Genomic DNA, 72089 nt, shown 5'->3' with positions numbered 1-72089 from the left:
AAGGATAATTAAAAAGAGAGCCATCCAAGATCCAATAATAATGGGAGACTCAACAATAATCATCGAGGCAATGGCCAAGAACAAAAACTCCACCAACTTAGCCATGACTAGAATATATAAACAGATAAGAGCCAATCTAGACAATGCAGTAAATGTTACATTCAAGTATGTTCTAAGAGAGCATAATAAAATAGCGACAATTATGCAAACAAGGCAACTGAAAGAAGTGAAGGAATCATCAGGGAAAACGAGGATTTATATTATAATTAAGTTCCTTAGAACAATTTAGTCACCATGAGAAAAAATACTCTCATTAAAAAAAAGAATGAAAACCACCAAAATATCAGCAAAAGGACATTAGCAAATCAATGGAGAGATATTTCAGCAGTTAAACTTAGAAGGAAATCACGGGCTTCTCAACAAAAAATTTGGAGAGTATCAACATTTGATTCTAGTCCGAAGACCAAGGTGGATCATGATATTATGCATAGGAACGGTGATGTGACCTGTCTTATCCTTGACAGCCATTACTGCAGATCTCCCTCATTAAATCGTGAGCACTCACACATTCCTTTTCATTGTATCATTGTCAAAGAATATTCAAAAATCTCTTTGTTTCATTCTTCACTCAGTTCTCTTGAAATCCCTTCCGCGCCCTCTCTTCACCTGACCCACCCTCTGAGTTCTTCATCCATCACTTCCTACCCTTTTAGTCTTTACTCTGAGCCTCCCCTCAATAGCACATTTGCTCAACTCATTCCTCTGTGTGCAAAGGACCACAAAAAGTGCCCATCCTCTACTCACCTCCATCGCACTCCCTCACTTAATCTCAACCTCTCCCCTCCATTTTCCGTCTGCATCAAGAAGCTCACTATAGTCTCTTCTTCCAAGTTGTCCCACCGCTTCTCTTGTTCCTCTGCTCGTGCATCCTCGAGTTCTTCTCACATCAGCTATTCTTCAGACTCCCACCACAACTGCTCTGTTTCTCTTTATAAGAAAGAATCAAAGGAAGAGCAACTCATTTCAAAACCAACAGTCCATCTAAATCCTGAAATCAATAGATCAGTCCATTACAAAGCTAGTAGAGTGAACAATACAGGCAGTAGGAATCACAGGAACAACATCCGCAAGAGGCACAACAAGCACTTCAAAATCACAGAGAAGGCGTTGACAAAGATGGACTTCAATCCAATTGAGAAAGCAACAAGAAACGATGGTTGTGCCACATGTAAGGCTAACAAGTTCATGATCAACAGGTTTCAAGAAGCACTTCAAGATCTCAAATCAGAAATGAAAATGGAATTCAGCTACCAAAAGAAGACTATTGAAAGCCAGAAAGCGGAGTTAATCGCACTAAAAAATAAATGTGTGCATCTGGAAGAAGCAGTGGCCTACATCAAATCCTCCACTCTGAGCCAGGAGGGAGAAAATTCAGTATACAAAGGCAAGAAGCGTCACTCCTATCAGGAACATTCAGTAAATCAATATTGAACATCTTCAAACACTACAATAGACACCAAGCATTATGTTTTGTAAATTTATCTTCTTATTAGGCCAATATGTAAGGCAATATGCCATAATAGTTATAGGAATCAATAGAATTTTGGAATTCAAGCACAGAATCAGGGACGTTCCCATTTTCCTTCTACAGCTTGATACCAATCTCCATTGAATGTAACAAGAGCTTACTCCTCTTCAATTTTTTGGTAATACAATCAATACGCAATCTTGTCAAACAAAAAAAATATCAAGCCCAATAAAGTCTTCATTTGCTAATGAAGAGTTACTGAGTTTAAATACTATTTTATCCTACCTCTGGTGTGCCCAGGGTCTGACACCCAAACTGACATATCCCTTAACAACTTATAGTCTGAAAGGGACTGCCTTTCCTCTCTTGCTTTGGTCTCTAGCTCACATATTTCTTGACGCGTCTTAGGCGAAATTGCTTTAAAATAAGTTGTCATTGAGACATGGGAAAAGAGCCTTGATCCTCATTTCCCAAGTTGAGCTCTTCCACCATCTCCCCCCCTAGTCCTCATCCTTTGCCTTGGTGGCATCATCGATCCTCGAGGAGGAGAATCAATATCTCTAAAAGGATTTCCTATACCTGCAAAAGTACACAGAAACTAAATCAACCCCCCATTTGCAATACTAGGAAACCAACAAACTAGCTCGTCACAGTAGCACCATACAAAAGACTTAACCTTAGACAAAGGACCACTAGAGGGGGTAGTGGATAAAACTTCCTCAGCCAGAGATGCTACCTCAGGACCAAGGGAATTTAACACCCAAGAGAAACCAGAAAATTACCCAATTCCCACACCCAACACTTGCCTGGCCACACAAATAAACCCCCCAAAAACTTTTAGCTACATCCAACAACACCCTCATTACATCGAGAAAAAAAGACTTGAGAAAAACCTCTACACCAAACTAAACCAACATTCTCAACGTTATCGCCATACCAAAGAAGATAATTCATACATAGAGAATTAGACTCGGGACTCTTAAGACCAAATCCTCTAAACAAACTAAACATTAAACTCAAGAGAAACAAAGGTACGAGCTGAGTGAGTGTGGAGAGCTTATGGATTGAGAAATCCAATAGGACCTTTGAAATGGAGATTTTCGCTAGCTGACAATAGCAGGCCTTGCAAACGTTTTGCACAACAACACTATAGATGAAAAGAACACCTTAAATTCCTTGTTGCCGAACACAAACCTTCACTGCCAATTGCATCAAGACCTTCACACATGCCACCTTTGCAAGAAATTTACACCAGGAGGTCAAGGACCTTACCTCGACTCCTTCCCTCTCTCCACAAATGAGTTCATTGACCATCAAAACACATACATAAACCCTCAACCAACTGTGGGACTACATGCTGATGCATGTGAAGCTCCAACCACGTCCTACCATCATAAATGAGATATTATGAGCTTAAGGGTGGTGGGCAATTTGTCTTAGGCCAAATTCCATCTATCATTACACCTCCATCGAGGGAGTAGTGGAGATAATTATCATTGACTATTACCCACAAATATGAGTTGACTCATTACGCCGAAAGGCATTATATTATGAGGTTCTTCCTCATAATACTGTAGCAAATTCATGGTCCTAAAAAGAATATTCAAAATCGACAGTTTTTAGAGAGACACCAATTTAACGGTTGTCAAAGAGGACACACATCATTTTACATTACACGAGGTGCGATTCAACAGTTTCTACTTGCCTTCACTCAGGGAATTCAATGCTCAATGCGAATCTGGAACATGCCAAAACTTCATATCTACCAAAACCATCCATTATATACTACTCTAACCTTCCAGCATGAGGATGATGTTCCATAGCGATATAACCCTAAAGAATCTCATTGATGCTGCTGCCAAAGAAGGCCTTGCTTTGCCTCATTCCCCTTACTGGTTGGGTGTAACTCTTGGGGGAATGCTAGGCACCGGTGCTCATGGTAGTTCCCTGTTTGGTAACGGAAGTGCTGTTCACGAATATGTTGTGGGGATGAGATTAGTAGTGCCAGCTTCCCCTGCTGAGGGATATGCTAAAGTTGTGAGCCTTACTGAAGCAGACGAGGATCTAAATGCATGCAACGTTTTGTTGGTAGTTCTTGTTGAAGGAAGTGTAACTAGGTTCGGTCTTCATAAATGTACCTTTGATATTCGTAATTATTCAAGAAAAGAAATATTATTTTATAATACATGTCAATGATTTTCTTGCTCATTGAAGTAGGTCTAGCACATGTCAAAGTGCTATAGGTGAGTCAAATAGTCAAGATAATTTATCGAAGGCCTTAAGGGCATGTTATACTATGCATAAATACATATTTGAGTCAAAGGGAAACCTCCAAACAAAGTCAAGTCTGATCCTATGTAATGACACCTTCAAGCATGCTACACCATCATAGAAAATGTGTGAAGTCTGCTCAGCAAATCAACCACCAAAATTCCCTCCAAGTCAACCTATAAAAAACCCTCCAAATCAGCCTACTAACAGTCAATGAAGTCGGCCTATAAGTTGGCTTAAATGGAGGGACAATCCTCTATTTATAGAGGTTGTCCACTCCAAATGAAACACATCAATTTTGCTTTGAAATCTGCAAGGAGAAGAAGTCTAGAGAATGAAGAAACACAAGAAGAAAGGGTAAACAAGGTGTAGCAAAGAAAGGAGAAGGGATAGTGAAGGTAAAGGAATATTTATAGGGTTAGAAATAGTCACACGTGCGAGGAAGAGGAGGAGAAATCTGCGGATGCTACAATAGGGACAAACAGGCCATAATTTTGTGTTGTTTGGGTTTTATACTGTACTCACAAGGTCTTTCAAGACAAGTGAAGGAGCATCTCTCTCTAACAAAGGAAGAAAGGCCTAATACACTAAGGATACTCTCCACACGTATGAGAAACTAGAGCAACAAAAGAGCGGAACAACCATACACTCAAGAAGGATCTCGGTTGGACAAAGTTGAAGTATACTTGAGCAAGGGATCAAAGAAGAACAAATCATCTAGAAGACTCAAAGAAGAGGAACAAGATTCATAGTAACAAAGTGTCAGAAGAAGGAGGACGAAATGTCAGGAAACAAAGTGCCAGAAGAAGTGTCAGAAGAAGTGCTAGGGTATATGGTGCAGAAAGAAGTAAAGACTTGACTTGTGGTTGGAGGATCTCTTAGTCAGGGATATAGGGTTTGGCATTGATCAATAGAAGCTTCAATAAGAAAAATTCACTAAAGGGTTTTCCTCTCAAGAGAAGAGAGGTTTTGGCCCTGGCAGAGAGCCAACATCTTATGTTCTTGTTTTTATGTTTTTTGTATCAGTTTGATGAAGTACACGCATATGCACTAATAATAATAAGAAGAAGAATAAGCTAACAAGAAAAGTAAAAAGACTCCACAAATTGTCATCAAGTAACGAAGAATCACACTACACTACTTTGCCTTAGATTCTTCAACATGGTATCAGAGCTAAGGCAACCCATCAAGGAAAGGGCATCTCAAGAATACTCATAAGGTGACTCATAAAGGAAGGACATCTACAAAGTTGAAGCATCAAGCCAAGAAGTCTCAATCACTTCAAGGACAAGAACGCTACCATCTATCATTCATCGAGGAGGTCTATAAAGCTAGAAGAAGAACCTTACATAAAGGCACCTACAAAGAAAAGAAGATTGAAGCGGGACCTACATCAAGCTACAAGTCATCAAGCAAGTCCACTTGAAGAAGGCAACTTGAAGAACATCAAGATCCAAGGAAGACGAGCCATCAATCCTTCAAGGAGGAAGCAAATCCATTACATCTCAAAATCTATCAAGTAAGTACATGTCCCCTTCTGAATATATTTCAATGTCTTTTTGCAAGGAAAGCAATAAATTGGTAAGTACCAATAACTTTCTTGCATGGAAGAAAAGCACTGATCTACTACTCAAGGAGAATGAACTCCTAGAGCATGTCAAATGGAATATCACTATCCCTGTTAAGGAACAAACACAAGCCTTAGATAAGTACAATAAGGATGAGACAAGAGCTCAAAGGCTTTTGATATAATCAATCAAAGACTCTCTCATTCCTTATGTCTCCAAGTTTGAGACATTGAGAGAAATTATGATAAGTTAGTAGAGCTATTCTCGGTATCTGTAATCAGAGAAGTAATATCTATGAGGAATGAGTTATATAAGATGAAAATAACAAAGGAAGGAATAGATCTCTACTTCATGAAAAATCTCTGAAATGAGAGATCAACTTCAAGAGCTCGAGGAAGTCATGTCTGACAAAGAGATGACAACTGTAGTACTCAATGCTCTACCTGAGGAGTGGAGAAACTTCACATCAGCTAGCATATATGCCAAGAAGGAAGCAATCACTCTCAGTGAAATGTGGTCTCTATGCAGAACAGAGGAAACCAAACTTAAGGCAAAAGAAAATGTGGGATCAAAGGAGTAAGCATTTGCTACCATGGCCAAAAGAAAGAGTAAATTTGGAAAGTCTGGTCCACGAAGAACAAACAACAAAGACATATCCAAGATCCAATGTTTTGAATGCCAAGAATATGGACACTACATCAGGGATTGTCCTAAGCTTAAGAAGGACAACAATAATAAAAGAGGAAGCTCACATAACTCAAGAAATGAAAGAAGAAGGAAAGAAGCAAAACAAGGAAGATCCTTTGGATCTCTACTATGACTAGGTCAAACTCTTTACTTCTAGATTTCTTTCAAAGATTGGAGTAAGATAAAGCATGTAGAAATAAATTAAAATTGCATGGCTAGAAACATCCTCTAGAATCTAGCAACATGATGTACATAGAATTCTAGATAAACATGTAAATGTAGCATTTATGATAAGGACAAAAATGCATAAGTAGAAATATCTTCTAGAATATAGGAGCACGGCAAATAAAGCTCAAGATATTTGTGTAGAAGAAGCATATCTAGTATGGGACCTCATCCAGAATGAAAGAAAATTGACCATGATTAAGAATCTTAGGAGACCTCCATCATCAAAATGAAAGAAACATTTGCAAAGTAAGGATCTTCAAGATCCTATGATGGAATCTTCAAAAGAAGATTCATAATTAAAAGGAGATGTCTCATTGGGAATCCCATTCATGGGATTCGAGAAAAGGATGATATGCAGGCAGTCTAAGATGAAGCAAGAAGGGCCATGTCACACAGTAACTTTTCACTGCCTTCATACCAGTCTTCCTACTGTGTCATGAGTCCAAATAATTCATGCTCATGCTCTCTGATGTTGCCAAATGACCCACTTTGCCAAAAATTTTCCATCATCGCGACTGTTGTAAAAATAAGCGCGCTGATGAGCGCTCCAAAACAGACCGAACGCGCTGCCATTGTGGAAGTACACGTGATTCCCGCGATTGTCAAATTTCATGAGACAGTGCGATTGTTGCTTATTTTTTGCTCGCGATGACATGGCCTTCTCTGTTATGTGGTAGCGATGTCAGTGCTACAGTACAGTTATGTACTCGTGATGATCCAGTCTGGGCAAGTTTGTTCTAACAGCCGGCCTTCCAGATGACTCCAGACCTGGTTGTTGGCCTTGTATATGTCGCCCTCCCTTCTCTGGCATGTCTGTTTCGTCATTTGAGCCACCTTCCTTGGAGATAAGCTCATCTTCCCACCATTCATGGAGACTCCTTCTCCTATTTAAGCCTCCACCATTGCTATGAGCTGCTAGTTTGGAATTCATAGTGTTTGGAGTGTTGCTGATAGTGTGTGAGCTTGATAGGTAGCTGGTGTGACAAGTGTGGGATTGTTAGAGAGCTTAAGGAAGGTTGTGAAGTGTTTTGATCTTGTGTAAACTTGTGAGTGAGAGAGTTTTGTCTTGGGAGATCTACCTTCAAGGGTGAATGCTTGAGGAACTTGCTGGCTGGACCCTCTTGAGAAGGATTTGACGTCAGAACTATGGTTGTATTCTTCTTTGTTTATCAATAATAGACGACTATCATTATGGTTCCACTCTTATTGTCTTTATGATGGTGTTTGAGTTATATCCTTTCTGACTGATATATAGTTGCATCTATTGGATTTTATGCTTGTGTTTGTATCGTTCTTTGCATGTGCAGGTGTCCATGCACGAGGATCGTGGGGACTGTGACCAGCCGGAGCAAAGGAATGGGAGCGTCGACTCTTCTACAAGTACTAGCGTTGGAATCCAGGTAGGCCTTCATCATCGGTCTTTAATTTACAATTAGGAACCTGTGTGTTAGCGTTGTTTGATTGTTGCTAGACCCTATTTGGACTAGTAGGGATCGCCTCTGTCCACAGAGGGGATTTACCTCCACAAAAATTTGGCGACTCCACTGGGGAAGTCGTCACTTCCAAGAATGGTACTCTCGGTGGAAGCAACATCTTGGAAGCCAAGACCCAATGCCCCCAGGACATTATGCACGATGGCATCATCATGGGATACAAGCATGGGGTAGGTAGCCACCTAGTTGACCTGCGGTGGGGCAGACACAACCGGTGGGTAAAAACCAGGAGGGGGTGGCAGCTGCGTAGGAGGCACCGGGGGACTAAAGAACGATAATTGATCTATAGTCACGATTCTTCCGTTGTGTGGAAGGCAAACCACACGGAAAAGCGAAGAGACAAGGGGCCCCATGGCATAAACATAGTCACGGCCAAGGAGAAGACTGAAATCTAAAGCACCTTGGACAACCAGCACGTCCATATAGATGGTTTTGCCTCCCAAAGTAATAGGAAATTTTGGGAGGACCCCTAGAGGTTGACTGGTTCCCCCGTCAAACGCTAATAGATTCTGTGCGACCGGCCCAAGCTGCGGGGAACCTAAAGCTTGCCAAGTAGTGGATGGCATGAGACTGACAGACGCACCTTCATCCAAAACAGTGCTAGGTACTGCCTTATCATAGGCAAGTATTGTAATCTGGAAAGGCACATGGGATGGAAGGCGGAAAGCAGTCAGGTGACTCCAGTCGAAGGAGATGGCCAAACTATTTGGTGGGGGAATCGTATGATTGCCCCCATGCTCCATGGGAACCAAAGAAGGACTTTCGGGAGCAGCTGGGATAGGAGAACCATTCTGAGACTCAGGAGAATCCGAGGAGACGAGAAGAACATGGGCATGATGCTCTTCCGAAACAGAGTGATCGACGGGTGGTGAGCTCGAGTCGACACTCTTTTCGACCAGTGGTTGGTCTGGAACAGGCTTGGCACAGCCTGGTTTGGGAAGAGGAGCCTAGACAAGAGAAGAATCTAAGTCAATCTCTTTGTCAACAGGGAGAGGGTCTGAAGAGAGCCTTTGATAACCAACAGGAAGTTGGGGTGAAGAAGCTGTAAGACTTTCCAAAACAGCGGAAGCTTTATCCATGAGCGGACAAAGGTGAAGGGGATGATTGCCCTCACATAGTCTACAGGGAATTCAAATCTTTCCTTTCTTCTGAATGTTGTCAGTTGATAGGGTGGCATCGCCATGAGCTTCAGAGGACGATGAGGGACGAGCCGGATCGCTAGACCATACTTCTAAGATCCTGGGAATGCCAGGACAATCATGAAGAAGGTGGTCATCCTTGCACAATCTACAAGGAAATTTGACCTTCCGCCGAGGAGCAGAAGGTGGCTCGACTTGAGTTGGATTTGGAGCAGTCACTGCACTTTTAGCCTCTCGCTGATGAGACTTCTTCTTCTTCGTCTTCTTCTTCTTCTTCTTAGCCACCTGGTTACTTGAATCCAGACTTTCACCAGGCGAAGTAGAAGACGAGGACGTAGAAACATGCGAAGAAGGGGAGAGGTCCACCTTAGAATCAACATGATGTTGTTCAGGTGGAGGAACTGATTCACGAGCAGTTGAGACGGTAGGGACCAGAGAGGTTGAGAACAACCAAACAGGCAACCCAATAGTTAACCCAGGAAGGGACAACGTTGCCATGTAAGGAGCACCAACATTTCCAAAAGGAGGCAAATGACCAGGATTCCCATCAAAGGGGATGCCTGGGTTGGTAAACTCCGGAAAAGTTGCCATCACAAACGAGAAAGAAACCCTACACAAACTAACGCAAACAAGATCTAACTGGGTAGATGTGGACGTGGTCGAATAAATTTTAAGACGCAAGGACATAACTTGACCTTTTCATTTTTTAAGAGTCGAGAAAAGGACAAAAAGATGACTCTAGTCGCCTTCGAGTGTTTAATGAGCCTGAAATGACAAGTGCTCAGATGAGCCTTTTCTTTTAGGGAGTCCGAAAAGGATCAAAAGTGACTACTCTGGAGAGCTAGGCAAAAGGGTTTACCAAACAAATTCGTAAAACTACATATACACCTTGGCAGTCATATGAAAACCAAGGACTTTCCATACGACAATCAATCTTCCCTAATGTTGTGTTCGGTGCGTTACGGCTTGTAAGGCGGCAAACACGGCTTCCTATGGATAAAGGATGATAACCTAGTGGGGTCTCCCCATATACTTGACGGTACGTGGGAGCTCAAATCCGTGCTAGACCACTATTGCGTCACGGAAGGAGGAATCACCTAACATTAAGTGAAACAAAAGTGACTAGGTTTAACGACGCCGGAGCACGTCTCTAGTCTAGACCTCTAAACAGTGAGCGTTATGTTCCAATGCGTTTTTAGGTTCATTCAGTTCATTTTAAGGTTGATCTTGTATTAGGTTTCGGTTTTCAAGCCTTACCGTATGTAATCTCTCAAAATTCCCTAAATGTAAACTATATGCCAAAATATGTCATTTCATTCGATGAATGCTAGTTACGAGAGGGTTTGAGGGCTTTCATGCAAACGAAATGATCACAAAACAACAAATAGTTTCCCTAATGCAGCTAATGGAAATTCACAAACTTTTCTTCAAGATCGCCAATCACTAATCAAAATGAAAAGCTTCTAATTCTCATTAACTAATACAAAGCAAAAGAGATTTTTTTTTTGTTGATGGCAAAGTGCATTAAACAAACTTTGAGAAACGATAACAAACAAATGTGAAAAACCGGTTGACCCCAAACAATTGTGATCTGTGTCCAGGTAGTGAAAAGAAATCGAAACAATGTCAGGATTGGTTCAACAATGATCACTTAAACAACCAAGCAAAAGCAAGCCAAAGAGGAAGGCTCAATCAAACCAATAGCAAGTAGTAAACGAACCTTTGCAAATGAGTGACCAAGCAAAGCTGATCCAACAAACTTGGAATAATAAAACTAGGTCACAAGGCAAAAAGGCAAGATTCACTCAACAAAACTCACAAGAGAGTGCTTCAATCTCCAGACAGTGAAAAACAAGTCATAAACCAAGTGAAAACAGCAGGGGATAGCAAGACCAACAGGTTCAGGAGGTAGAATTGAAGAAATTCAACTCTACAGGAATCAGCGCGAGTGATACACAACAACAATGCGCTGATAAAGAACTACGCGTAGCAACAATGCGATGTCAGCGCGGAAGTACATGCCTTACCCGCGATGGTCCGTGTTATAGAACCGTCGCGACTGTTAGGTGTATTAACGCGATGAACATGAGATCACAGAAAGGGCTGCGCGATGACAACGCGACTGTTTAATTATAAACCGCGATGATGCTCAAAAACAACCACAATCAAGCCAAAAACTCCCAAACCAAGACAATCAATATTTAAACAAACAAGGCATCTCCCAGACCGAACCAGGAAACAAAGAAACAGAGAACTAATCCCCAAACTTTGAAAAGAGACCAAAAACAAGCTCAAGGAAAGAATGAACAAAAAAGGACAAAATCCAGCTCCAAGTTGTTCAGTTCGTAAACCAAACCAGAGAATGACTGAAGTGGCGTTGATCTACTTCGCTAATGCAGAGCAATAGCATTTCGAAGGCTACCTGGCCATGCTTCAGGCTCCGTCTAAAGTTTACAAATCAAACAACAAGGTAAAATCCCCAGCGGAGTCACCAAATTGTTGTGGAGGTAAATCCCCTTTGCGGAAAGAGGCGATCCCTACTAGTCCAAATAGGGTCTAGCAACAATCAAACAACGCTAACACGCAGGTTCCTAATTGCAAATTAAAGACCGATGATGAAGGCCTACCTGGATTCCAACGCTAGTACTTGTAGAAGAGTCGACGCTCCCGTTCCTTTGCTCCGGCTGGTCACAGTCCCCACGATCCTCGTGCACGGACACCTGCACATGCAAAGAACGATACAAACACAAGCATAAAATCCAATAGATGCAACTATATATCAGTCAGAAAGGATATAACTCAATCACCATCATAGAGACAATAAGAGTGGAACCATAATGATAGTCATCTATTATTGATCAACAAAGAAGAAAACAACCATAGTTCTGACGTCAAATCCTTCTCAAGAGGGTCCAGCCAGCAAGTTCCTCAAGCATTCACCCTTGAAGGTAGATCTCCCAAGACAAAACTCTCTCACTCACAAGTTTACACAAGATCAAAACACTTCACAACCTTCCTCAAGCTCTCTAACAATCCCACACTTGTCACACCAGCTACCTATCAAGCTCACACACTATCAACAACACTCCAAACACTATGAATTCCAAACTAGCAGCTCATAGCAATGGTGGAGGCTTAAATAGGAGAAGGAGTCTCCATGAATGGTGGGAAGATGAGCTTATCTCCAAGGAAGGTGGCCCAAATGATGAAACAGACATTCCAGAGAAGGGAGGGCGACATATACAAGGCCAACAACCAGGTCTGGAGTCATCTGGAAGGCCGGCTGTTAGAACAAACTCGCCGAGACTGGATCATCGCGAGTACATAACTGTACTGGAGCGCTGACATCACTACCACATAACAGAGAAGGCCATGTCATCGCGAGCAAATATAAGCAACAGTCGCGCTGTCTCATGAAATATGACCATCGCGAGAATCACATGTACTTTCGCGATGGCAGCGCGTTCGGTCTGTTTTGGAGCGCTCATCAGCGCGCTTATTTTTACAACAACAGTCGTGATGATGGAAAAACTTTGGCAAAGTGGGTCATTTGGCAACATCAGAGAGCATGAGCATGAATGATTTAGACTCATGACACAGTAGGAAGACTGGTATGAAGGCAGTGACAAATTACTGTGTAACAGGCCACACCAAGGACAACCAAATGAAGCTAAGATGATCAAAGGAGAATCACGATGAGGTATGTATACATCAAAGTTTATTCATATTATCATATGTCTATTATGGAGTCATGGGAATAGTTCTATAACCTGGTTAAGTAGAAAAGAATCTATTTCACCAATGACATGCTCAAAGGCATGTACTACAATGCAATGAAGGTCAACAAAAGAAATACTCACATAAGGAGTGTAGGATTGCTGACTAAGAAGCAAGAAGAACTGTTGACAAGCCCAAAAGCAATCAATGAAGGAATGATCTCACAAGAAGCATTAGATGGTTGACCTATCAATCTGAGAATAAGCAAATGAAGAAAGAGATCAAGCATGTGAAGAACACCATGATCACCAAGAATGACTATCTGACAAAATGCCTTGAAAGATATCTCCCGAAAGAAGGCAGGACAACTCTGATAAAGGAAGAGAGGACCCTTGACACCTATGAAGGCCTAGGAGATACAAAAGGTGCAAGTAACTGATTATACTCCTCAAAGATGTCGTGATGAAGGAGCCATCCAACAAAAGAAAAGGCAATGTTGAAGCAATATCAAGATGAGGTCATGATGGGCTACTAGGCCAAAACAAGTAATTAAGTAAGTACAATGAAGCATCCATGAGAAGAGTATTCTAAAGCATGGACAAGATGATAAAGGAGTAGCCAAGATGACAAGAAAATCCTGATAGTAATTTCCACAAAGTAATGACATGGCAAACCAAGAAGGAAAGTGATTGATGGATGGTGCCCTACCTAGAAGAAGTCTGAACAAAGACTTCATGACATCAAGAAAGGAAGAAGATTAAGTAGCCGAAGGAACCACAAAGGAGAAGCTGCTGATGAATGAAAGAGTTCCCAGTTAAGAGGGAGCTCTGATAGATACCGGATCAAGAGGGAGTTTTGGATCACCCCTGATTACAAAGGAGTGACAACTGTGTTTTCCATTTCATGGGTCATGCATTAGACCAAGACTAACAACCGTAAGTCTAGATGAAGGACATGAATGGAAATGTAGACACAAGATAGACACGACATTCTTGTCTTCACTTGGAAGAAAGAATGGGAGGATTAGGTAATCATCTGGCATCTGATAATCTTTGAGGATGTGTAGGGCATCCAAGACAAGAGTAGGCAAGAGGACTGATATTCTTTGAGGGTTGGGTACCTAGGATAAGAATAGTCCTAGAAGGTCATACTCGGAGAACACCCGAGTGGGCATGTACCTTGAGAGACAATGATGAAGGTGTCTATAAATCATTGGTCTTGCCAACATTGTAGCTCATGGTCTTGTGAAGAGATGGAGCTGTTAGTCAAGGCCTTGTATTATGACAATGATGATGGATATGATGCTATAACAAATGGATTGCTAATCTGATTTCTCTCATGTGAATTCTTCAAGATTGGTAATAGCCAAACACCTTGTAATGTTGTATGAATACCTCCCTAGTTAAGAGGGAGTGTTGAAGGAAGTGTAACTAGGTTCGGTCTTCATAAATGTGCTTTTGATATTTGCACTTATTCAAGAAAAGAAATATTATTTTATAATATATGTCAATGAGTTTCTTGCTCATTGAATTAGGTCTAGCACATGTCAAAGTGCGTGCTATAGATGAGTCAAATAGTCAATAGAAATGAGTGGAGGAAAAGAAGATTTCAGTTGGGGGCTAGGAACGAAAACCAACAACCAGGCAGAAGCTCTTGGTCTCTTAAAAGCCTGTCAATTAGCCAGAAAAGAAAGCCAAAGAGAAATCATTATTTTTGGAGACTCTGAATTGCCGATAAAGGCATTAATAAGCAAGAAATGGTTAAAGGACCCTCCGTTAAATAAACAGCTCTCAAGAGTGAACAGAATTCTGAAGGACTTCTCCTCGGTGCAAACATTTCATATCCTCAGAGATTTAAACAAGGAGGCGGATAGATTGGCAAACACAGGCTGCACTCAGCAAAGTGGAATGATCAGCATAAACGCAGGCGCTTTGAAAGTGGCAATCATCCCTTAATTGGGAGAGGTGCTCATGTAAACCCATGAATTGTAATTTGGTTGATTTGGCTATGCCCAACTTGGGATTCTCAATAAAACACAATCATTTCAGTTAAAAAAAAAATAGTCAATAGAAATGATTGGAGGCCTTAAGGGCATGTTACACTATGTATAAATACATATTAAAGTCAAAGGGAAACCTCCAAGCAAAGTCAAGTCTGATGCTATGTAATGACACCTTCAAGCATGCTACACCATTATAAAAAATGTGTGAAGTTAGCTCAGCAAATCAACCACTAAACTGCCCTCCAAGTCAGCCTACAAATAACCCTCCAAGTCGGCCTGCTAACAGTCAATGAAGTCAGCATATAAGTTGGATTAAATGGAGGGACAGTCCTCTATTTATAGAGGTTGTCCACTCCAAATGAAACACATCAATTGTGCTCTGAAATTCGCAAGGAGAAGAAGACTAGAGAACGAAGAAAGACAAGAAGAAAAGCTCTATAAGGTGCAACAAAAAAAGGAGAAGGGACAACGAATATAAATGATTGTTTCTAGGGTTAGAAACAGTGACACGTGCGAGGAAGAGGAGGAGAAATCTGCGGATGCTACAACAGGGATAAACATGCCATAATTTTGTGTTGTTTGGGTTTGATACTATACTCACAAGGTCTCTCAAGACAAACGAAGGAGCAACTATGTCTAACGAAGGAAGATATACCTAATACACCAAGGATACTCTCCACACGTACAAGAAACTAGGGCAGCAGAATCGCAAAACAGTCATTGAAGTTGAAGTATACTTGAGCAAGGGATCAAAGAAGAACATTTCATCTAGAAGACTCAAAGAAGAGGAACAAGATTCATGGTAACAAAGTGCCGGAAGAAGGAGGACGAAGTACTGGGAAACAAAGCGCCAAAGAAGTGTCGGGGTATATGGTGTAGAAAGAATTAAAGACTTGACTTGTGCTTGGAGGATCTACTAATTAGGGGTCTAGGGTTTTCCATTGATCAATAGAAGTTTCAATAAGAGAAATTCACTAAAGGGTTTTCCTCTTAAGAGAAGAGAGGTTTTGGCCCTGACAAAGAGCCAAAATCTTGTGTTCTTGTTTTTATGTTTTTGGTAGCAGTTTGATGAAGTACACACATATGCACTAATAATAATAATAAGAAGAATAAGCTAACAAGAAAAGTAAAAAGACTCCACAAATTGTTATCAAGTAACGAAGAATCACACTACACTACTTTGCCCTAGATTCTTCAACAGTTCTTGGTGTCATTTCCAAGGCAGTACTGGAGTAGCAAAAAAGTTGAAACGAATTGAATTTCACCATCAAGCATACTTTCATTATATTTAAGATAGGGTAAGAATTTAATCGCTTTGCAAAGTCATCCTCATGCTAGGCTTATCAACAGATACAACATAGTCTAGATGGTGAGTGTTAATAATCAGACTAGAATCTCCACCAGGACATACCATCTTTCGAATACTAGAGAGAGTTATCCTGGCTTGGAAATTTTCACTCAATTGATGTTCATAATGAGCAATTGATTGGGCGACTTCCCATTGAATCTGATTGCTGGCTTTTTATGACCTACCCATTGACTACTGGCTAAATCTGTAGGGGTTGTTTAGTTGCACCTATGGGTATCCAACACTAATTTGTTGGCATATTATTATCATTGATGACTTTGGGTGGTAGATCATATGCCATTATACATTAGGTTGGCCGGATGCAATTGGATTTCATGGTGCTGGTGATTTTTATCCTTTCTATGGTCTGGGGATTTTATTAGATCATCAAACAGATTTATAATTAAGGTGGGTTGTTGTTGGGATGGGCTGATGGGGTCTCCTTGAACTATTGTATAGACTTTTCCTCTAGAGATTAAGGAAATTTTCGAGGTGGTGGTTTAGTAGGCGGAGAAAGACTCCTAGAGTGGCGGTGGTTTACATACCAACAACCATATGCTTTGCAATGGTGTTGGTTTACACCTAAGGGACGATGGAGGCGACACTCATAAGGGGATGGATGCATTAGATGGTCAACAACTTATAAAAGAGGATCTTCCTGGATTGGCCAAGCCTTGTCAATGGGGGAGAAACCGAGACATGAAGGTGGGACCTCAAAGACAGACATTGGTTATGGGGGAGGATATATATTCGAACCAGGTGACTGATTTCAAAAATAAGACTTTAGTAGGTAGATGGACCCATTTACAAATGTTTGGGGAGCAGATGAAATCTTGGATTGGTATGCTTTGGGCTCTATCTTACAGACCAAAGGTTAGAACATTATATAATGGAGGGTTCACCTCTACCATGCTTTTGGTGTTGTTTCCTTGACATGGGTCCCTTGAATAAAGGATTGAATCTACCTGCTGTGGAGCTCCATCCATGCTGGAAAGTAATTCCTGCTCAACTCGCCTCTTTAGGCCTCCATTGAAAGCATAAGAGGATCCAAAAAGGGAAGCCTTAGTAGTCCAGGTTTAAAAAATAATAAAAATCGTACCTAATTGGCCCTTTCCATATTTTTCTTCAATTTCTATCATATCAAACTTTTTCCATCATGAAAATGAGATGGTGAATGGGTACAATGTGATTCCATATTTCAACTTAAGAAATTATTATACAATTCGCTAGTGCACTTTACTTTCATTAATTTAATAATAATTTTTGTAATTATTAGGGTGAAACATTATAATATAATTCATTTGCAAAGTTGAAAAGGAGCCATCGCCAAATTGGTGTAATCATATAAAAATGATGAGAATAGGAAAACTAATATAACATAATTTTAATGCAACAAGAATTCAATAAAAAACAGATCTAAGTGGCGTTGTGTTTGGTCTAAATCTTGAATGTTTTCAAAATTGTTAGGATTTAAAGGGTTTAGCTCATTTCTAAGGATGACTCTACATCTTATTGAGCTTTCTAAAAGGCGTCTCCAAAGTGGTTCAAAGTTGATTTGGAGTGGTGAATGCTTCAATATGGAATAGTCATGGAGAAATTAATAAGCATAGGAGACCAAAGGTCTAGTCCATGCTCTTGAAATATTTTGATTTATACTTTGATTTTTCAACTACGAAATTTGGTTCAATTTATATTTTTTGAATTTTCTATTACAAAATTTGGTTCAATTTATGTTTCAGTGACTATCAGATACAAGTTTCTACTTCTAAGTTGAAATAGAATCTTTAGCTTCCATTCCAAATAGTTATATGGAGTGAAAATTACAAATGGAAATTCCATTCTTTCTGATAGCTCCAATCTTCAATACCTGTAAATAGATTGTCTATGATCCTTCTTCCTAGATCCCATGGGCTCTAATACAAGTTGGATCTAGCTAGAAAACAATGAAAACAGATTGCAAGGAAAGAAGAAAGAATTTTGATAGAGAAAATAATTACTAAATTCTATTCATAATCCTAGCTAATTGACCATGCATTAATGAGTTAACCATCTCATAAAACTGGAGATTAGTGAAACTCATGCATGCACTTGTGGAATTCCCTCTTAGTGATAATAACAAGGTTGTCATGGATGACTCTACTAAAAAATCCAATTGAAATAAAATTAAGTGTATATTATTTATAATAATGGAAGATGTACACAACATAGAGGCCACATCCAAGTAAGTACTTCACCACTTTAAAATCCTTTGGAACACATAGGCCTCAATTAGTGACCTTATCTATGCGATGAATGCATAAACTAATTAAGAGGTCCATGAAATGATAACTAGCATTTGCACCTAGAAGTGCGAAGGAACACATATACAGGGAATAGGCGAATGTGGAAGGCAATAATCCTAAAATTTAGATGATCCATTTTAGAAAGAAATTGAGGTAGTAGAACTTGGAAATTTAATTATTTTGGAAATTTAGTTATTTTACTAAATTTTGTGATCCATACAATTTTGAATAAATTGTGAAGTTCAATATATTTAATCTTAGGTTAAAATTCTAAAAATTATCTCATACTTAATCATGATAATTATTCATTATTCTATTACTATTTTTAAATGTTTTAATTTATAATATATTTTTTAATTTTTTTAATATAAAATTTATAATATATTTTTTAATTTTTTTAATATAAATATATTTTTTATTTGAGATATGTAAAGTACACAAATATTCTTATTTAATTGACAGTTGGTCTAAAATAATTAAAAAAACTAACCTAAATGAACAAAATAAATGTTTTTAGATATTCTTCTTATAGTTGGTAAGTTGCTAGTCACAAATCCCGAAGAACATTTGAAGTGAGCACTAAAAGAACCTTTGTTACTTCCCAATTAGTGGAGGTGAGGACTCCTTAGAGAATTACTCATTTGTTTTCAGGAAAGATAATTATTCAAATTATTTTCATTGATATTCTATGGAAATGAACTAGATTGTTGTAACATAACTTAAATGTAAAGTTTTATGGAATACAAGTAACATGGACTCTTAGATATGTCAAATTCACATCCCCTCAAAGAAACGCAAGCCTTACGAGAATGCTATTTGAGAAGAAAAATATAACAATTATATTATATCAAAGTTGGTAAGCAACTAGTCACAAAACTCCCAGAACATTTGAGGTGTATGGGTCTTTGGATTCTTTTAAGGGGTGTTTAGATCGCTATTTTGTAGCAATTGAAGTGTTTGCTTCAGTATTAAGTTATTTAACATGTATCTTGTTAGAAAGTTCTTGAAACTTTGAGGTATATGAAATTATTGAGTATTCGTGTTGCAACTAGCCAACCTATAAACCCATTCAACCCCTAATAAAAATATTAAAAATCCTTCTATTTCTAATATTATTTTATATATAGATAAAAAAAAAACAAAACACTTTAGGCATGTCTTTACCCATCTTGATGCAAATACTAATTATTACTATTAACATAGCCCACTAATAATCTAGTATTCCCATAAAAACACACCAACTAAAATAATCTATAAGGGGTAAGGTAAATAGCCCTAATAATCTATAAGGGGTAAGAGGGGTAAGGTGTTTTTGGTCTTTAGTGGTTAAACCCTTTTCCTACATTTTAGGAGAACAAACTCATGATAAAACAAAAAACAATTTTAAATGACAATCGAGAACCAATCTGCTTTTTCACTTGAAATAACTTTCAAAATTGAATTGATCATCCTTTTTGTCAAATTGCCTATAAGAGCGATAAAGGTTTGGTGTCATGTGACAGAAACGTAATACCCGATACACCCGAAACCCACCACACTTCAACCGAGCAAACACACCAAAAATTCTTCTCTTGGTTTCTCCTCCTGAATTCGAATTTCGCAAGGTCACTGTTTCGATTCCCAAAGCTCATCACCACCGAAGCCACAACCCATCTCAGAGTTACCAGTTGGAAACACATTTTTCCAGAGTTACCAGTTGGAAACACATATACCATCACAAACCACAGAAAAATCAACACAATGCAGGACCCCCTCACAGACCTACCACCGCCATCGCGCTTCCATCTAGATGACCTCAACAACTTCGCCTCACCGGCCGATTCCGTCAGGCTTCCACACCCCTTTATCGCTTGGAACCGAACACTCGACCTCTACCCAAAGCTACTTCTGGTGGCCCTCTCAAAATCCGCTTGCCATCTCATTCATTACCTCCCCACCAAAAAAATTATCGGTACCTTCGTACTCCCCGAAGTTTCTATGGCGGGAAACTCCCTGCAGCCGTCTCTTCAAGACAAGTCTTGTTGCCTCCTTTACGCCATGGAAGAAACAGAAAACCCCACGGTCATATTGGCGTCGGTTCAATACTCGGTCTCCGAGGAACGTTCGAGTACGTGGGCGAAGACACTACTGCGGGAAGTGCGGCCGGAGAAAGTGGTCGTCGTGGGTTCGATTCCCAGCCAGCATTTCAGAGGTAAGCTCTCGTCTGACGAAACGCTAATCTTTAAGCTGGAAACCCTAGTCCAGCGTCTCGATGAGAAAGACGGTGCTCTGAAGGGGGTGCCGTATTTTCCTTCGGGGAGTATGATCGATGGCCTCGCTGCAGCTTTGCTTACGCAATGTCAAGTTATGAAGTTGAAGGGACGATTGTTGGTTTCGTGGCCCGACTACGATTCTTCGGTGGTTAATTTGTTGACTTCTGTTCTGAAGAAAGTATGTCCGACGGTGGACTTTAGTGTGTCGGCCAAGACGCCATTGTTTAAAGCATTGCGCGTGGATTCAGATCTGTATACGTGAAACAGGGCTTAAGGCTTTTCTCTTACACGCCCTTAAAATGATACATGCAATTACTGATTTCAAGTATACACGTTAGACGGGATTTCGGATTTATAAAAACGTTATTGTCTGCTTCACTGAGAAAATGAATTCCTATATGTTTTACCCAAGCACTGCACGCTTGGCATCACAGTTTCAAAACTGCAGAGTGATAAATCATATAAATTAAAAAGACATTTGAAGTTGAAATTAGGAATCATCCATGAAATTAAGACAACACTTTGGGTTCTATATGTTATTGTCTGTATGCTGTTTGTTTTTGCTTTTGGGAGCTACAATATAAATCTGTTTTTTCCCACATTAGTTATATGAAGGACACCTTGCTATTGAATGTTGCCCATCCGCAAAACCACTGCATGAGTGAAAGCTTAGTGTTGTCCTATCTTGGGCTAAGTGCACTTTTGAAGATTTGAACCACATTTTGGCAAAATAGTTCCACTTCCTTCTTCTCAAGCCCATTACAAGAATATTTTAGAAAACTCCTACATTGTCTTCTCCCAGCTCTCCCAGCTCTCATGACCGGGGCCAGTTATTGATTGGGCCATCTAACCTCTCCCCTTCTCTTCGAGTACCAACTTGGCCCTTCTCTCAACTCAACCTTTTTTCTTGATACCCTTTGCTTCCTCCCACCCTCTCCTATTCCTTAGTGTCCACCTTCTCTCCTAGTCTTGATTTGAGCTCCACTTTAGTCCTTTCACTTTTCTTGTGATTGACCTTAAGCCCTTCATCTTCCCTTAACCTCCCGTTCGTCGTCTCATCTCAATCCTTCCTATCTTCACCTAAACCATGGTGCTCCCTTGTGGCACTTTCCTACCCCTTACCCTCACCTCACCCTATCTAAGATGTGACTCTTGTTGTCTCTATCTTGAGTCCCTAGTCTCTATCCAAGCTCGTCTTGGCCCCTCCCCACCCAACTATCAGAAAGGGGACTTATCTCATAGATAGTTCCTACATCTCTCTTAGGAGATACATTTGTTGATGATGTTTCTCCTTTGAGCTTCAATACTGACATTGCTTTAATAGAGGCCAAGAAGTGGTGTTGTGGTTGCATAGTCCAGTTGTTATCTCCCTAAAAAAGTCCTCCCTTTTCAACATATATCTCTATTTGATAACCTAGATTAAAACAATTTTGACAAGATTAGAGAGGATGGAGTCCTAGAACAAGGTGCATTCTATAGTTGAAGACTTAAAGAAGATTGTTGAGTGGGTTTTGAAAATGTTAGCTTGAAACAATTTGTTACGAAAATGAAAAATTAGAAAAACCTCTCTTAACAGTGCCACCTTGCTTCAGTAAGAAATTTCTAATCTTAAAAAAATGTAAGAAGAGATGTAAACCCAGAACGTGCCATTACAACAATAAAATAAAATTCAATAACAAACCTTTAATTCTTGGGTGTTGGTTGTCAAAGTGAAGGAAAGGGTTTCCCCACTCACTAGGTTTGTTCAAGCCAAAATCAATGAGTGCCCTAGGTGGGCCAATGAGCTAAATCTATGAGTACAAGGACTCCCTCCTCCTCTTTGGATTGTGTGTAGGTATGCATTACTTTCCTTCATGATACCCTAGATTTCAATGACCTTAACCTCAACCGAGCTTGCATTGGAACTAATTGTTAGATTTGTACATGTGGTAGCTCAATGAGTCTTCTACACAGTACCAAGGCACTCTCAATCAATGTAATAGATTTGCACAATAGCTTGAGGGTGCACCCATGACAATTTAGTGCTTTGGCGGCACAACAAAGAGCATGGAGGATTGGTGCAATTTTGTAGAAGAGTTTTAGCATGCATGTTCCAATGTTACTTTACCTTCCTATTTTACTACTCCTATGTTAGTTCCATGCAGGTCAAATTTAACTTTTCTAGTATTAGTAGATTTTTTAAATTTTATTTTCATTTCCATTAGACTTGGAACTAAAGTTTTAGTTATGTTTTTAGAATTAGTTCTATTTCCTACCTTTTTTTTTGAGGAAAGAAATTAGCCTCCTCCTCAGCTTGAGGGCCAGAGTGAGGTTGTTGGTACTAGGCCAGTCCACAAGTATACTCACTTAAGAGTTCATAAGGCACAAAACCAATACAACAATATTCAACATGTCATTAGTGGGATTTGAACTTGGGTGGGGAAGATCACAACCTTCTGCCCAACCACCCGAGATGACCCCAATTAACTTCCTACCTAGAGTCTAGGTGTTAGGCATTAGAGTAGGGTTAGTTATGGCACATTCTTTAGGAATGTAGTTATTTCCATGAGAGTGCACTAGCTTAGGTCTTCTCACATGTAAGCCAGGTGCATTAATTTGGATTAGAATTAGGGTGTTAGGGTAAGGGTTTCTTACCTAACCTAGAGCAAAATATTTAGAGTTTGTGATCGTAAACCTAGTTTTTTTTCTAGTCTATAATGAAATCATAGGTTCCCACAGGCATGGTTACATATTTTTGTGTTTTGGAGCTATAACATTCTAATAATTGTTTTTGGATTTAATGAAATTAGAGATGCAAATTTGAGTCCTAATTTCTTATTTGCTATTTCATTTTATATAGTATGTGTTTGTAGACTCTAGTACTTTACAATATTGCAATATTTATTGATGTGTTGAAATTTTAAGGCTATTGCTATTTAATTTTATTGATATTGCAATATTTAGTCATAAGGATTCTTCTAAGGCAGAATTTGGTTACCATGGTTTAGAAAATTTGACACTAATTTGATGTTTTTTACTTCACTTTTAATTTCCAAGTATTGTCTTATAGACTTTTGGGCAAAGAAATGACTTTTCTCCCTAATTCATAAGATATTCATAAATGTTGAGCTTATGAGATCTCACTTTGATGAGCTCAAATGAGCATAGGAGTAGGTTTTGGAAATTAAGGAGGAGGGCAAATGGGCCATTGTTGTGGTCTTAGTGCAATGAATTGGGATCCACCCACTTGGTTGGTTCAATCTTTAGACTAAATAAATGACTCCCGCATTAGTGTGAAGGTGGTTCATCCTCATCCTCCATTGCTTGTTTGAATTGCATGGTGCATTTTGGTCTTCCTAGGACATGATCTATGATGTACTCGTATGGAGGCCTTTTTTTAGATTGAGACCCACACAAGTTTTGAGTGAGAGCTACTTCATATCATGGGTTATCATTGGCCTTAAATAGATAGGGCACTTGTCATTCCAACGACACCAGGCTATTTGGTGGTGTACCTTCTTATTCATGACTTTCTTTAGGGCAAAGTCTTAGTGGTTACCTTGGACGAGTACACTAGATTCATGTGGATTCAAATTTGGGGAAGTTCCCCTTTGTTTAAAACTTCAAGGACATTCTCTTTGTTTTCCCTCCAATTTTGTCTATCTTTACAATTCATAATGAGCTCAATGGGAACCCCTTCCTCGACTTGTGCATGAGCATTTGTCACTAATCTACTATGGATGATGTTATCCTCACATGGGAGTTCAACCTCTACACCATGTCTTTATAGATCTCAATGAATGATAGATATGAGGATATCCTTTGTTTTCGAGAGATTGACCTGACATCGTCGCACATCTCCATAGGGTTTTTGTTGATGGTTTTGGGTTGCTTGTGTATCGTAGATACTTTCTTCAGCTTGTTCAATCTTGTGACATATTTCTCTTGAATGGTCCCTAGTGCTTTCTAGACTTTGACAACCTCACTTGTTTCCCCCATGGTAGTGGTGCTAGTTTGGTTGATTATGTCCTTGTCAACTAGGTGTTCCTCCCTTGCATTTGAAATCTTATGGTCTTTCCCCTCTCCCATTGTGGGCCATGCTATCATTAACTTCTCTCTTTGTGATCCCCATCCCCCATTATGTTCCATCATGTCATCCCTCTAACTGTTATAAACTTTGATGAGCAGTTTGCCACTTTTATACTTGATGCATTTGCTTGTTAGCCTTTCCTCTTTCGATTACAACGAGCAATTATGAGCTTCTCTTCGAGGATATCTGGGACGTCTCCCTTGAATCCTACCTCACACCACCAAGCACCTCTTTTGTTTCCTTAAACTCAACCTCTACACCACGAATCACGGTATGATGAAAAGTGTAAACTCCCTCATAGGTACCTCCATTTTGCTCACAATCCCCTTTCCATTTTGTATATTCAAAAAGGTTATTGGTTTCTTCTTTTTTGTAAAATGCAAGAATTCCTTTACATTTAGACACATGAACTTTGTGAAATCCTCTTCCATTTTTCTAGACCCTTGTGGCACACTCTTTTCCCTAGATGATTTGTTCTCTCCCCCAAGTTAGATCCATAGCCCATGTTCTTACATGCTGCCTCCCTTTGTAGTGCCCTTGGGTAATTTGCATTCCACATTGCCTTCTGCCCCTTCCCTTGTGATATAGTTTCTAATGGTGATAATAAGAGAGTTCTCGAGAGTATAAACTCCTGAAGCGTTGTATCCACTCTCTTGATTGCCATGTTGATTTATTCAATCATGTTATTTGTTTAGGTTTCTTTCAATCATGGTCCGACCATATTGTCCACCTTATTTTTAAGTTGGGAAGTAGTTCAAATTCAAATAACTATAGCAACATCATGATTGGATACTCTTCCACCAAGCTATCATTGCTCTCTTTCACATGAAACCTTTATGTTCTCCATCTTTAAAAAGATTACTAGTGTTTCTTCTATTATAAAAAGTAGGAATTCCTTTCCACCAGGAAATGTGAACTTTGCGATGCCCTCTTTCACTTTCCTAGAGCCTTTGGCACACTCGTTTCCCAGACAACTTGTTCACCTTATTGATTTAGATATTTAGTCCATGTTTTCACATACTATCTCACTTATTGGTGTCCCTAGGAACCTCTAACCAACATTGCCTCTTCACCCTCTTGCCATATATTTTCTCTTGGTGATATTAGAAGAATTATTAGGATTATGAGCACTAGTTCGGTTGCTGACGAGGAAGGCTTTAAGGCGATTTCCTTAAGCACGATATTCACTCTCTTGACTGCATTGTTGATTTATGAAATCATGCTATTTGTTTAGGTTTTCCTTCATCATGGTCTCGCCATAACATCCATTTGATTTTCAAACCAGGAGCTAGTTCATATCTAAACAAGTACCAACATGATTGGATGCACCGCTCACCAAGATGTATGCCACAGTCTTGTACTTGTGGCTTTCAAATGAGATTGAGTGGAGGCACTTTAGGACCAATGGACAAGGAAGATTCCACTTGGAGTATCAAAACATTGATCACATCTTTAGGCTCTGTGTCATTATTGAGGAGCCTTGTCATTGCTCTTTGAAAGTCTTTTGCTATTCTGTGGTGTTGTACTTGATCCAAGGGAGGCATTGCTCCAAAGGTTGTGTGACATTGACATCTTAGAGACCCTTTTGGCTATCATCATGAAACTTTACAGGTTGGCTCTTGGTCATCTTTGCACCACCCATGGCCTCTTAGATTTCATTGAGAGTACTATAGGGTTAAAAACTTGTTGACTCTTTTTGGGGTCTACATTAATGAATTGGAATCCTTTGTAGGCAATCATTGGTCCCCAAAAGGTCCAAGGATGAACAAGATGTCTTTAAGGCTTTCATAGTTAAGCTACCGTTGCCCAAAGATGTGCTAGGATTGTAGAAAGATGAGGTTGCAAAAGAATCATGGACTTAATGTTGAAGTATAATGCAGAGTTGAAGGATTGAGGCTATGGCATTGTTTCCATTAGCAACCTATCAGTTGCTTTAATGGCCGTGTTGTTGTTAACATGGGTGATGTGAACATGCTAGAATGGGGAGTTTTCTAGACACGTTAAGTGTGTTGCTGATGTATGTGTAGTCAGGGTGGGGCTAAATTAGGTGACCTGTCTCACCAATGAAATCTTGTAGAATGCATGGGACTTACGAGATTGATATTAACATTTTTGATTCTTGCCATGGCCTTGATGACCTCATCATGTTGATTTTTGTTGCTACAAAAGGTCTTCTCTTAGCTTTGTGTCTTAGCATGGAGAAGACTTTGATTTGCATTTTTGGATGTTTGGGTGCGAGGTGTAAGTGATTTTTGATTTCTTTCCTAAGTTTAACCTAGGAAAAGTTCAATAATTAATTATCGAGAACTATTAGGCGTGAGTCTAATGATAAGTAAGTTACTTTATTTAAGTGGCTTAGATGATAAAATCTCAACTACTGATGTCAAGTGATCTTAGGATTTAATGTTAGACATTGATCACATAGGAAATTAGGGTTAGGGATTTGGACTAATGAAATCATTAAATAAGCCTAATCATGAGGTGAAAGATACATTACTATTATTGTTGAGTGTTTGAGCAAGAGATTTTCTCAAGAGACAAGCTCGACTTGATAGAGGAGGAAGAGGAGAATTTTTCTTAGGAGATTTTGGGAGAAATTTAGAGGAGCGAGTTGGAGAGAGAGAGGGCTGAGTACAACAAGAGAAGAAAGGCGGGTTTGTTGAGAGGAGGACGAGTACAACAAGCTGAGTCTACATGTGTCGTAGTAGCAAGCTGAGCCCACACGTGTGGTAGCAAGGGTGTTGTACAACGACTATGCAACAAGCCAAAAATTCTTACAGGCCGATTTCTTCCAGCAAACAATGAATTTATGAGGTCGATTTTAGGAGAGGGCCAAGTTACAGGTTTCCTTGTAGTAGTAAAAATTACTCTGTGGGTTTAACCGATGTTGCAGGACCCCCCCCACCCCCCCCCCCCCCATGGATCTAGAGGTAGCACCGCATCTCATATGGATCCACCACCGATCCTCCAGCTCTGCCATTTTTCGATGATTCTTGGAAAATTGGAATCGCATGAGCCCAATTTATAGATCCGGAAAAGGATCAACGACAGATCAATGACATAACAGGTACGAATCTGTCGCGGATTGTGAGCAAATCCAGAGGCAGGCAAACAGTTCAGTGGGGGCCACATTTTTTTTTTTTTTTTTACAAGTTGGGTTGAGGTGGGGTTAAAATGAGTTTATGGTGAGTCAAGGAAAGGAGAGGATGGGGTTAAAAGACATTTCCCCCCACTTTTCTTCATTCTTGCATCTTTGGAGAGCTTGGAGAAGAGAGGTTTGAGGAGAGCTTGAAGGAGTGAAGGAGGAGGAGCTAGGAGGAGTAAAGGAGGAGGAGCTTGGAGGAGTAAAGAAGGGTTGCCATCTATAAGAGCTAAACAGGTAAGCACAAGCCCCTCTCCTACTCTCTCCCATTCTTTCTTCTTGCTCATTTCATTAGAGGTTGTCCATCTATATTTTTATTCCAAAATGGTGTTCCTTTGGCTTATATGTATCATTCCACTTTTGGTTTTCATGATGGTGGTGGGGAGTATGAATAGAAGGGAAGAAGAAGAAGAGGATAGTGGTCTCCATCTGAGTGACCCAATGTGTGATAAGGAGGAAGGGTTTAAAGAGGAAGGGGATGAACAGGATGCTGAAATGCAAGAGGGAAAAACTGCATTGACACCCTTGTGGAATTATGTGACAAAACTTGAGGGGGAAGAGGTTGTGGAAGCTACAAGTCTGTGTGCCCTCATAGTTGTCATGGAGGAAAACCATATAGTGGTTCATATACCCATGCGAGGAGGCATCTTTGTGGAATATTGGATAATGATGAAAAAAGGGTCGTATAGGGATCTCAATTTGCCCTAAGGTTTCACTGGAACAAAGAAGAAAATACGTCCAAATAGAGGAGGCTGCACAAAAGAAAAACAAGAAACAAAAACTCATTCTGAATCAAGTGCAACTGCAACCTCTAGATTTGGTAGCTCATCTCCTCATAGTAGTTCTGCAACCTCTGAAAATACAAGAATAATAACAGATTTTTTGAATGTTGCTGGGAAGGATGATGTTGGATGGAAAGGTGGTTTGGTTTCTTTGTGCCTGCGGTGTACCATTCAATGTGCTTCGCTCTCCCTATTGGCATGATATGGTTAAGGCCATCAATGATGCCCCAAAAGGATACAAGAGCCCCAACTATGAGAAAGCTAGAACTATGTTATTGGAAAGAGAAAAAGCAAAGATTCAAAGAGCTTTGACACATTTTACAAATGAGTGGGTGGACTGTGGGGTATCCATTGTATCAGATGATTGGACAAATGTTAGAAACCAACATTTGATAAAGGTTCTTGGTGTTTTTGCTAGTGGTGCAATGTTTCTCTCAAGTCATGACTCCTCCTCCATCAGTGCAACTTCTCAAAACATTGCAGATCTCCTATCGAAAACAATCAAAGGTGTTGGTCCTAATAATGTGGTTCAAGTGATCACTGATAATGCAACAAATTGTGAGGGAGCAGGAAAAATTATTGAGCATACTCATCCACACATTTTTTGGTTTGGGTGCTTGGTGCACACATTGAACCTTTTGATGCATAATAATGTGAAGCACAAAGAATGCAGATGGATTAATGAGCTTTACAAGAAAGTGAAGCAAAACATTAAATATGTCACAATGCATATAAGGGTAATTTATGGCACTTACTCCAAGTTGCAGTTGCTTAAACTTTCAAAAATAAGATTTGCAACTTATTACCTCACCTTTAGGCGGATAATGAAGGTGAGGCAAGCCTTAACTAATATGGTGACATTTGAATGATGGGATCACATTAACACTGATAGAGATGGTGCTAATGTAGTCAATGACACTATTCTTGACAGTTACCATTGGTGACAGATTAAATATATTTTGCAATTCACCAAACCAATTTATTACATGATCAAGTTTGCAGATTTAGATTGGCCACTAATTGGGGAGGTATATGAACAAATGGATAACATGTTGGGGTAGATTAAAGACATTGTTGAGCCTAGAGACAATTATATCTGTGCATAGGTGGAAAAACGATGGGAAATGCTAAACATTCCATTGCATGCCTTAGCATATGTTCTGACACCTAAATACTATCATCCATCATGGCTTTCAATACCAACACCTGGTGGGGGAGCAAGAGAAAACCACACCTAGATCCAGAGGTTCTATTTGGTTATATGAAAGCATTGGATAAATTAGTCCCCGATGAGGAGTCTGCCATGCTATGAAAACAATTGAGCAACTTAATGCTTGGTACTAGTCCATTTGGGAGCAATCATGCAATTAAAGATCCAGAGAATTTGTCTTCTCTCGAGTGGTGGAACATGCATGGAGGTGTTACTTTACGTCTACAAACTTTGGCATTGCAAGTGTTATCACAGGTGGTAAACACTTCTTTTGCAGAGAAGTGTTCATCCATAGTGTCAAAAGGAATAGGGTAAATTTAGATTGGGTAGAGAGCTTGGTTTGTTTTCACTACAACTTGCGATTGCTGTTCCATTACTATGAGGATTTCAAAGAATAATAAAGACTTTAAGCTTTGGGACAAAAATCCATGGGAGACCAATTTGGAGGATGGAGTGTTGTGATTAGAACAATTGGAGGATGCTCTTATCTAGGATGATGATGATCGAGTTGAGATGCCACCGACACCCCCATCCGGTTCCATGGTTCCGAGGTCCCATTCTTCAACACCAACAACAGGGGCTTGATCTTCATCATTTCCACAACTTTTCGCAACCACCATCTTCTTCACTGCCATCACGTGGAGGCTCACGTAGTGGTCGTGGTGGAAAGAGGAGAGATTAGTAGATATATTCACAGTTTGTTACTTTTATCATAGATTAGATTGTAGACTCCAAAGTGTTAGACTTGTGAATTTGAATTTTTTTGTCTTACTCTTCCTAGTTCAGTGTGTACTAGGTGGTGGCCTATTTTGTAAACATTATTATTTGAATTTTGGACATGACTTATGTTGACAGTTGCTTAGTTGCTAGATAAGTTATTTGAATGTTTTATGATTTTATCTTTTAAATGTCTACTTCCTAATATATGCTTAAAATTTTGGTACTTTCAACCTTCTATTATCTATTATATGCCTAGAAATTTGATGTATGTTTGTAATTGCTAGAATGTAGATGGTTAATGCTCAAAAAATTAATCATTGATGTGCAATGGATGCCATAGCTATCTTGATTTATGAACAAATATGTATGTTTTTATATCTTCTACCAACTAATTTGGTATTTTGGATTTTTTTTTTTGAATATAAATGCAAAAATATATATATATATATATATAGAGAGAGAGAGAGAGAGAGAGAGAGAGAGAGAGAGATGCTTTTGATGCTTCGCTTCCAAAAAACGTCCCCGCTTCGTGCAACATTGGGTTTGACCCATATTTTCCACATTTTAATAAAAGCTACAGAGAATTGTTTGGGTGAAGTTTTTGCTACTGCATGTTTGATTTCTTGCAATTATTTTCTACTGCAAATTAATTTATAGGGTTAGAATATCACTGTATATTTTACAATAATTTCATAATTATTTGCGAGATATTTTGCATTAATTGCTGAGATTAAATAGATTAGGGTTGATATAAAAAGTCTAACATGGTATTAGAGCTCTAAACTTTGAAGAAAGGAGATCAGTGATTTTGACGACAATTTATTTTTGAGGGTTTTGTGGCTAAAGCAAATTTGGTAATATGTCATCATCAAATTTGAGGTTGGAGGGGGCTAGACATTTCAGTCAATGGAAGGAGAGGAACACCATTGTTCTTATGGCGAATTGTAATGACCCACCTACGGTTACTAACAAAATGTGAATATTAGCATGCATTTGATAGCTACTTATGCATGCATTGCATGCACTACACTAGCATACATGTTAACTAATTATGAAAAGTCTAATGAATAAATTATTGAGATATTGAGTGAATACCAAACTCGACAGAGTATCATATATATATTAAGATGGGTTCCTTACTATGTAAACCACTATATAATATATAATTAACATATTATCTAGAATAAAAGTAAATACAAAGTATTATACAAAACAAAAGGTAACTATAATATTATGAATTATATTAACTAAATAAGAACTATAACATAATATTATATTAATTATTGTTAATTACTAAGTATAAAAATGAAATTATATATTTTGTGTTAATTATAATATAAAAAAATTTAAGGAAATATAGTAAATATAACTATGTCAACAAAAGGAACCAAATAAATATAATCAAAGGGACATAGGACATAAAAGTTTAAATAAACTATAACCTTTTAAATAAAACCTACGAATTAAACTTGTCGACTAAGCATATCCTTTAAAGGTGAATAACCTACTCAATCAAATCTTACCAAATCAAATAAGGTTAAAGTGGATAGAAGAGCATGCTGAGTTCCACGTAACAGGACACAAAGACATTGAGACAGTATAAGGGAAGAAAGACGGTGGTTCTGTGAAATATAAGGAGAAGGGGTTACAACTTAGAAGAGGGTCTTTTTGCTTTTGGAGTGTAGTGCAGGGAGGAGGAATTTGCAACAGAGAGCCATCGATAGAGAGAAGCCTTGATTGTTCTTGAAAATTTTGAGCACGGGGGCCAGATTACCTCAATTTTTGAAGTATTTTGGAGCTGGGTATGGGATTGTGCCCAGTTTGGCAGGGAGGTTTGGGTTTTTTTGGTAATGGGAGCGAGAGCGGGAGCCACGACAGATCAGAAACATCTTCAAACAAAGAATCCTAGGTAGGTACTCAATAGTAAATTGATAAATTATGTTTTAAAATTACACATATATTTTGAGCATAATTTTGTTAAACCCTGTTAAATTCCGAATTTAGGGCTCCACACGAATGGATTGTGGGTAATTGCAAGCACAAGATCCAAGTTTCTTCAGATGTTACCCAAGCAACTGAACATAAGATAAAAGATATAAGATCTAGAGGCATTATTTTGGATAGTGTGAAGGATCATGTGATCCCTCACATAATCGGAAAGGATACAAAGCATAAGATGTGGATGACCTTGAATAGCCTATGCCAGAGCAACAACCAAAATAGGAAGATGGTGCTAAGGGAGAAGCTAAACACCATTCACATGAAAAAATATGAGATTGTGACTTCTTATCTCACCAAGATTCAATAGGTTCATGATGAACTATCAGTTGTGGGGGAAGCCGTTAATGATTTAGAGCTTGTAAAAGTAGCTTTGAAGGGTTGTGCCAAGCAATGGACCACCATTATAGAGGGGATCCTTGCTAAGCTGGAGCTTCCAGATTGGAACGGATTGTGGGACGACTTTACGCAGAAGGAAATTGGGGAAAATTCGATGACTGGTGGGCATTGCAAGGGTGGAGATGAGGAGAACCTTGCTCTTGCTGGGCAAGTGAAGAAGGGCCAAGGGCAAAGCCAAGCAGAACTAGCGTGGAGGAGCACCTTTCAAGGGAAAAAGGACATGAGCAAAGTTAAATTCTTTTCATGTTGTAGGTTCAATCATTATGTCAAACGATGTCCCAACAAAAAGAAAGGTAAAGGGAAAACTTCTATAGCAGTAGCAGCGCAAATGGATGACTTTTCCGAGAAGTTTGAGAAGGAGTTTGCTTTGGTCTCTTGCTTTTCTGGCACCATCACTTGTGGTGTGTGGTTTGTGGATAGTGGATCTTCTTGTCGTATGACAAGATCTCAAGACCTCTTTACCAGCTTTGCCAAGGAGCACTGAGATCTCTATGTAGAGCTTGGAGATAATGCGAGATATGTAGTGGAGGCCCAAGGGTGTTGGTAGCATATAGTTCTAGTTGGACTCAGGGAGTCTTATGGAGATTAAGGGAGCTATTGAGTTCAAGGGTCTGATGATCGATCAACCAGGAGTAGTTTGTGGAGTCTGAGACTTGTGTGTGGAGGACTTCTACAACAGATGATGGGTAGTCCTCCTTGCCCGCGTTCATTGTGGGAGATGGACATCTTGCAGTGATAGGTGGCATCCCTCCGTGCCCTATGTTGGTCTTCATCGAAGCAACGTAAGAAGACCATAGTGGGCGAAGTCCCTAAGTAGTCGAGGAGCAGTAGTGGGCAGTTGAGAGAGTTGTTCACAAGTGGATCTGTGAATAACTCAACAGGAGTCTCGATGTGTTGTGGCCTTGATGGACTAAGGCACAACTAGAGAGTAGATTAACAGTCGAGATTCAGTGGCCAGATGGACTTGGAGCATTGATAGAGGCAGGAGCTACAGATCGGGAGTCGAAGGACTGGGCAGGTACAGGGTACGACTGAGGGGAGCTGAGAGAGTCGACTTCATCAACTAGATGGTCAGAGTATCTTGTTGAGGGTAGATTGGTTGTCGATGGACTGACACCAAGCCCCAATTTTGTATCTTGTACTAGTGGATGTATGAGGGCCATTATCCCTGGTACGGGAGCCCTAGACTGTTGTATTATATGTTGTTTAATATAACGAAGTTGGGTTGAAAAATGTAAAAAGTTGTCTATATTTTGTGCATGTGTGATTTATTGTTGTTTATATTCCGCTATGCAAAGTAGTATCATTGAGATTCTTGGTTTGGTAGCATCAGAGATTTTACGTTTCTATCCTAGACCCAAGGTCGTTGAAATTTAACAGGATGCACCTTTTACCAAGCTTTATGCCACAATCTTGTACTTGTGTATTTCAAGTGAGCTTGAGTGGATGCACTTTAGGGCTAGTGGATATGGAAGATTCCACTTGGACTAGTTGATATCTAAACAAGTATAGGACCATCATGATTGGATGCACCTTTTACTAAGCTTTATGCCACAATCTTGTACTTGTGGCTTTCAAGTGAGCTTGAGTGGATGCACTTTAGGGCTAGTGGATATGGAAGATTCCACTTTGAGTATTAGAGCATTAATAACATCTTTAGGCTCTATGCCATTATTTGAGGAGGCTTGTTATTGCACTTTGAAAGTCTTCAGTTATTTTGTGAACTTTTTAAAGGTGTTGTATTTGATTTGAGTGGCATTGTTCTAGAGGTTGCGTGACATTGACATCTTAGAGAGCTTTCTGGCTATTTCCATGAAAATTTACAAGTTGGCTCTTGGTCATCTGTACACCACACCTCTTGGACTTTATGAAGAGTACTATAAAGGTCACATGAGTGTTGTCTCACATTGACACTTTTTGGGGTCTACATTAATGAGTTGGAATCCTTTCTACACTATCCATGGCCTATAACACTTCATCAAGAGTTCTATATGGGTCAAATAAGTGTCGTCTCTCTCTTCGATTCTTGTTGGGTTCTACATTAATGATCTAGATTCCTTTCTTAGGGAGCACAAGAGAGGGATGGTTGTTTTCTATGCCATGTCTTGATCTCTTTGCTTCTATTTGCTAAGGATGTGATTCTTGTTGGAATTTCTAAGTCTAACTGTTAGAAATCCTTCATGTACCTTCTGATTTATTTCTGCCTACTTGTTTTGTTTAATTAACAAGTTATTTACCATGTAAACACTGAAAATAAATACAAGTACATGCTCAACACATTACAGATCATCAATTGAAGGAAAAAACAAGCACACAAGTGACACCGTTGTTTTTGGACCAATGTCCACAGAAAAACCCAATGCGGGAAAACCGGTGCAACTATCTGAGAGTTTTATTATTAAGAAGTTTCAGAATACAATCTGGGTGCCAAATCGGCTCACCTAACAGAGAATGATCTCGGCAGTAGTACCTCTCAATCGAAGACAGATATTCCGGCTAAAACCCCGGATGAACAATCCCACAACTCTCAGCTCCAATCTGCCCCACGAAATCTCCAGCGTCTGCCTCTAGGGACTGCGTCAGCCTCTCTGGCCCAGTGTCACCCCAACTCGCCATGTGTCAGCCTCTTGAGGCATCGCGTCAGCCTTTAGAGCCTTTGCATCACCCACGCTGGCTCTCTCTGGCACTGCGCAGCTCCTGGCTACCTTTGCGTGGGCCCTGACTGGTTCTGCGTGGCCTCTAGCTGGCTTTGCGTCCCTCTCTCGGTTTCTACGCTGATGCTCCCGTTACCCTCTCTGCCTCTCTGCTTCTGTATTCACTGCCCCTCAGCTGCAACTCTGATCACTCCTTCAATTTCCTCAGCAAGCCCTGCCCCAAAAAATCGAATTCTTGATCAACTGGGTGTGTTCTCCAAGTGATCCTCAAGCCTCCTCTTATACTTTTCTCGTTGACAATTCAATGGCCGAGATTAAGTCCTTAATCAACAGCTAAGATTAACTTTGGCTTGATCCAGGACTTTTGGACCATTCTAACACAGTTTTATATTAATACACATTAATATTTTATTTTCCCTAAGTTAAGACTTAGGGACTCCATTAAAAATATTAATTATTTTAATATCTCTCAAATTGTTTAGAATTTGCCCAAGCCATTTTTGGGTTTTGGAGATCTCATGTGCCTTACCCTCTCCACCAAGTTTCAAGGCTAGATCACATTCGATGCTACCCCAAATCAACACTCCCTCTTAGCGAGGACTGTGCTCTAGTAATACTCCTAATTGACACCCTGATCATCCGACATCGGTCTTTGTTATGAATATAATTCATAACATTTAGATAAATAAAATAAATAAAAATATTAAATAATTAAATATTATTTAGATTAAATAATCATTAAATTAAGTGAAAAGGCATGTCTAAAAGACATGCTCATTCACGAAAGGTCACTTGTTGAGGTATAAAAGCAGGGCCTCATCGTAACATTTATATCATCTTATACAATTTTATATATTAATAAATTATTATTACAAATACCTGTGTGTATTTTATCAATTAAGCCTACAAGCTATCAGTTCTTGTGTTTCAGCCATAAGTTTTTATGCTTTAGTGGTATCAGAGCCATGGCACACGATATAATCATGCAGGCCTTTGAAAGCAGTTCGCCGCACAATGTGCCATTACGTTCATACTTTGATTACGTTGAACAGTTTAGTATTGAAGAAGTATTTCAGCATTTAGAAAACTTTTGTGCAGAAATTAAAGCATGTCGAAAGGAAATTTCAGTTGAAGAGGAAGGGGTTAGTGAAGGTGAGGATAACCAAAGTGAGGTCAGTGAGTGTCTATCTAGTGAAGATGAAGGTGAAGAAGAAGAAGATGTAGAAGATTCTAATTTAGACACTGAATCTAAACCTACTAGGGAATGCGAAGAAAAAAATGATGAAGACTTTGAATTCAATTGGGAATGTGAAAAGGACAACTCAGACTCGAAATCCAATTGGGAACATGAAGAAGAAGAAAAAGAAAATGATTTTGATGAAGAAATAAAAACTGATATAAAAAATGAGGACCAAGGTGTGCTTGTCAATATGTTTTCTAAGTTATCTGTAACCTCAACCTCAACCTCCAATGATGGAGATAGTACAGTCCCATTACATATAAAAATTGCAAGGAACTGTCCATAGAAGAGGCACCTCATCTCTGAAACAGAAATGGAAAATTTTGGAGATGAAGATGTGAAGTTTTTATGCTGTGGGGTTCCCTCTCCAACAACTAACTGTTTCTTGTTCGTGTTTTCCCTTCTCCTCCTTGTTACGTTCGTTCACATATTGATGGAATCTCAGAGGATGATGGAGGATGATCTGTAAAGAAATGGCGTTGCGAAGATTAAGATGACAGACATGGAGAATTCTAGAAACTATTTGCAGCAACTATGTGCTCGAGAAGTGAACTATCAACATCAAGCTATTAGGTTAAAGGGAAAGCATTTATTCACAAGATTTCATTCCAAGAAGATATACCAGATGGGGAACCTCAGATGATTAGATGCCTTGCTGCATCGGATAGATTATTGTTTGTGATGGGAGTACATGCAAAACTGGTGACAATTACTCACGACCAGAATTATAACCCTCCATTGATATATCAAGTCAAGCCTGAAATAGCAGAAGATGATGTGAAACTGGTTTACTCTACTATGTTTTATGATAGCGAGAATGATTTACTGTTTATATATGTGAAAACTACCATACAAGGTTTTGATGATCCATTGAACACCTTTGATCATATTGAGGTTGGTTCAATATTGAGTGGAAATCCAGGGGAAGGGGCAACACACATCTTCGAAGAAGTCGAAGCTCAGATTCCGCAATTTGATATTCCAAATCGCCTTGCGTTGTTTAGATCTAGAATGGAATCAGATGATAATGAGGAGCGTGATATACCTTGGTACTGCTACATGACCCTCACTTTGGATGAACCTTATGATTATCACACTGGTAGAGTGGGACCAGATGAGTATTGGGTTCGGGTGAGATTGGGAAGGCCAGGAAGCTCCACAAGTGTTTTCTTTCCAAACTATCTCTTGAGTCCGGGATTTGGACCACCTAGTGAAGTAGATATTTGCATTTCTACTAACAAGAAAAAACTTTTTCATGAGCATATGTCTTCCTTCATACTGTTAGAGCTCGGAGGACCACATTGTGAAATCTTTGAAATATGTGAGACGCACATTATTTTAAAGCAGCCTGGATTTCCCTTGAACATTTTTGACGCAAGGAATTCAGAAGCCGAAGATGTATCTGTTTCAACTAGTGATGTGGTTGATGGGGTTGAGATTCACCTTCGTTCCATTGTCTCTACTGTTGGCAAATAAATCGAACATGACGACCTCCTCAACCGCTGTCGTTCCCCGCCTAAATGCTGTCTCCCTAACTCTGTTTTTCGTTTCCCTCCAACGCATCAATCATTGCACCGTTTTCAAAACATCGTATGGACTTATAATTCTAAAATTTTATAATTATTAATTATATGATATAATTCATATTTATAAGTTATATAATTATTAATTATAAAGTTTCAATTTAAAATATATATATATATATATATTAAAAAAATTATATTAAAAAAAATTTAGAGTAAAAAAAAATTTTAGAGTACAAAATATAAAAATAATTTTGAGTATAATATATATATATATATATATATATACAAGGGAATAGTACTGATAAGCTACATGACGAGACACTAAGTGAAGAAAACCCCAACAATATAGCTTTGAGGACAAAGCTTCCGAAGGGAGAGGCTATGTTATGAATATAATTCATAACAATTAGATAAATAAAATAAATATAAATATTAAATAATTAAATATTATTTAGGTTAAATAATCATTACATTAAGTGAAAAGGCATGTCTAAAAGACATGCCCATTCACGAAAGGTCACCTGCTAAGGTATAAAAGAAGGGCCTCATTGTAACATTTATATCATCTTATATCATCTTATACAATTTTATATATTAATAAATTATTATTACAAATACCTGTGTGTATTTTAACATATTAAGTTTTCAAGCTATCAGTTTTTGTGCTTCAGTCCTTATGCTGATGCTAGGCCTGTTGCCCAACATCCTCTGAAGCTGCTGCATCATGTACTGCTACCCATGGCCCTGCCACTGCCACTGTTGCATCTGTACAACAACTCCCTTTGCATCCGTGTTGCTACCCATGGCTCCGCCACTGCCACTGCTGCATCTGCACTGCAATCCCTCTCATCATGCTGCATCGTACTTCCCATAGCACTGCCACCGCTAACTGTTGCACTGTAACTCAGTTACTGAGAAGTAAGTAATTGATCTCCCAATTGTGACATCTCTGTCAGGCTAGAGACACCCTTAATGCTGAAACTCCCTCTGTCGTTGACAAGTGCTCGCTTTCTGACCTCTGCGTTGCTGCAACAACTCTATGCATCTCGCACTGCTGCCTCACGCTGTCTTGGGAATCCTGCATTGTAGCTCCCTCTGACGCTCCATCTGCATCTGTCTCTACTGACATCCGCCAGCATTGCTACTCCTCTTCGAGGCTCCCGTAGCAAGGTCTAATCCAAGAGGCTGGGTACCTCGAGGATCCTGCCCCTCATCACTTGTAGTCTGTCTAACTAGAGCTCGATGTCTCCCCACTTCCGCTCAAGTGGTGTGTGTGCACTCATGGCACAGTCACCGTCTGTCTCCACTTCCTTCTCTGCCCTTGTTGGCACAACCTTGGTCTCAAAGGCCTCTCCCTTGTTCTTCTTCCTTGGACACTGCGTCGCATAATGACCCAGCTCCCCACAGTGGAAGCATTTTACCTTGGAGAGGTCCTTCTTCTTCTGTTTCTCTTGCTTTCCCTCAGATGCTAGGGCAGTGTCCATCTCCTCCTTGATTCTGATTCCCTTGCCGGTGCTTCCTGTCTTGCTCGACCTTTTGATCTCTTCTTGGCGAAGAGCCGCCCACATCCACCTCCTCCTCCTACTTGATTCTGATCCCCTTGCCGCTGCTTCCCGCCTTGCTCAGCCTTCTGATCTCTTCTTGGCGAAGAGCCGCCCACATTTCCTCCCAATCTAGAAGGGTTGCCCTGCCCAATATGCTCTGGACAAACACCTCCCAATCTTCAGAGACTGCGTTCAGGGTTGTTCTCACCATCAATTCTTGATTCGGCGTGGCCCCTATGGAAGTCAACTGATCTCGGATCTCCTTCAATCGACCGAGGAGGATGTCGATCTGTTCTCCCTTCTGCTTTTGGTATGATCGCAGCTGATTTTCTAGTAACATCCTTCTCTACACAGAAGTATGCTGGTACAATTTCTTTAGGGCCTCCCACATCTCATTTGCCGTTTCCTTTTCGACAATATGTGGTACTACATGGTCCTTGACCCCGTCAAGAATGATGCTCTTGGCCCTCGCCATTACCTCCTCATACTTGTCGTTATCAGTGGGGTCAATTGGGATTGCTATCGTCCTCAAGGCGAAGTGCTTGACACGATTCCTGTCTAGAATGGATAAGATTTTGGCCTTCCAGACTACGAAGTTCGAGGCTCCGTCCAGCCTGTCCTGGTCTCTTACCCTGTTCATTGCCATCTCGCTGCTCCTTTACTTCCCTCCTGGAAGTTCTTGGTGTGACTCCCTCTGAGCCTCGATTTTCTTCCTGGAAACCCTTTTGCCAATGTTGAGATGCCCCCACTCCGATCCTTAGTGCCGCTGCACCACTGATCTAGATTTCTTGGCTAGAAACCCTCGGTAGCAACTCCCTCCTCCTTGGCCTTGCCCTATTAGGTACTGTTTTGACTACAGTACCCCACCAACTCCACTCTGCAATTTACCCACAACCTCCTAAACCCCAACTACTTGAAGGTTAGAGCTCCTAGGCTCTGCGCAATTAGGTACTGGCTGAAATGCTCCCCTAGCCAACTTCGTCAACCCTCCTGGTCTCTACGTGAGCTTTTTTTGCCCTCCTTAGTCTCTGCGCTGGCCTCTTCCTGTTTCAATCTTGATGACGCGGGCACTGCGTCACCCCTTCCTTGCTGCTACTCTGCTAGGAACAACTTTTGTCACTCGGGACAATTGTTTTCTGTTGTTGTTGCTCTGCTAGGCTGATGTCCTTAGTTCTCTTGTGATCTGCAACCACACTCCGATACCATGTTGGAATTTCTAAGTCTAACTGTTAGAAATCCTTCATGTACCTTCTAATTTATTTCTGCCTACTTGTTCAGTTTAATTAACAAGTTATTTACCATGTAAACACTGAAAATAAATACAAGTACATGCTCAACACATTACAGATCATCAACTAAAGGAAAAAAAAGCACACAAGTGACACCGTTGGTTTTGGACCAATGTCCCTGGAAAAACCCAATGCGGGAAGATTGGTGTAGCTATCTGAGGGTTTTATTATTAAGCAGTTTTAGAATACAATCTGGGTGCCAAACTGGTTCACCCAACAGAGAATGATCTCGTGAGTAGTACCTCTTAGTTGAAGACAAGTATTACGGCTAAAACCCCAGATGAACAATCCCGCAGCGCTCAGCTCCAATCTGCCCCACGAAATCTCCAGCGTTTGCCTCTAGGGATTGCGTCAGCCTCTTTGGCCTAGCGTCACCCCAACTTGCCTTGTGTTGCCTCTTGAGGCACCGCATCAGCCTCTAGAGCCTATGCGTCACCCACGCTGACTCTCTCTGGCACTATGCAACTCCTGGTTGCCTCTGTGTGGGCCTTGACTAGCTCTGCGTGGCCTCTAGCTGGCTCTGCGTCCCTCTCTCTCGGCTTTTGCGCTGATGCTTCTGATACCCTCTCTGCCTCTTTGCTTTTGTATTCATTGCCCCTCAACTGCAACTCTAATCACTCCTTCGATTTCCTCAGCAAGCCTTGCCCCAGAAAATCGAATTCTTGATCAACTGGGTGTGTTCTCCAAGTGATACTCACGCCTCCTCTTATACTTTTCTCGTTGACAATTCAACGGCCAAGATTAAGCCCCCCTAATCAACGATTAAGATTAACTCTGGCTTGATCCATGACTATTGGACCATTCTAACATAGTTTTATATTAATACACATTAATATTTATTTTCCCTAAGTGAGTCCATTAAAAATATTAATTATTTTAATATCTCTCAAACTGTTTAGAATCTGCCCAAACCATTTTTGGGTATTGGAGATCGCATGTGCCTTAGCCTCTCCACCAAGTTTCGAGGCTAGAGCACATCCGATGCTACCCCAAATCAACAATTCTTCCTTGCTTGAGTGGTTACAATGGTAGATTGATGCACAATCCAACTTTACAATCTTTGACAATTGACGATTGTTTGCAGTGAGACTAAGGTTGTGATCTCTAACACATCAAAGTGTGTTCTTTTCAACGACCACTTCCACTTGTGAGGGGAAGAGATTGAGATTGAGGTAATTTGAGGCATGCTTTCTAGACTTGGCATAGTATGGGATACAATTCCCTTGCCCTAATCGAGAGATCATGTTGCGAAAGTCACTTCTAGGATATCATCTAAGATGTACCTATTTGATGTGATCTCTAAATCCATTGTGTTTTATGATTTTGAGGTTTGTGGGCCCAATTTGTTTCCTACAAATTGGGCTAGGATGGAGAGAGTGTAGAACATTTTGGTGCAGTGCATTAATCATTGCAAATAGATAACGCCTCAGTAAATCGTCCTAGTGTAGTTAGGGGTCCATCCTTTGTACATTAAGGCCATCTTCAAAGTTGTTTGTCTTCATAGAGTACTTTGCTCTTGGTAGGTGATAGGCTACCTTGGATGAATACATTGTCAATTCTTGGAGGCCTCTAAGTTATTTCAGTTAGTGGCTGTCACTCTTGATTGCCTTTCCCCTTTCAAGTACTCTTCAACAATTCTAGGTCACCTTTTATTTTCCAAATAGAAATTGAACTAGAGGATCAAAGAGGTCATTTACAAGCAATTCATCCAAGTCACTTGATTGCACCCCTGAGGATCATAGCCCAAAGATATCTTTTTATTTTGGGCTCTCCTTGTAATTGAGAGCCAACCTTATTGTTAGACTTGTGTATTATGCACACACGTTGGATGTACGGCCTTAGGATTCCCCCCCTTGGATTGTCATGAGCTTGCTTTCATCAACTTCAAATTAAGATTGATCATCACATCCCCACATCTCTTGACCTAATAAGACTTGTCAACTATGCCATTCACATAAGAATGATTCACGAACATCTCTAGGTGTTCTTTTTTTTCTTTTTCCTATGTGGTTCACGAACCCGAGATTTTGGTGATCGTTAATGCACCAAATATTTGTACTAGGAAGATCCACCGAAGGGATCACTTCCTGCTGACTCAACAACAAAGTCTGACCCTGAGAGTATCGAGAGAATTCTAGGTGTTCTATTTTAAGTCCTAGATATTGAGTTATTGCATTTCTATTGTTGTATTAGTGTTGTCCTTATTGGTCGGTCAAGCCCTCTAGTGATTAGATAGACCCTTTAATTCTAATCAATCCTTTGCCTCTTATATATACCAAGGAGACAGTTTTAGAGATCATCTCATCTTGCACATTTGTTATATTGTAAAGGAGGTTAGTGCCTTGAAGAGGCTTCTCATTCAATCTTCTCTCTCATTCTCAAGGCATGGAGTTACTTCTCATTATATTTTTATGCTATTTGGGGTGTTAGGTGCATAACATCCTATCTATTATGAGAGAAAAGGGAGGTTTTACAACATTATTGAAATTTGCTATGACTCCCTCTTCACATCCTTTGGTTATCTACACTAAAAATTCATCTCTTTCAATGTGGGGGGTTTTTAGACATAGATCATAGTCCATTTGTGGATCTACTCTGTAAGAGCCCATTATGAAGATCTCCTCTTTCTTCCTTGTTTGTCCTTTACGCTTGAGGCAACATCAATAACTAGAGGGCCTTTCCACCACTCCAAATGAGATTAGTAAGGCTTCAAAATTATCGTAGGTTGATTGACTTTTATGGGGCTTTCAAGGTACTCCCATTCTAGAGCCCAAGAAAAACTCTACTAGATTGACAGTCAAATCAACTCTAGGCAGGCTAAGGCCAATCTTTTTGGTTCAATTGAACAACTAGTCTTCCATTTGGAGATTCTTCTCCAAGGATTTGGTTGTTAGGAGCAATTTATTTTTAAAGTCAGAATTGGACTTGCAATTGGCCAAATGGTCCAATCGGACTTGGATTCAAATTGGAATGGTGTATAGTTAATGAATCAGGTTGCTAAAAGGTCCATAAAATATGAAATTTTGAAGGAAATATATATATTCATGTGCATCAATGTAAATCCAAGATTCCAAACCATTGGAAGCTCTTGCTCAAATCAAACTCTTTGCTTAAGTGAATTTATCACAGACTCTTGCTCAAATTGGACTCTTTGCTTAAGTGAATTTATGTTCCAAGATGGACTCTATAACTCATGTACAAGAGTATTATGTTAGCTAACAACATTTTTGAATTATCTTCTTGACTCTTAATTGTAACGAGTTGTTGTAACCAAAACAAATTATGATTTTATCCGCCTCATTTGGTTGTTATTGATTCAATAATATATTCCCGGGGTTTTGACTATTGGGGTTGCTACAACAGTCAAGGGGACACCTTGTGGTCTTGCTATCGCAGGGTGGGTTGAGGGCAAAGTTCTTGTTTTGGTGTTTAAATTTTTGTAAATTCGAAGCCCATCTCGTGCAATTTCCACTGATTTCCCACGGTATGAGTGAATCAAATTCCCAACCCAGAATAAATACCCTAATGGCTATGGAAACACTCATTTTCCACTCAGCGTGATTTAAAATGTAAAATTTCTCTTTTTCTTCTCTCCATCCCCTGTTTTTACTATTCAAAATAAGTTAAAAAGTCAGATTTTAAAGGCATCTTGTTGCCTTGCGTGGCAGGTCCCAGACTGGTTTGGTTTGAAACTTGCTAAGCCAACTGGTTTAGTATGGAACTAGTCTTCTAACTTGGTTTGAGGCCTAGTTTGGTGCCCTTAAAGGTCTGTCCAGTTGAACAAGCCAATTCCGATTTTGAATTGCTCTGTTTTAAAAACACTGTTAGTAGTGATGGACTTACTGGATCTAAGGCTCCTTCACAAGATTACAAAGTCAAGCCCCTTTAGCCCTGTGTACTCTCTAGATGACATTATAAAACAATGCATCAGTCCCTTTACAATGATTGATGATGTTATGAACATAAATATATAATATAATATAAATAATAACTCATAATTAAATAATTAATGTAGGGACATATGAAAGGACATGATTCTTAGTGAAAGGGCACTTTCACCTATATACTTTTGATTTTTATGTAGCTTGGGAGGTGCTCCAAGCCCTAGTGTTCAAGGGTTGGAGGTTAAAGCGCCACAAGTAGGCTTGTGGGCTTAGAACCCAAGCCCGGGGTTTTGCACCCATAGATGTTTGGGCCAAAACCGTGATGAGTTTTCGACATGTGATGGATGAGGATGGTAGCTCTTGGCGAGATGATTCTATTGCAACGAAAATCATCCGATTCCGAGTTGTTGTTGAGGAGATATGAATTTTTGAAGGTTAATGATGGGTTGCATTTGTATGTCAAGGTCGGCCTAAGCAGTTTTAGGCACGTGACAAGTTGTGGAAGCCCCTAGATCATGACGTTTTGGAGCCCCTCTCTTTAGCATAAATAGAGGGTGATGTAGAGCCTTAAAGAAAATCCAATTTATGCAACACATACCTTAGAAAAGAACTCGTATATCTCTGTGGAGCCGCAACAACTAAAGGGACAGGACAACGAGGGTGGAAGACTGTTTTGGGCATCGTTTGAGGAGGTCGAGGTTCAGTCTTGAGGGGCACAACCTTGTTCTTGAAGGCTGGGTGTAGGGAGGTGTGTTTGAGGGCCTGCTGGAAGGCCGAGGTTGCTATGGATGATCCAGATTTAAACAGGAACGCAATAAAATACAGAGATAACCATAAAGACAGATATGCAACGGAAATAATACTTCATTTCATTAATGGAAAATACTGAAATATGCTTACAACCAGAAATGGAAATAAACCAGCTAGGGCGATGGTAGCTTATCTCTGAGAAGAGATGTGTGGCTACATGCCTCTGAACCGTGTTACAATGAGGCTCGAAGGCCTATTTATTGTTGAGAAACAATGGAAAACCCTTAACATTCCAAAACCTAACCCTAGAAGATGAAACGCCAAACTGTGGGCCCTGTTTGGGTAAATTGGTACACCAACTTCCCGGGGTCGTAACTTTGGCATACGATCTCCGTTTGACGTGTACAATAGCTCGTTAGAAAGATCTATCCGAGCACTACCACTTTGAGAGGCAACATGGGTCCATGGACCCTTGTTGCCCCAGATTTCCCAAAAAACGTCGTTTAGGGCCTCAAAACGGCTCCGGAAGTTCAGGACCCGAAAAATTGCTAAAAATAGTAAGTTGTGCTACAATTAAGGAAACTGAAAACGCTGAGAGAAACAATGGTGGGGGTCCAGGTGGACTTGGCAGGTGGCCACCAATATCCACCTGGATCATTCCTCCCCCCTTAGGAAGCAATGGTCCCCATTGCGTTGAGTTCCTCCATGAGATGAGGAAACTTTCGCTGAATTTGTTCTTTGGTGAGCCACTTGCCCTGGTGAAGGAGTTGGCCTGCTTTGACAACTCGATACAGTTGGATATTCTGTTGGCGAGTGTTCTTGATCTGTGTGTCCATGATCCGACACTTTGGCATACGGCTTCGGAAGTTCAGGACCCGAAAAATTGCTAAAAATAGTAAGTTGTGCTACAATTAAGGAAACTGAAAACGCTGAGAGAAACAATGGTGGGGGTCCAGGTGGACTTGGCAGGTGGCCACCAATATCCACCTGGATCATTCCTCCCCCCTTAGGAAGCAATGGTCCCCATTGCGTTGAGTTCCTCCATGAGATGAGGAAACTTTTGCTGAATTTGTTCCTTGGTGAGCCACTTGCCCTGGTGAAGGAGTTGGCCTGCTTTGACAACTCGATACAGTTGGATATTCTGTTGGCGAGTGTTCTTGATCTGTGTGTCCATGATCCGATCAGTTGCAGCTTGTTCCATGCAATCTGGATTTAATTCTGTGGGCGTGAGCTGTTCTGCAATGTCGGATGTGTCTAGCAATGGTGGAAAGTATGGCTGAAGGTGGTCCACATTGAACACTGGGTGTAGGCCAAGGAATGGGGGAATGCTGAGCTCAAATGCATTGTCTCCCATAGCCTTAGTAATGGTGTAAGGACCATATCGGAGTGGTCTCAGTTTCCGATAGGCTCCAGTAAGGCGTTCCTTTTGCAAATGCAACCAGACTTTGTCACCCACCTGAAACTTGTGTGGCACCCGAGGTTGATCATGTCGCTGCTTGTACTTGGCATTTGATTTCTCCAGAATTTCATGGACCTGCTGGCGAATATGTTGGATGCGCTCAATGAAGCTGGTGGCCTTATCTGTTTCGGATTGGACATGAGCTGAATTTATGTGAGTAGCTGCAAGTGGCATGGCCACATCAATGGGGCATAGAGGTTGGAATCCCAAACCCACCTGAAAAGGGCTATGGCCAGTGGAGCTGTGAAGAGCTCGGTTGTAGCTGTGCTGAACATAGGGGAGGCTCTCGTCCCATGTGCGTGGATGCTTTGAGTTATACATGCGCAGAATGTGCACAATCATCCTATTGACAACCTCTGTCTGGCCATCAGTTTGAGGATGGAAGGTTGTGGACTTCGTGAGTTTGGTGTCCAGCATTGACCAAAGACTGGACCAAAATGTGTTGAGGAACTGACTGTCCCGATCTAAGATGATAGACTGTGGGATCCCAAAGTGCACCCACACTCGTTCAAAGAAGAGTTTAGCAGTGGCTTCTGCTGTGATATTCTTCTTGCAAGCTGCCATAATGGCCATCTTCGAGAACCTGTCGACGACCACAAAAACACAGTCATTTCCATGCTTAGTGGAAGGAAGGCCTGACATGTAATCCATGGAGATGGATTCCCAAGGTCGACTAGGGGTAGGCAACGGGGTACAGAGGCCGTGCTTCTTGATGGTCGGTTTGGCAATGGCACAGGTAGTACATGGTCTGATGTACTTCCCAACATCTTGTCGAAGATTCGACCAATAGAAATAATTTTGCAGTACTGCCACTGTTTTCTCGACCCTGAAATGTCCAGCAGCCCGACTGTAGTGTGCTTCCCAAATCATCTTGGCACGCTCACTTGAAGGAACACAAAGGTGACCCAGGTGGCATAACAGGGCATCCTGGAGGTGAAAATCTGGAACGTGCCGACCCTCCAAGAGTGTCTGGTATGTGTGGCCGAATTCTGGGTCGCTTTTGTAGAGAAGTGGCCAATCAGAAGTCTCGTGTCCACAAGAGTTGAGCACGGTGGTTAACGCCATGATCGGTGGTCGACTGAGGTAATCTGCAACATTATTGGTGCTGCCCTTCTTATACTTGATATTCAAGTGGAACTGTTGCAGGTATGTAGACCACTTCTGATGGCGATCATTCTGCAATCTACCTTGGCTCTGTATGAACTGCAGGGGTCGGTGGTCTGTGTGGATGACCGTTTCCTTCCCCAAAATGTAATGCTTCCATTGTCGGCAGGCTTGCACAATGGAATACATCTCTTTATCATAAGTAGGGTACTTCCGGACTGTGTCTGAAAGTGTTTCACTGTGATATGCCACTGGATGTCCATGTTGAGTAAGGACTGCCCCAATAGCATAGTCAGAGGCATCTGTCTCAACCTCAAATGGTTGTTGTAAATCTGGTAACGCGAGCACTGGTGCCGTGCAGAGGCGATCCTTCAACTCTATGAATGCCGTCTGTTGAGATTCAGACCAAAAGAATTTTGCTTTCGCCCCTCCCTTGGTGACTTGACTCAAGGGCCAAGTAATATGAGAAAACCCCAACACGAACCTGCGGTAGAAGTTGGCAAGACCTAGAAAGCTGTGGAGCTCTGTTAGAGTGGTTGGAGATGGCCAATCTCGAATGACTTGGATCTTGGCTGGATCCACATGCACCCCTTGTTCATCAATGATGTATCCCAGATACTGAACCTGGGTCATGCCAAAAGTGCATTTCTCCAAATTGGCACATAGCTTGTGTTGCCGCAGTGTTTGGAGAACCTGTCGGATGTGGTGGAGGTGCTCTTCCCAACTCTGGCTGAAGATTAGAATGTCATCCAAGTATACTACTACAAATGAGTTGGTGAATGGCCGCAAGATGTCATCCATTAGCCTCATGAAGGTTGCAGGAGCATTCGTCAATCCGAAAGGCATAACCAACCATTCGAAAAGGCCCTCCTTGGATTTGAAGGCAGTCTTCCACACATCAGATGGTTCGATTGGTACCTGGTGATATCCTGACTTCAGATCGATCTTGCTGAAATATTTCGCCCACTTTAGTTGGTCCAGGAGGTCATCAATCTGCGGGATTGGGTACCTATTACGGATAGTGATCTTGTTCAGTGCCCGTTAGTCAATACAGAGTCTCCAAGTCTCATCCTTCTTTTGTACCAACACGATCGAGCTCCCACAAGGCGATGAACTCGGATGGATGTGACCTTTCTGCAGGAGCTCCTGAATCTGCCTCTTGATTTCATCGTTCTCCAGAACGAAGCGCCGATAAATTGGTCCATTGGGTAGCGGCGCACCTGGGGTCAGATTGATGGAGTGCTTGACCTGACAGTGAAGAGGAACCCCTGCGGGGGAGGTGAAGATGTCCTCGTACTTCTCCACGACCTTGTCCATCTTTAGTTGTCGTGCAGAGGGGCCCGGTTTGGAGGCTGCGACCACCGTCTTCTTCTTTCCTTAAGGGCGTATCATCAGGGAAACAAATTTCCTGGTTTTGGAAATGAGCTTACTGCATTGTTTTGCAGTAATTAAAGAGATGGTGGTAGGTGGTGCTACCTCTGGTATCTTGTACAACTTATTTCCCAATGTAATAATAACAGCACGGGGCCTTGATTCATACACAGCATGTCGCTTCCACAAGTATGGCTGTCCTAATAATACATCACAAACTTCAAGGGGAGCAATGTCACACAATACCTCATCCGTGAAGGGCTTGATGTTGTATGGAAGGCGACACTGCTGGCTCACGCGAAGATCTCGTCGTTGGTGAAGCCACCCAATGGTGTACGATTGTGGATGTGCTGTGGTCAGTAAGCCCAACCGCTTCACGACCTCTGCCAAAATGAGGTTCTTTTGGCTCTCGCTATCAACAATGAACTGTATTGGGGAGCCCTTTACCCACATCTGGGAGTGGAAGAGACGCTCCTCCTCCTCTGGATCTTCAGGTTCATTTTTCTGGATCTTGGCGGTAGCAACAATGGCGTTGGGATCCGCATCAATGATCTGCTTCCCTTTGTCATTCCCCTTATCGGGTTTTGACTCAGAGTCGGAACATGCATCTGATTCTGAAACCTTTAGCTCAGCCACCAGTGACTGCTTGGCTCGACACTCACTTGTGTTGTGAGTGGAGCTCTTATGGAACTCACACCATTTTCCCGTGTCCTTTTTCGGCTTCGCGGCGCTGTTCTTTGCTTGCAGCTTCAATGGGTTGTCTTGGGCTGCCCCGCCTTGGCTTTGTCCTTTGTTCTGTGGTTTAGGGGCACCTTTCCCCTGCTTTGGATTTGCAGATCCAAAGTCTCGCTTCTTTTGTTTAAACTTCTGCTCGATCTTGACGACATATCGGTATGCTGTGCCGAGCGAGGAGATGTTCAGGAATTGTATTTCTTCCTGGATGTACTTGTGCAGGCAGCCACGGTATTTGAGTATCAAATGTTGCTCCGAATCCTTGATACCCAACTTTGTGCGAAGGGTATGGAAAAGATTGGTGAACTCTGGCACGTCTTGGTCCCTTCCCTGCCGCAGCGTGGTCCACTTTATGTATTCATCCTCATAGCTTCCGACAGGGTAGTACTGCTCCTTGATGGCATCCCGGAATGAATTCCAGGTGGGTGTGGCTGAAAATAGTGAGCCAGTACTTTCATCCTTCTACTCGCAGTAGGTTTCCCACGAATCCTTGACGTGGGGGGCTGCTTTGAGAAGAGCAAAAACAATCTTTTCCCGACTCGAAAATTCATGAACAGAAAAATAACCCTCTAGCAGATTTAACCATTTATTTACGGCATCTGCGTCTATCTGACCCTCGAATATGGGGATTTCAAAATTAACTTGTACCTTAAAGGGCGTGGTGTTCCAGAGTAGCTGCTGGAAGCCGATGCGTCGCTTCTGGGTAGCCGCTGAAGGATCTGGGCAAAGCTATCCATCATCGCGTTCCGTTGTCGCTCGAGGGTTTCTTCGAGCAAGATTTTGATAGGATCTCCTGGCCCCTCGTCTTTCTTCTCATCCGCCATGGGAGGCCATCGGGATTGGCGAGGCTGGTCTTGCAAAGGTTCGACCAGTTCAAGCCCTAACTCCTTATATCCCGACCTCGTTGGGGACATGCAAAGAAAAACAAAGCAAAAGCAGACCGCTCTCATACCACTGATCCGGATTTAAATAGGAACGCAATAAAATATAGAGATAACCATAAAGACAGATATGTAGCGGAAATAATACTTCATTTTATTAATGGAAAATACTGAAATATGCTTACAACCAGAAATGGAAATAAACCAGCTAGGGCGATGGTAGCTTATCTCTGAGAAGAGATGTGTGGCTACATGCCTCTGAACTGTGTTACAATGAGGCTCGAAGGCCTATTTATTGTTGAGAAACAATGGAAAACCCTTAACATTCCAAAACCTAACCCTAGAAGATGAAACGCCAAACTGTGGGCCTCGTTTGGGTAAATTGGTACACCAACTTCCTGGGGTCGTAACTTTGGCATACGATTTCCGTTTGACGCGTACAATAGCTCGTTAGAAAGATCTATCCGAGCACTACCACTTTGGGAGGCAACATGGGTCCATGTTGCCCTAGATTTCCCAAAAAACGTCGTTTAGGGCCTCAAAACGGCTCCGGAAGTTCAGGACCCGAAAAACTGCTAAAAATAGTAAGTTGTGCTACAATTAAGGAAACTGAAAATGCTGAGAGAAACAATGGTGGGGGTCCAGGTGGACTTGGCAGGTGGCCACCAATATCCACCTGGATCAATGGATGAATGCGGATTGTTTGAGGGTCAAACAGGGTTGTAAGGAGGCTGTTTTGGAGGGTTGTTGGATAGCCGCAACTAGCTGAGGTAGGCCACACACCTATCCTCTCCAAAACATGCGTGCGTTGGGTTGTTAAGGACTGCTACTTGCCCAGAACAACAACCCACGAAGAGGGCATCCTTCCTTGCCTAGGACGCAACAAATTCAAGGCTGTTTATGTGGGTGTTTGAAGGGCTGTTGCAACGTGAACGAGCCCCAACCAGTCACAGTTAGGAATAATAGCAAGCAGACTTGGAGCAACAGTGTTGGTGTGTGTTGGATCCTAGTTTAGGATTAGTTTTGGATCAGTGTACATTGCAGTTTGTTGGGAGCCATTTGTTGGAGTTGCCTTGGGCATGAAGGAACTCCAACTAGGACAGATCTCGCTATGGAGTGATGTAGGTGTCCTAGTGTGGACAAAATTGTTGCAGCCTGTGGAAACCAAGGAGGTAGGGCTGACGTAGCATGTTAGAAGCCCTAACCAGTGGGCAGTTTCACAGTGAAGTTTGGACCCTAGATTTGTGCAATAGGTCCTCTATTGCAGAGCAAAGGGCCCAGTTGGAGAAGTCTGTGGGTAGCCGTGTGTAAGGGTCTCCTAGGTGTGAGGATGTCCTAACTAGGTGTAGATGCTACAACGTGGACTTGGTCACTCGTGGATTATTGGAGGGCAGTGTGAGAGTGGACCAAGTGTGAACGTGATTGGGCACTTATGGTCTGCTGGAGGATAGCGTGACAGTGTCCAAATTGGAGCTCGGTGAGCAACACCTTGATGGACAAAGGTAGTTGCGAGAGAGGCAGTTGTTGAGCTCAAGGGTTTGATCAACCAGGAGCAGTTTGTGGAGCCCTAGACTTGTGGGTGGAGAAGGACTTCTATAGCAGATGATGGGCAGTCCTCCTAGTCCGTGTTCATTATGGGAGATGGACATCTTGCAGTGATAGGTGGCAGCCCTCTGGGTTCTATGTTGGTCTTCATCGGAGCAGCGCAGGAAGACCATAGTGGGTTGAAGTCCTTGAGTAGTTGAGGAGCAGCAGTGGGCAGATTGAGAGTTGTTCACAAGTGGAGCTGCAAACAACTTGAAAGGAGTCTCGATGTGTTGATGCGTTGATGGACGAACGATCAACTAGTGAGCAGATTAGATAGCCGAGATTCAGTGCCCAGATGGACTTGGAGCATTGATAGAGGTAGGAGCTACAGATCGGGAGTCGAAGGACTGGGCAGGTACAAGGTACGACTGAGAGGAGCTGAGAGAGCATGCGACAACCAGATGGTCAAAGTATCTTGTTGAGGGTAGATTGGTTGTTGATGTACTGACACCAAGCCCCAATTTGTATCTTGTACTAGTGGATGTATGAGGGCCATTATCCCTGGTATGGGAGCCCTAGACTGTTGTATTATATGTTGTTTAATATAACGAAGTTGGGTTGAAAAATGTAAAAAGTTGTCTATATTTTGTGCATGTGTGATTTACTACTGTTTATATTCCGTTGTGCAAAGTAGTATCGTTGAGATTCTTGGTTTGGTAGCGTCAGAGATTTTAAGATTCTATCCTAGACCCAAGGTCATGGAAATTCAACATACACGGAGCCCTCGTTTGTAATATCAAGAAATATATGATATTAGAAATGAGGGTCCCGTATATATAGCTAGACGGAAGTGCCTGTTTGATTAAGAGTCATGTCCTTTAGTTGGGACATGTCCTTTAATATGTGTCTTCATTAACTAATTAATTGAGTTTTTATTTATATTATTATATATATTTATGTTCATAACAGATAACTTGATTGAGGAGCTGATTTCTCTCGCCTCTCATTCTGCCTCGTAATTTAGCTGTAATTGCTTTAAGGCCTTTTATATTGTCATCATTTTCTCTCTGCACGTTAGGTATGTACTTAGCTCTCCTCTTTTGATAGAGTAGCAGTAGGAGCAGCTTTTGCATTCCCACTATGCATTTACATTGGGTGTTCTTTTGAATCCCATTGATATACTTGTCATGGTTATTTGTTGGACATTAATATAGTGATCTATCTTATCTGCCAAGTCTCTGGATTTTATTATTTCATTATAGCATTCCTTTTGTTATATAATATATTCATCTATTATTGAACGGGAATCTCCTAGGACCCAAATTCTCCATTGGCAATTTCATAATAAATTTTTTGATTTGAGATAGAATGGGTTTACCATCTTATTGTATCATGCTAGCATTTCTTCTCTGTATCTGGGTATTTTTGAATGGGATTTCCAAAACTCTCTTCCATTGATTAATCGGAGATGGAAGACAAAAGGACTGAGGTACTCCTTGTTTAAATAGTATCTCAATTGACAGGTGAGTGCCCAAAATACAATCAGGTCACTTGTATCAATGCTCAATCAATTCCATTATGACTTTGTTCATTATATTGGCTAATGTACTCAAAGGCTTGCTCATGTTATTCATAAAATAAAATTGAAATTATGATAATGCCTTGAAGTGTCCAAAACAAGTCATGGGGGCTGAAGGACATATTAACAGGCAAGGCAGAACCAGCGAGTGCCTAAGACATCTCCAAAACCGATGCGTCTTCCAAGTGCAATTGTCAATTTCAGTAGAAAATGACAAGAACAAAGCATAATATATTATTATGACAAATATCTTCATGCTTGCATGGTGTTCACTCCATAAAGTAATGTGGTACCTGAATTCCAATCTGTTACTCATTTAGGGGAAGATTTTAGAGGAAGATCACACGAGGTCTGCTATGAACCAGAATCTTATTTATTTGTGCTTAACACCCTATGCTAAATAGGTGAAGTATCATTTGATGTCTAACTTCCCTGAGTCTGGATGGCTTTAATAAGCAATGATGGTTGCCTTCTCAAACCATTACACTACTGACATTTGGTTTGATGTCTAACATGCATGTTGCATGGATAAGACAGACACGCAAGTAACCATCCCTTAAAACACTGTAGAGCACGACTTTCAATTATTTAACATTAAGTGACCAGTGACCTGTATGCAAATCAATAAGAATTCAGGCCTGGAAACTTGCACGAAACAGGGTGATTAATGAACATGTTAAGAAACAGAGTTGCTGTGTATTTAGGAAAAGAAAAAATAAATAAATTGCATTACTCAATCAGATAGAGATTTTTATGGTGCTTACTTTTTAGGGTTTAACTGTTTATAAAGCTATGTGCCTTGATAGCAATATTATTCTTTATTCAATAAACAGTGCAAGGCAGCATTAACCTTGCATCTTGTGTTGAGTGCTTAGTTGATTACAGCACCTTGATCACAGTGGACTTATATTTTGCAGCTGAAAATAACAGCTGCAGCATATATTTCAAAAGGTATCTGATGATCATAGGGACTGGGCACAGCCCGGGCAGTTTGTTTATGTGCAGCCCTGAAAGTTTATGTTGTATGAGCCCTTTGCTGATTTATGATAATTTTTTTTGCTCACAAAACTATTCTGCTGTTACGATTTAATTTTGCTGAGCCATTATTGGATTTTAATTATTTATTGGAGATGTACCACTTAAATATGATATTTAAAATTGATAATGTTATAAACTTGAGACCAAGCCTTATGTAATTCCATCTTGTATGTTGGGTTTTGTTACCCACCAAAAAGTGGGTACCCATAGGAGAAAACTTTTTTCCTCCTTGGGCAGCCAGCCAGTCAGCAGCCCTATATGATCGGCACACGACACAATGCGAGGATCCTCCACTTCTCGCTTTGGTCAGATTTCTCTCTACCATCCGACAATCCTTCTTGAAGGAAGGTGGATCATCCATTGGCAAGTACTTTAACCATTTTATAATTATGTGCTTTCACTTAATGCTTCAGGCATACTAATATGGATCAATGGGTGATCTAGGTGATTGACTGATCTTGACTATATTCTTGTTCCCTCACTTCACCTGGGAGGTTAGTTTTTGACTCTAATCCAATGGGACCTCCTCTAAGGTCTTAGGATTTTAGGAAGGATACTACTGTGGAGGTTTTGATTGAAGTAGCGTGTCCATGGCATCCCACACTTACCACTTTCCATCCTTCTCGTTATTCCATCTCTATTTCGGTTGGTGATCATTGGTCATGAGGATTGGCACTCTCTCATCCTCATCCTTATCCTTGGTCTAGGCTGTAAAACTTTGCCCTGCAGGTTGATGCAAAAAGTTAAAAGTAGAAGAAAGCCACAATGAAAGAAAAAGATAAAATGAAAAAGATGGTTTGGACATTTGATTAGCGCGTGGGCAAAAGAGTAACATGAGCTCTACCCCCCTCATTAGCCATCACTTTTTCTCTCGAGCACATGATGCTCCATCTATAACTGGAACCCTTATATTGCCCCAACCTCAAGGAATGATAAATTGACTCATTAACAAGGGGGATTAAATGCTAAATTTTAAAAAAAGAAGCTTGGGCTCCTAATCTATGCATCCAAATCAAAGCATATCATAAAAAAGTAAAAGGTCCACCAAAGTGGTGGAAAGCCAGGTTGAGGAAAAGGGAAACTTGTGGCTCCACGATTGCTCCTTCCTTACATCTATACACTTAGGATGTTGGATCACCATTAGCTGGTCACTTGACTATGTACCTTTCCTGGACATAATTCCCACTCCCTTGCCACCATCTTGATATGCACCTATGGATTGGTGGGCTAACTTGGGACCTGTCACTTCCCCTTGGGGGATGGAAACACCTAATAGGGTTATCCATCTAACCATCCCTAACATAAGGAGGAAACATATTTATAGGACTTGATTTAGTTATATACTTGAAGGTGTTCTTTGTGTGAAGTATATTTGTGCCACCAACAATAATTATGGTCCACTATGATGTATCCATGGTTATTGTACCTAATAATTGTTGATTTTAACTTGACCTTGAGAGGGTTTTTTTAGGGGTTCCTTATCACAACAACAAAGGTCTCTTGAGATGATTACCTTACTTTCATAGCAGCATAGCAAAGGCCATTTTACCCATAGTTGAGAGAGAGTATGACCTTGTTGATGCAACGTCGTATATTTAGAGCAAAGTGTTGGTCTACTTGATTATTGTTGGTTTTTGTGTAGCATCAAGAGGTATTCTCATATGGCTAGATGGTTTTCAAGTTGGCCTAGAAGAATTAAGAAAAAAATTAATATTTGAAGTGACAAGTCGACCCATGAAAGTCAAGTCGACCCAACTTATGAAGGGTTGTGTCCCTTAGGTTATTTCGCCTCATATGACAAGTGTAAATAAAGGGCGTGATGTCTCATTTTGTCCACCAAACAAGAGCAAGTTTCTTCTCTCTCTCTTCATCATTTCCCTTATCCCTCTTGGACAATTGCACGTGTGGAGCAGGGACGCTGCAGGAGCCACAAGAAGGCTGTTGGCTATAGGTGAAATAGGCTAAAGAAGGGTTAAAGGGGTTGACTTCAAAGGACAATAGGTCAGCCAAGTTTGAATGGTATTTTGACTTGGCTATAGGCACAAATTTCTAGACAAATATTTGATTTGTAAACCTCGTTGAAGAATAATTTCTCTAAAAGAAAAGTTGCTGGGTTTTCTTGCAAGGTTGGGTTTCCTAGGGTAAAATTATTGTTTCTATTGTGCATGGCCATCTTTTTATTATCTTTACTATTTCCATTGCGTTTATTGTTGAGATTTTATGAAGTGTAATTATTCAATGATAGTAGTGGCATAAAATACTGGTTGAAGATTAGTAGGAAATAATTATTTGGCAGGAAATCGTATCTACTGCACTCTTGCATAGAAAATTAAACAATAACCCCACATGACGCTTGACACTATGAGGTACACCCAAATGTTGAAATGTTGAGCCCGTAAAACTTGGTGTTAGAGATATTGATGATGTGCCCACTGGACCTAGCATGCCCACAACCTGGCGTTGACATTGTTTGAAGGGCATCACTTGTCTCAGTGCCTAAATTATGATGGTTATCTTTGTGATAACAGGGGAGGGCTTGCTCATCACTTTGGAGCCCCAACGTTTGAGTGAGTGTGTGCCACGTCACTGCTCTTGCCCTTTGGAGGGTGATGTTGGGCATCATGGTGAGGAAGTGTTGGCATTGAGGCACTTTGGAGGTATGCCCATAATCTAAGAGCTACATCTGGAGCATGGAGCACTCATTAGCCCACATGACACCTATTTGTGGCATTTAGAGCTCATTTGGAGGATGATGTCATGCTTGAGGAGGATTTTCTCCCACATATGTGTGCATTTATGACATTTTTGTTATGTTTTTGAACTAAGAGGTTGGCTTGTAATCTCTATCTTGTGGAACATTGAAAGTGAGTTGTCAATAAGGCTTCTTTAGTTGTATTATTGTAGTAATGAGGGATGTAGATCTCATAGAAATAGGGGCTCCTCCGCTCGTTTTCATTTCATCATCACACGTTGATTTTTATTTCCTCTCCAAGAGAGTGTGAGCTAGTTTTTTTCACTACTATAGGCAAGATGTGATCTTTTGTGGTGCAACTTTCTTGTGGATGTTATTTTTGAATGGAGACATTGCTCTGGGATTGAAAGAAGTTCCTTTTGTGGAGAATTTTGTAAGTTTATTGCCTTACCATTGAGATTTTTGCATGCTTGTAGTGTTTAAAGTAGGGTTTTCATTATGCCATGACTAAATGCTTAATTATTGCTGAAATTTTGCTTCATTATTGCATGCAAAATTTTCTCTCTAAGGCCTACATGGAAACTCTTAATGCACAGGCCCTATATTTAATTTCTCCCCTCATAAGAGCAATAGCGAGGGTTTTAAAAGTGGATGCCCCCTCTTTCTCCATCAATTTCTTTCCCTCGAATGTAATATCCCAAAGGGATTTTCACCCTCAGGGTTCTAAAAAGGTCGCCAAATAAATTGTAATGGTATCACAGTAAGACTCTCAAATTCAGGAAATGGAATTATACAACAATGTAAATAAGCATTGAATTTCCACAACACATTAATGATTCATACAATTTAACTTAACAACTAACCACAACAATTCTGAGTCTACAACAATGGCAATTCTTCCATTTAGCAATAGCAGTACAATACTTCACCAATACAATCTAGCTGTTAAGTAAGTTCACCTTCAGGATATTACAATAATGAGGTCAACCTTAAATGAATAGTACTTATCTAATGAACTTCAATATTGTAAGTACTTACTATTTATTGGAAACTACCCTAGCAGTGATCTGCTGGACTACACTGCATTGTCAGGAAGGTCAAACCCTCATATTGCCTTGAACTACTTTGTTGATTGGTATGACAACTAAACCCTATTTTACGCTGCCAAAATTGCATAGGCTCGTTCATGTGATAGTTGCTGCGGCTGTGGCCCCACGGTCTCCTGCCAGATCCGTCAACAAATAACGTTCCCAAAATCTCACTATTTATAGAGGGAGCTTGTTGACGAGATGAATAACCTTAGAGAGTTTAGCTTAGGACAGATCCAAGTTGCTTCATGATAATTCACTATATTAGAAAAGAGAGAAAAGTGTGACTAGGTAGGGTGGGATTGTTGGAAATACTGGGGGGGTGAATCAGTGTTTCTTTACAATTGTTATATTATGTCAGTTAAGATCATTAATTAAATCAGAACACAAGAATTATAGCAAGAAAATAATATTATTAATCAAAATGATGAGGACTCCAATCTGCTTACAAACAACTAGGCTCCGACCTGTACAATGAAATTCTAACTCCTTCAAGGCTCTGTTACCACACAATCCAGTAGGGCCTTGTGAGGGAAACCTAAGGGAGAACCACTAGACTAAGTGATAACAATGGGACAATGACCCACTGTCATCTTAATCAATGCCCCTTACCCTTTACGAACTTTCACTGATGGGAGGAGTCTTGGTAGGTAGGAAATCACCTAAAATGGATACATCAATAACTAGGGACTAAGTGATTTCGCAAAGCCCATTCAAGGAGAGACATAATAAAGGCTCAACGCTTCAAAGAAGCTAACATGCTGTCCCAGAAAGACCTTGGAGAGAGAAGATATGCAATGGTAATGTGTTTTCCTAAGGTCAAGACTTAAGGGGATGAGGTAAGACCTCTCAAAAGAGCTCTATGTAATGATTTAACACTTCTAAAAGGCTCTTCAATCTCTTTGAAAGACCTAAGGAAGGCTTGCGCTAGACCTAGGGTTTTATGAATAAGCGTGGGAAGAAATACTTCCAAGGTATTTCCTAGGTCAAGGCAAGGGAGGAGAAAGGGTTTCTTATGATTTATTCCAATGAGTACTAAGCTCATACACCCTCAAAGAAGTCCCCAAGTTGAGAGAGAAAGAGTTAGGTTTTCCCTCTTGGAGTGGCACCTAGGGCAAGAGATTTTATGGATGAAACTCGGGTAGATGCCCACCAAACTTGGAGCATATGTAGCCTAGACCCTAAGCTTGATGTGTGGACCCTCAGATTCCTGAAAAATCACCTCCCTAAAATTTCGTTGCAAGCCCTAGATTTCCGCCCTACCTTTAGGGGACTGAAATTTAGGAGGAGAAAATATGGAGAAGAGAAGAGTTGATCACCAAACTTCTTGGACTAGTGCCTAGTCCTTTGGGCTATGGATTCTTAGATGATTTAAAATTGGCCAAAACCGTCCTTAAGGAGGCCAAAGATTGATGCCCTAGCAAGTAACCTTTAACATTTACCCACTCAAGATTTTTGGAGTTTTATGGAAGAAAGACAAAATTTCTTTATGTTCTATGCTAAAGAGTAATTTACTTCAATTCCTTTATTAGCTCAATATCAATTTTCAGTTTAGCAATCACATCAACATGATAGTAAAATGCAGATAGAACATAAACATAAACAATAGAAGACAAGCCAAGACAAGAGGACACAAGATGTGGCACCAGCCAGGGACGAACCCCAATGTGGGGAAACCCTTGATAAATTCTTCTTATATTCTTCAATAGTTCAACAAAGAGAGATAATACAAATTTACAAATCTGATAATTTATGACAACAACAGTAAAGCCCTAACCAGAAAAGTTAATGCTGGTCAAACATGGTAGAATTCATCCTTCAAGCAACGCGGCCAAACCCAGTCAACTTCGGCCTCCAACAACAAAACCCAAACAGTCCAAAACAACGCCGAAAAATCCAATCAAATGCTGGTCAACGAAAGTCAAACTGCAACGAGCAACTAGGGCAATCAACACTGGTCAAACCAAAGGTCAGATCACCTCGATTTTCGTGCCCAAATCTGCGGCCTACCAAGGAGAAGCAACCACACCCAAAGCACAGTCAAAGGGAGGTCAACGTTGGTCAACGCAACCCAAAACAATCTCCCTGTAGCTCGATCAAACCTGGTCAATGCAGTCAAACAGAAAAGTCCTCCTTCCTTCACACGTGTGAGAGAAAGCTGCGAAATTTGCGTACCTAGTCAAGTGAGGAGAGAGAGATGAGAGAAGATGAGATGATGGAATAATGACTTGAGGTCTCCTCCTTTTATATGCAATGTTGAGGATGAACTGGCGGTAAAAATCCTTGTTTTGATTGCGGCCGACCTTGACAATTTGTCAATAATACAAATAAATTCATATCTTCATTTTTACATGTCAGAATCGGATGATCATTAGATCAATCCTACACCTCTCTGAGAGAGGAATCCAAGAAAAATATTAGCAATCATAAATAAGGTGACCCATATGGAGTTTGGCCCTAGTTGCCAATTTTAACACTCCCTCTCAACTAGGGAGAACTCCATCGCTAATCCATCTGCCAGTCGGTACTATCACTGCCATTAATGCACTGCTCTGCTAAACTATGCAGAAGAAGAAGTGATTGAGAATGTATCATACCATTCTCTACTAACTCGAAGTCAGTCCCAGATAAAAGAGAGTGTCTCATACCACTCTTACTGACCCGAAGTCAGTTCCAATCAAAAGAGAGTGTGTCATACCACTCTTACTAACCCGAAGTCGGTGCCAATTGATCCCAGATCAATATAGGTCATCCTAGCATAGGGACTACGGTAGTACACGATGCGTGCATTGGTAGTACTATGGTCCATATCCTCATTTCCCTACTCATTGGCCAGATGAGAGGTACTTCCCATGAGTCCCAGACTGCATGGGTAGGATGTCTCAGCAGGAGAAGGATGAACCACTCATCCTGCCTACATGTCGCCACGAGGTATCACAGGGGAAGGCTAAACCACTCACCCTGTACACAACAAACCACTAGGGGAAGGTTGAACCACTCACCCTATGGTTGCTCATCGCTCCAAGAAGTACCCCAAGCCCCCTGGAGCTCCCAGAGCTCAATGTCCATATCATACAGGACCCTCATAAGAGGGTCTCTCCACGACTCCTAGTTGTTCTCGGAAAGTCAAGAATTTGACCTTTCCCAGGGGCTTTGTCAGAATGTCGGCAACCTGCTCATTAGTCCCAATGTGATGGAGCCTTATTGCTCCTTGTTGTACCATATCTCGGATAAAGTGGTACCTGATATCTATGTGCTTGGAGCGATCATGAAATACAGGATTCTCTGATAATCGGATCCCACTCTGGTTGTCGCAGAGGATCACGGTGGTATCCAACAAATGTCCAAACAACTCACTGAAGAGCTTCCTCAACCAGACAATTTAACACGAGGCCATACTCGCAGCTATGTATTCGGCCTCAATGGTGCTCAAGGCAACCAACTTCTACTTCCTGCTCATCCAGGATATCGAAGTAGAACCCAAAGAGAAACAACACCCAGAAGTGCTCTTGCGATCCACCACATTGTCAGCCTAATCAACGTCTGAATAACCATGCAACCTCACATCTCTGACAGTGTATCTTAGTCCATGAGTGATTGTGCCCCGAAGATATCTCAGAAGATTCTTGGCACCAATCCAATGTAAATGATGAGGCTCAACCATATATAGGCTCAACATATTAACTGCAAAACATATATTTGGATAAGAGTTCACCAAGAACATAACTGCTCCTATGAGTTGACGATACTCAGAAGCATTTCCCAATTCAGGTCCGACAACACTACCACATAACTTCTTAAATTTAAGTTCCATCGGGGCAGTCACAGGCTTGAAGTCCACCATCCCAAATCTTTCCAATATCTTCACAACATATTTTCCTTGAGATAGGAAAATTTCTCCTGGCTTTTGCCAGACTTCCAGCCCTATGAAGTAGTACATCAGTCCTAGGTCCTTCATCTCAAATTTGGAAACCGACTCCCTCTTACATTTGTGAATGAGAGGGTCTGCACCCGTCAGAAAGAGGTTGTCCACATAAAGTACCAGTATGAGAGGTTTATCATCTTCAACCTTAAAGTAAAGGTTCAGATTGACTTCACTTCTAGTGAATCTCAACTTCATCAGATAGCTATCAACCCTCTCATACCAAGCCTGGGGTGCTTGCTTCAGGCCATAGAGAGCTTTCTTCAACCTGCATACATGAGATTCTCGGTCATGAACCTCAAACCCCTTGGGTTGATCCACATAGACTTCCTCTTTGATCGAACCATGCAAGAAAGCGGTCTTGACATCCATCTGATGTAGGTTCCATCCTTGCGAGGCAACAAGGGCTATGATCGAGTGGATGGTGGTGTATCGGGCACCATATGCAAATATCTCATTGTAATCTACACCTTCCTTTTGAGAGAAGCCTCGGGCAACAAAGCGAGCCTTGAACTTTTCTGCGCTTCCATTAGCTCCATGCTTGATTTTGTAGAGCCACTTAGAGGTGACAACCAATTTGTCCTAGGGTCTAGGGATCATATCCCAGACATTATTCTTCATAATAGGCTCGTACTCTTCATTCATAGCATCCTTCCATACTTGTTGCTTCACGACTTCTTCAAATGATGAAGGTTCATTTTGAATGATAATGCTCATGGCAGTCAAGTATCCTTGATATTTGTTCGGCTTCTTGCTCTCATGGAAAGTCCCCCTCGGTGTCTCTTGGCATCTTCGAGAGTCTCCCTAAGCCATGGGGGTCTCCTCTTAGAGGAGGAGGGCTCTTGGGGAGGAGGATCAATAGGATCCATAGGTTCATCAACATTCGACATCGTCTCGTCCTCTTTTGCACCCTGTTTTCCGGTGTCAGCTTCTTTGTCCTTCCTTGGGATAGGAAGGTTGTTGGTCTTGCTGAGGGCCATATCTTCGTCAAAGGTGACACCATGACTTATCTCAACTTCCCTTTGACCAACCACATAAATTCTATAGCCCTTAGAATTTTCACTATAGCCCACAAAGATTCCTTTTTTTTCTAGATGCACTCAATTTGCTTCTTTTCTCTTTCGGCACATGAAAATATATGGGACTTCCAAAAACTCTAAAGTGAGAGACATCGAGTTTCTTACTAGTGAACATTTCTTCGAGAGTCTTGGAGTCCAATGTTTGATGAGGGCATCGTTTTTGAACATACATGACGGGATCCGTAGCTTCGGCCCATAGAAACTTCGGAAGCCCTTGATCATGAAGCATGGCACGAACAACTTCCACAATAGTACGATTCTTCCTTTCAGCCACACCATTTTGCTCGAGTGTATGGTCTCCCTCTTAATGCCAACATCTCTGCAATAGTCACGGAATTTATTTGATTCGTACTCAGTCCCATTATCAGTTGTCAATATCTTGATTCTCTTCTCGAATTGGTTTTCAATCATGGCTTTGAAGTGACGGAACGAGGTGAACACTTCATCCTTCTTTTTCAAGAAGTAGACCCAAGTCTTGCGAGAATAGTCATCCGTAAAAGTGAGATATTAAAAGTATCCTCCCAAAGAGTTTATGGGCATCATAACAGATATGTCGGAGTGGATCAACTGCAATATATCAGTGGTCTTGCTATTACTTGAGGGGAATGGTCCCCTTGTAAGTTTTCCTTCGGCACATCCCGGACATATACCTTCATGCTCTACTTTGAACTCGAGCATACCTGTCACCATCTGTCTCACATCGGGAAGAGACTTATAATGAAGATGGGCAAACCTCCGGTGCCATAGTTCAGATTGTAGAGATGTGTCGCAAGACATGGCTCCCAATGGACTTCCTCCAACTTGATACAAAGTGTCAACCTGGAACCCAAGAGTAAAAGCATCTTTAAAATTTCTTTTCCAAACACGTACCTTTCCATCGATGAATGCCACCTTGTATCCTTTGTCTTCCATCGCCGAAATGGACACCAGGTTCTTCTTGAGATGAGGTACATATAGAACTTCTTGTAAATGAATCGTGTTACCCTGATTCAATTGAAGGGTAACATTCACTACTCCCTTCACGGGATAGGTGACATCTTCTCCAAGAATAATCTCCAAGTTTGTCTGCTTTTGTATCAGATTAGAGAGAGCTTCCTTGTATCCGGTGAGTGCCTTGAGGCACCATTATCAATTAGCCAATTCCCCAAAGAGTCCGGAGGAGAGGTAGTGGATAAGGCCGATATAAGATAATATTCCTTTTGCTTATTGTTAACAACATTTGATTCTTCATACCTGGAGTTCCTTGCTTTTTTGGAGGGTTGACCATTTCCATGATGTCCCGCATTCCTTTTTCCTTTGCCATTGACCCTGCCATTCCTTTGATTGTTGTTGTTGAAGTTACCCCTAGAATGATTGTGATCATCATCATGTGATGTGTCCCTTCTATTTGGACACTCCCTTGCATAGTGGCCAAACTTATTGCAAACAAAGTACCTGCCCTTCCTTCCACCCTTAGATTCGGTTTTTCCATTGAAATTCCCTTTAGACCCTGCATTGTTTCTCCTTTTGGAATGAGCAGAGAAAGCAATGGGGTTGCCTCTATTAGAAGGCATTTCTTGTTCCACCATTCTTGTTTCTTCTTGAATGCATATTGACATCAATTCTTCAAACCCTGGAATTTGATCATTATTGAGAATAGTGGTTCTAAATATATATCACTTGGGTGGGAGTCCTCCAAGGGTAGTGATGGTGAGTTCCCTGTTAGGAATGACTTCTCTAATCGACAAAAGATCATTGTTGATCTCAGTGATCCTTAAGAAGTAGGATTGAATATCCTCATCCTTGCCCTTCTTAATATCCTTCAATTTATTTTTGAGAAATAAAATTTGATTTGCCTCACTAACCTTGAACATGCTGACCAACCTGTCATAGATCTCCTTGGAGGTGTTTAGATTGGAGATGTAGGCCACCAGACGCTTGCTAATGGAATCCCGATAATCTTCTTTGCTTTGACTTCAGCCTTGTTCTTTGTAGCAACCGGTGCATTTGAAGGAGGCTCAGGGATTTTACCCCTCACATAATCCAACACTTCTTGTTCTTCCAATTTCATATCAAGAGACATCTTCCATCCATGATAGTCAGACTTTTCATGGAGCTTGTCTTCAACCAGGAAATGGGATGAGGAACCCATTGAGCCTTTGTCCTTGTGCAACTGTCTTTGGTGATTGCTCTTTCACTCTTGCTTGGGCTTTGTCTTCACCTCAACTTTGATACCATGTTAATTTTGGTATGTTCTATGCTTAAGAGCAATTTACTTCAATTTCTTTATTAGCCCAATATCAATTTTCAGTTTAGCAATCACATCAGCATGATAGTAAAATGCAGATAGAACATAAACATAAACAGTAGAAGAGACGCCAAGACAAGAGGACACAAGATGTGGCACCAGCCAAGGACAAACCCCAATGTGGGGAAACCCTTGATCAATTCTTCTTATATTCTTCAATAGTTCAGCAGAGAGAGATACTACAAATTTACAAATCTGATAATTTATGATAGCAGCAATAAAGCCCTAACCAAAAATGTCAATGCTGGTCAAACAGGGCAAAATTCTTCCTTCAAGCAGCTTGGTCAAACCCAGTCAACTTCGGCCTCCAACAACAAACCCAAACAGTGCAAAACAGCCCCAAAAAATCCATTCAAATGTTGGTCAACGAAAGTCAAACTACAACGAGCAACTAGGGCAGTCAACGTTGATCAAACCAGAGGTCAGATCACCTCGGTTTCTATGCCCAAATCTGCGGCTTGCCAAGGAGAAGCAACCACACCCAAAGCGCAATCAAGGGAGGTCAATGCTGGTCAATGCAGCCCAAAACAATCTCCTTATAGCTCGGTCAAACTTGGTCAACGAAGTCAAACAAAAAAGTCCTTCCTTCGCACATGTGAGAGAATGCTACCAGATTTGCGTACCCAATCAAGTGAGGAGAGAGAGATGAGAGAAGATGAGATGATGTAATAATGAGTTGAGGTCTCCTCCTTTGATATGCAACGTTGAGGATGAATTGGGGGTAAAAATCCCTGTTTTGATTGTTGGCTGACCTTGACAATTTGTCAATAATACAAATAAATTCATATCTTCATTTTTACATGTCAGAATCAGATGATCTTTAGATCAATCCTACACCTCTCGGAGAGAGGAATCCAAGAAAAATATCAGCTGTCATAAATAAAGTGACCCATATGGAGTTTCGCCCTAGTTTCCAATTTTAACATAGGAAATCACCTAAAATGGATACGTTAATAACTAGGGACTAAGTGATTTTGCAAAGCCCATTCAAGGAGAGACATAATAAAGGGTCAACGCTTCAAAGAAGCTAACACGCTGTCCCAGAAAGACCTGGGAGAGAGAAGATATGCAATGGTAATGTGTATTCCTAAGGTCAAGACTTTAGGGGATGAGGTAAGACCTCTCAAAGGAGTTCTATTTAATGATTTAACACTTCTAAAAGGCTCTTCACTCTCTTTGAAAGACCTAAGGAAGGCTTGCGCTAGACCTAGGGTTTTATGAATAAGCGTGGGAAGAAATACTTCCAAGGTACTGCCTAGGTCAAGGCAAGGGAGGAGAAGGGGCTTCTTATGATTTATTCCAATGAATACTAAGCTCATACACCCTCAAAGAAGTCCCCAAGTTGAGAGAGAAAGACCTAGGTTTTCCCTCTTGGAGTGGCATCTAGGGCAAGAGATCTTATGGATGAACTTGGGCAAATGCCCACCAAACTTGGAGCATAGGTAGCCTAGACCCTAAGTTTGATGTGTGGACCCTCAGATTCCTGAAGAATTACCTCCCTAAAATTTCATTACAAGCCTTAGATTTCCGCCCTACCTTTAGGGGGCAAAAATTTAGGAGGAGAAAATATGGAGAAGAGAAGAGTTGATCACCAAAATTCTTGGTCTAGTACCTAGTCCTTTGGGCTATGGACTCTTAGATGATTTAAATTGGCCAAAACCGTCCTTAGGGAGGCTAAAGATTGATGCCCTAGCAAGTAACCTTTAACATTTACCCACTCAAGATTTATGGAGTTTTATGGAAGAAAGACAAAATTTCATCGACTAGGAACATTCATCATTTGCCATACAATGAGTAACATATGCAATTGCCAACCAAGAAGTTTTCCAAATTTTTTTTCAACAATTAGGGGACAATAGCATTAAACTAGTTGCAACAATTCTATATATTAGACGTTATTCCAAGAAAAATATTCAACAAGAAGCACTTACAAAACGATAATATGATATATCCAACCACAAATCATGAAGTAGCTCCAAAGAAGATTGAAAATTTCAGCTCCAAATGTTAAAATGCATCTAAGGATCTCCAATAACGTGCAAGGAAAAATTGCGAATTTGTTTACATGAGAAAGATTCAAGTGATGATGGTGATGATCTCTCACAATGGGAGAGATCTTCATTTATACGATCCTCTATCTAATTCAAATTAGCGTAATAGCCCCTACAATCATAAAACAATGTGAAAATAACATGTCCTTGGTGACAAGCTCACCAAGTAGCTCATAAAGAGAAGAATAAGTCATCCAAAAGTGAGTCGAAATGATGAAATCATGGTGTAGAAGGGCCGTTGGAGGGCCTTGCCGAGTCCTCAAGGTGCTACAATGAGAGTGAGGGCTCCATGAATGATAGACATGGGGGATAGATCTTCATTTATATGATCCTCTATCTAATTCGAATTAGCGTAATAGCCCCTACAATGATAAAAAATGTGCAAATAACTCACCAAGTGAAGGATAAGTCATCCAAAAGTGAGCTGAAATGATGAAATCATGGTGTAGAAGGGCCGTTGGAGGGCCTTGTTGAGTCCTTAAGGAGCTGCAATGAGAGTGAGGGCTCCATGAATGATAGATAAGGGGGTGGCCCCTTATTCCCTAAGTAAAGTTGTTGATTTGGGGTAGCATTGGATGTGCTCTAGCCACAAAATTTGGTGGAGAGGCTAAGGCACATGAGATCTCCAATACCCAGAAAGGGTTTGGGTAGATTCTAAACAGTTTGGGAGATATTAAAATAATTAATATTTTAATGGAGTCCCTAAGTCTAAACTTAGGGAAATTAGAATATTAATGTGAATTAATATAAAACTGTGTTAGAATGGTCCAAAAGTCATAGATCAAGCTAGATCTAATCTCAGCCGTTGATTAGGGACTTAATCTCGGCTGTTGATCAATCAACGAGAAAAGTATAAGAGGAGGCTTGAGGGTCACTTGGAGAACACACTAAGAGATCAAGATTTCGACTTTCTGGGGCTGGGTTCGCTGAGAAAGTTGAGAGAGTGATCTGGAGTTGCAGTTGAGGGGCAGTGAATATAGAAGCAGAGAGGCAGAGATAGTGCTGGGAGGATCAGCGCAGCAGTCGGGAAAGCTGATGCAGAGGGCAGAAGCCGGAACTGCCAGGAACAGTGGGAACTGCCGGGAAAGCTGACGCAGAGGGCAAAAGCCGGAACAGTGGGAACTGCCGGGAAAGCTGACGCAGAGGGCAGAAGCTGGAACTGCTGGGAAAGCTGACGCAGAGCGCAAAAGAGGCTAATAGAGTCCCTAGAGGCTGACGCTGGGGTTTTTCGTGGGGCAGATTGGAGCCGAGGAGTGTTTATCCGGGGTTTCTGCCGGAGCATCTGTCTCCGAAGGAGAGTTACTACTGCTGAGGTTTTTCTCTGTTGGGTGAGCCGGATTTGGCACCCAGATTGTATTCTGAAACTGCTTAATAAATCAAACCCTCAGATAGCTGCACCGGTTTTCCCGCATTGGGTTTTTCCGGGGACATTAGTCCAAAAATAACGGTGTCATTTGTGTGCTTGTTTCTGTTTCCTTCAGTTGATGATCTATAATGTGTTGAGCATGTACTTGTGTTTATTTTTAGTATTTACATGGTAAATAACTTGTTAATTAATCAGAACAAGTAGGAAGGAATAAATCAGAAAGTACATGGAGGGTTTCTAACTATTAGACCTAGAAACTTCAACAAAAGCATCATGTGGTGCTCCAAAGTGGCTTTGGGGCACAAGTAATGGTCTCATGGGTATCTCGATGAAAAATAAGCCCTAGATTACTCCAAATGAGAGCACAAAAGATGGTGCTTGCCCTCCCATGTCTCAAGGATGAGACAAACCTCCTCCGAGCCTCAGATCAACTGCCAAAATCAGGGTTTCCCAAGTAGTGCCCATCCTGAAGCTATAGGCAGATAGGGGAGATCCCATGAGACTAGGTTTGAGGATTAACCTCCCATTTAAGGTGAGGGAACTACAGTCGAAACCCTTCCTCCTTCCAAGTCACCCAATGATCCATACCTAAGTGTGCCCAAGAAAAACAAGCACAAGCACCTGATTGCACAATGAAAGACATAACTTTAGGATTGGATGGCCCACCTTCAAACATACGTTCTCGACAGATGGGCGAGGGGACATATGATTAGCTTAGGGAGTGGAGATCAACTAGTATAATATCGGCTACACTGGTGGGTGTCGGGGTTGCCGGCTAAAGACAAATCTTGGAGAAAAAATTCTCTTATGGGGTCACCCACTGGTGGTGGGTAACAGGCTCCAACCTTGGTCTCAATGAGGCTCCAACCTCTTATGAGGACTCCAATCCTCAAAGACAATCCAGGCTCCAACTTGGTTTCCTACAAGGCTCCAACCTTGTATGAGGATGTTGAAATATGTAACTAGGTCCGGTCTTCATAATGACATATGTAATCATGATTTTATTTATTTAATGAAAAGAGAAAATAGTTTTATTATTGTTATTCTTGAGGAATGGGTTTCATGTTCAAGGGAGATTTATTTTTAGGTTAAGCACCCATTAAGTGCTTCTAGGGCTTGTCATTGAGTTTACAAGTCAATTGAGTCATTGTCATGTATGAAAGGCCCTTTTGGGCATGTTACATATTGTAAAGAAAATTTATTTGAGTCAAAAGGAAGTCTAAAGGCTCTCCAAGACCTAGTCATGGCGCAAAGATCAAGTTGGCCTAAAGCTAGCAATTCGTACCCCCCAAAAGCCTATATATAAGAATGGACTCGACCTCATTTGGACACACTCTCAAGCAAGTTCAATCTCCTCAAGATAGAAGCTGGAAAAGGACAAAGAAGAAGAAGAAGATCAAATTATTGGGCCTCTTTCTCTCTCTCTTTTGATAGGGTTTCTACAGTTATTAAGCAAGACGGAATTCAGAAGCTGCATCGACGCTGTGAAGCTGCATCGAAGTTGTGAAGCTGCAGCTAGGTCGAAGCTGTTAAAGGTCGAAACTGTGAATTTGTTGGAGAGGTCGAAGTTGCAATAAAATCTACTGGTCAAAGTTGTAGAGGAATTTGTTGGGGGATGAAATTGTAGTAGTTGCTAAGGAACTGCTAGAAGGAAAGCTCATCAAGGGACTTGGTCTTGGAGGGTCTTGGTCAAGGTTCATAGGTCTTGGAATTTGTCAATTGAAGATTCTATAAGAAGAGAAGAATTCTTGTGGGTTTTCCTCTCAAGTGGAGAGGTTTTGGCCCTGGCTGATCCAATATATCTTGTGTCCTTATGGTTTGGTAGATGCTTGATGAAAAGAACACAATAATAATTAAGATGAAAAAGGATCTAATCAAGATAAACAAAAATACACCACAAGCAGTGATCAAAGTAAGAAAAATCACATAATCTAGCTGCCCCTAGATTTCTCAGCATGGTATCAGAGCTAAGGTGACAAGACAAGGAAAGATAGCTAAAAGGACACTCAAAGGCCAAAGCACTAGAAGGACTATCAAAAGAAGTATTAAGAAATATCAAAACATTGACATTGTACCATCAAGAAGACATTCACAAGGATCGAGTACAAGCAAAGAAGACCTCAAAACCATAGCTTATCAAAAGAAGGGTTTCTCACTTGAAGCATTGTTGGGAAGCTTGCACATCATCATC

The 72089-nt window shown here is 40.8% G+C and overlaps 1 protein-coding gene across 1 annotated transcript; it reads left to right on the top strand.

Annotated features, from left to right (window-relative positions):
• Positions 1-19741: 19741 nt before the first annotated feature.
• Positions 19742-21047, top strand: LOC149180683 (trigger factor). Its single transcript, XM_089416220.1, has one exon. It carries the CDS (start codon positions 20004-20006, stop codon positions 20775-20777), a length of 774 nt encoding a protein of 257 aa, XP_089272346.1. The 5' UTR covers positions 19742-20003; the 3' UTR covers positions 20778-21047.
• The last annotated feature ends 51042 nt before the right edge of the window (positions 21048-72089 follow it).

This window comes from Pinus tabuliformis, chromosome 3_2 (assembly GCF_031772625.1).
Source record: "Pinus tabuliformis cultivar Carrire ecotype Pingquan chromosome 3_2, CPIR1, whole genome shotgun sequence".
In the NCBI taxonomy this organism is placed as follows: domain Eukaryota; kingdom Viridiplantae; phylum Streptophyta; class Pinopsida; order Pinales; family Pinaceae; genus Pinus; species Pinus tabuliformis.
This window is presented reverse-complemented; position numbering and strand designations above follow the sequence as displayed.

Excerpts from the sequence above, each read along its gene's own strand:
- LOC149180683 (XM_089416220.1), top strand. The coding sequence starts at position 20,004 with ATGCAGGACCCCCTCACAGACCTACCACCGCCATCGCGCTTCCATCTA.